Here is a 72089-nt window from a genome sequence, read left to right on the forward strand (position 1 = left end):
CAACACAAGTGAGACAAAGTTCTGATAATCAGGTTGCTCATCAGGGATACGCTAGAAATATGGGCATCTCATCTATGTCTTCCCATCTTAGATACAGTAGAAGTTATGAAACGATACACTCTTTTAACAGCAGAAACGTGTCACTACATGTTTCCATGCTTGTTTCTAACAAATGGAGTATGGCTGGTCAGCTATCTCTCTTTTCTTAAGAGGGTATGTGGGGAGGGGACGTGACTCATTAGCTTAACTGCATGTTAGTATTGACCATCTCCCATCATCAGCAGTGATGCCTTAACAAGTAGCTGCTAACTCTGCTTTGGAGAATAAACCTGTGGCAAAAATAAATTTTTGGAGATGCTGGCAACAGCCACTGTTCTCTGTTTTTAACATTCCCTCTAGTTAACTGTTGCCTAACATGAATACACTTTTGTATTTAATATATGATCTTGTATAGTAACTGTTAAGAGTTTAGGCTTCTCTGCAAAACTGCCATGCTCACCACCAATTCCATAGACTTGATTCCTCTGGAATCATTCTCTGCTCTTATTCAAAAGTGCCTATGCTGTTCCATGTATAATCATTCTGGAACACAGAACCTTTTGGTGCAATACCAGGTGTAACGCCAACAGTCACGATTATTCATGGCAGTACAACTCATGTTAATAATATTAACGTTTGGGGGCTGTTATGCTGACCATAACATTTAGAATATAGATCAATGAAACCAGTGTGGGCAGATAAAATCTTAGCTTTGAGTATCAGTGAGTCTCTTTCATGTTAATTGTCAGATGTCCTGAGATTTGTAGACAGAAGCAGTTGCCTGCTACCCAGCAATGAGGGCCTTCAGATTGTTCTGTTCTGTATACAGACTGGTTTTTATAACTCTTTTGTAAGTGGATCCCTAAATTGCATTCCTTCTCTTCTAGATCTTTGGCATGATATTCAGCATGATTCTCTGCTGTGCGATCCGTAATACAAGAGACATGATCTAAAATTCTTGCTGCACAACTATATCCCAGGAGTCCCACACTAAACTTCACAAGAAGCGCTCTTCTACCCAAGTTAATAATTGTAATACATTTTAATTAGTATTTTAACATACTGAGAAGAAAATATCCCATTAGGTGAGCCGGTGAATTGCATTAGTTATAGGAAAACTGAAATGAACAAAAAAGGGTTTTTAAATGTCCTTTTTAATGAAAAAAACAAAGATGCCATCTAAGACTAATTTGATTTTTAATGTTTGTATACATACAGTTAGGAGTTTACACATCTATAGACATTGTGTAAGCACATACATATCTCTCCTTACAGATACATATGCACATGAGCAGGTATCTGTCTATTCAATACCTTGTTTAGGTAAGTATGGGCAAATGGAATACCTGGTGTGTGCACATTTACTCATGCATATTCTTCTAGAGCCTCACTATGCAAGAGTGTGCACACATCCATAAGCTTACACAGCTTGAAACCCTTTCCCTACGGAGCCCTTTTGCCAAGAATTAGCATAGAACAAATGCCATTTTAAAAAAATAATACCCATGATCCATTTTGTTACTATTCTTTCCAAAGCCCAAAGAGAATAGAATTAATAAAATTAGACTTCATAAAAAAAATGTAATGTCTAAGGGCCTGCTCCTGCAAACTTGTATTCATGTAAGTAGACCTGTTGACTTCACTGTCATGCACAGCCTGGACTTTTTTTTTTTTTTTTTTTTAATAAAAAAAGACTGTAACCTTCATACAGATGCAGAAAGCTCCAGGGGAGAAACATGCCCAAGGGTCTCCAGGCTAAATGAAGAAGGGGAAAGAGGAGAAAAGCTGGCAAGATACACAGTCATTTGTGAGTGATCACAGTGCAAAATGTGCTTAAGCTTCCCAAGCTAGCCTGAGACAAAAATCAGTGAGTTAAAGGGGCCACTAAAATTTTTTTCAGCTGTCCCTTTATCCTGCAAGACTCTCTATATGGTACATATGCTAGTGCAGGAGTGGAGCCTGTATCCAGAAAAGCAGCAGCCTTGTCAGATAACCCGTGGAATCTGACTGACTGGTCCATGGTAGCCAGCTAAAGAGTAGAAAGGGTCAGGGAAAGACATGTAGCACTTTAATATCCTCTGTTTCTGCCTCTGTGACTATCACAGCTTCCATGGGGCTCTTACCTCAACCTCTCACCCTTTCTTGTGGGTGTAAGGCAGAAAAGGTAGGTAGGACATTTTTACAGAGCCATAAAGTAAATTTTCGTACTGGCAGTTATATATTGCATGATGGATATAAAAATTACACTGTATTCTTGAAATACCTCAGGGCTTGTGTTTACATAGGTTTTTTAATATTTTTATTTTTCTATTTTTCGTATTTATTCATATGAGAATGTTCCTTTTAAAACAGCCTAGAAAGGTTCTCCCCAGAAGGGGAAAATCAATTACATCAAGGGCTCAAAATCTCGTAATTTTTGGCTTTTTCCAGGTAATTCACCATTTCAGGGAATAATTTTCCCCAAGTAGATGTTTTTACGAAGTGAGGCTGTGCTAGTAATGTTCACATAGCAGCTATTTCTCTCTTATTATTACTAGTTCAGATTTCTGATGCAGTTGTGATTAGATTCTCTTATGTTCCATATTAAGAGAGTGGGTATGTTGGGGAAGAGTTTAACTTAATTATACATCTCAGTGAAATGGTCCATGACTTCTAACAGGACTGTGCATTTACAAGTCATGGAGTCTTTACTCCATTGAAACATAATGGAAGAAATGGGACTTCAGAAAATGTGTCCATTCCAGTGCACGTTTGTATGGAATATGCATCCCTTGTGTTGTTCATCTCTCCTGTTTCCAAAGAAACTCAAACTCCTATCACTTTTCTGTTACTTCAGCATTGGAAAGTGTGCTGCTCTTTCATGTTTCCTATTTAATTGACACTTCTTGCTTTCTTTTACATGGATCTCCTTTCTCTTTGCAAATTGTTCAACCACAAACTGTGACTATTCAGTAACAGTGAGACAGCTGTGCACTAAAAGCAAGAGCAGCTGAGTATGCAGGAGGCACTGCCAAGTGTGCAATTTCCAGGCTTAGCTTCAGGTTCCCAGCTGAAAGGGAGACCATATATCATGCACCAAAGAAGAGTTAGATTTGCATCCCTCTGTTCACAGCTGATGAGCTACAGATGTCATGTAAAGGTAGGGCCTGGGATCTTACTCTGCAAGCATCAGACTAGGAAATCTGGCCCTGATCAGCTGTCTGCTCCTATAACAGCCTCAGTTGGGAAAATGACGCTAGCAGCAAATCCTTGGGGGTCTCGAGCTGACACCAAGACATAAGTTTCTCACAGCAGATTACTTACTTAGCCAAAGCAATTTCCTGGGTCCCAGAGACACTTGAGACTGCCCCTAAAACTGATTCTGCCCTAAATGATAAATGGGGTAGTGTTCAGCTGGGCTGTTTTCTCCCAAGGTAAGACTGACAGAAAGTAGAAACCTGTGTACAGTAGCACCTGCATCATTTTTGCCATACAGAGCAAGGCAGCCTTCCAGGACAGCAGGTAAAAATAGTGTAATAGGTAGGCGCATGGTTCAGGTTCCAAGATAACTGCCCTAAAAGGGCAGAAAGGTTTTGTAGATAATGTTATCTCCTTCTCACACACACACAGACCCCACATGTAATGACAGTATTTTTTGAAACATGTCTACGCATACCATTAGGTTTTAATTCCTCAAGTTTGTAGCATCAGAAAGTAATGAGATGACCAAAGGTTGCTTCTTTACATGCTTACTGTTTCCTGACCAAGTTAGAATATGCCCACTCCTGCTTTTGAGATGCACTGAATACAAAGGCTGTTTGCAGAAACTTCTCTTGCTTCCCTGCCCCCCCACCCCACCCCTGGAAGAACAAAAACATCTAAGTACCTTTTGAAAACAGGAAAAAGTGGTAGTTGGGAAAATTTTACTACGAATTCAAACTTGAACAACCTACTTTCTACTGAAGATTTTTTTTCTTGAACAGTGCATTTGTTTTTCTGAGCATAATTGTTGCTTATACTCTGGGTTTTGCTGCTATTTGGGTATATGGGTATCTGCACTGCATATCAGGAACAGAATAATACCAGTTACTGGTTTAGTTCTCTGGATTACTGGTATATATTAAGCTGGAAACCAACATGTTAGGCATCTACTAGTACCCTGAACAGAAGCCAGAAATATAGTCTGTTTTGTTGTTTCATGCTGCTGTAAGGCACATAAGGTATTGGCAGTACTGTTTAGCAGTTTTCTCTACATGATCTTAGTATTTGAAGGTCTTTTTTTTAACTCATCCAGGAACAGAAAATTTTCCCTGTCATAACTGTAAGAATTCTTCCCTGTTGCTTTAAGATCATAGATAGTTGACAACTCATTCAAGTTTTCATTAACTAGCCTGAGCACCCCAGTTTAATGGTCAGGTGTCACAGGCTGGGTTATGGCTATCAAAACTGGATATAGAGTGCTCACAGTTTATTGTGCTGCACTCTTTTGTTTCAACTCTGATACTGCAAAAAATCTTTGTTTTTTGCCAGCAATACAGAATCATTTCCAAGAAACTATTCTATGGGTGTTCAGTAAGAAAGCTATTCAAAGATAACTAAATCCAAACCAAGATGTAAACTTCCTCAAATACAGTTCATGCTCCAGATGATGGATTTAATCCAGATATCAGTATTTAATTAGCAAACTCATACCCTCCAATACATGCATGCTCCAGATAGGCAGTAACTGCCATATAAATCAGAAGTACCCACTTAGTCTTGTCCCTAGTACCTGTTTCAGAGAAAAGGGACCAAAATTCTCCAGGGGACAATTATGAAAAAGCACCATACACATTTTCTTCTTAGCCTGTCAACCAATTTGTTCTAAAGATAACGATGTAAATAGCTAATGCCTGTATTATCTCCTTAACATCATTATTCTTGTTTTCCTTATCTAGTTTTTCCCGAGTAATTGATTTCAGTGGGAGCTTCATTTGTTACAGGAAAACCTCAGCTAGTTTTGATATCCCGCAGAGACTGAACAGTAACTGATGGAGCACAGCTCTGTAATATCCCTACATTAAAGATTCATTTCACTTTTATTTAGCCTGACAGCTCTAGTTTTGTAGCTAAATATATTTCATATGTAATGAAAAAGAAACCGAGTTATCTTAAGCCTTCAAATGCTATCTTTTACAGCCTTTGGAAACTAGTGATTAACAGCGTCAGATGCTGTTCATAGAAAACGTACATAAGTAAAGCTTGTCAATCTTACTTCCTCCTCTCTGTTGGTGCTCCGCCCATGCCAATCTTCTGCAATACACAAGCCGTTCCGTTACAGCATACTCGTTGCTATAGCACAAGTTCTGATTTTAGACAGAACTGGAATATCAGTTTATGATTGCAGTCTGTAGCAGCATTATGTCTATGGCAGCTGTGAGAGAAAAAATTGGGCTGATATTTGTTCTGACGCTGAAATCAGTTTTTACTTCCCTTTAGCGTAGTGTGTTCTGAAGGGGCGTTTTATCAGCTTTTCTGTGTTGAATTTGAAACAACATTCTAATAAAAATAACCTGAAATAGAAGACTAGCAGAGGGACCTTGTGCTTGTGCCGTCCGAATCCATCACCCACATCAACTCCCCGCTTTCGCCGCCGCCGCGCCGCCGCCTCACCTCCGCCTCCTCTCGCTCAGGCCGCCCTGCGCGGGGGCCCGGGCGCCAGGCCCAGCGCGCAGCTCCCGGCCGGCGCAGCCGCCGCCGCCGTCCCTCACGGAGCCCGGCCGGCCGCTAGCGGCGGCTCTAGGTGCAGGAGCAGGCCTCGGTCTGTCGAGCCGAGCCGAGCCGAGCCAGAGCCGGCGGCAGCCCCAGCCCCGCCTCCGCTCGCCTCAGAGCTCCGCGCGCCACGGAGACCCCGCCCCCGGGGGGCGGGGCGAGGAGCGCTCCTCGTTCCCTACTGGCTGCTCTCGCGGAGGGGGCGGGGAGAGGGGCGGCCCTCGCTCCCTATTGGCTATTCGCGCGGCGGGCGGTGCTTTGCCTTCAGCGCGAGGGAGGGCGGGAGCGCGCGGCGGTGTGGACGTAACGGTCGGCTGCGGGAGCCGGAGCGGGGCCGCGCGCGCGCGCGGGCTCGGCGGCTCCGCGGTCATTGCCCGGGCAGCGTGGGGCCGTTTCGAAGCGGTGAGGGTGTCGGGCTTGCTTCGCTACGCGGGCGGGCGGGCTCCTCGGGCAAAGCGGCCGCAGACAAGCAGCTGACCCTGCAGCGGGGAGGCGCTGATGCGCAGCACGAGCACCGGGGCCTGGAGGCGCATTAGAAGGGGCGGGAGGTCGTGCTGGCTCTTTCTCGGTGGTTCTGCGTGGGCATTAACCCCGGAAGTCGCCTGCCGGTTTTCGCTTGCGCGCCTTGGTGCTGGGGGCCGCCCCGCCGGGAGCAGGCGTCCTTCCTTCTTTTTCTTTTCTTCGAAGTGTAGATGCTGCTTCGTAGCAAGGCGCCTTAATTTTTTCTGTGCTAAATACCCTTTTAAAGGCTTGTCCGTTTTGAGAAGGCACTTTCTGATCCTAAAGCTGAAGATTTTCTGTTGTTCCTTTTCCACGGACCAGGTAACATCGTTGCTGCCTTTTGCTGGGTGACGATGTACCCCCCAAACTTTTCCATCATTCTCTGTGCTTTTCATCAGCTGGAGGAGTAATTCATGTTATAACTATGCTGTGGCTGTTCAGAAGGCCCATAGTTCTTCTGCATGCTGTCACCACATGGATTTCATAGTTGTGTTGGAGGAAAGGGGGAACCCCGGACTTCCTGGCCCAGAAGCAATCCCCTGTAACTTTAATTAAGACTAATCTCTTTTGGTGCAACAGTTATATTGGAAGTGGTCTCATGTACATCCAGCCACAAATGCATTGTTTAAACTATGCATGTAAGTGACGTACCTTGCAGAAGTGGGGTTCCCACTGCTTCTGCAAAGTCCTTTGTATTTTCTATTAAATTAAAACAAAGGTTTGGAAGAATTTAAGTTTTCAAACATTGCCTGCAAAGGCATTTGTATATCACTGAATTATAGAAAAGATTATTACAGTTCATGCCTTGTGTAGAATCTGTGACAAGCATGCAAATACTGTCAACTCAATTACAGTTGTCCTGGACAAAGATTTTGCTATTATGTCCTAGCAGATTCCCTTAGTCTTTTGCAGAGGCTTTGCTACAGTCAAAATAAAATGTTTGGATTAGAGTATGAGAGCCCAGAACCATTCATGACACTGTAAACTTGAAAGCAAGATTTTATAAGAAAATAAAATTTCATATTTGTGAAATACACATACTGGCATTCTGGTTCCTTTATTTACTATTTCAAAACTTGGAATATCTTATTTCTTGGGAAGCTACAATAATAATTCTAAAGAAAAACATAAATTGAAAAAATATACTTTGCAACTCAGTACTATTTTTAGGTGCTGCAGTTAATTTGACCCTGGTAACTCATAAAAGTGCAGTCAAACTGACTGCAAATGACTGTTTCAGACACTTCTTAGCCAGAGATGAGAATGTTCCTTTTTTTAATATTCCAAATCATTCATGTTTTGTGTATGCCAGAGTTTGATTTTCAGCTTGATTAAATTGGTTTAATTACTTTGATTTACTTCAATGGCCTTTCTGAATGCAATATTTAAATTTAAAAAATGAAAGTTAGTAGAATTTTATAAAAATGAGCAGTAATGAATTTACAACACAGTATGCAGTACTAACCAGGAATCTTAGGGTTTGCCACACATTGGCAATTTCTCATCCATAGTGATTCAGCTGTTTGAAATGCAAAGCATATAAAGCTTGGTAATCAAATTAAAAACTCATCTTGTTGCTCAGAAAAGATGTTTCCAGACATATTTATTAAAATTCAGTTCTCGCTCATGCTTTGAATGGAGTTGAAATTAATTAACCTGTTTAATAGATGATAATGGCACAAACAGATGCCGCCATGGATGTAACTGATGCAATACAGTGTAGGATTAGAGCTGGGTAATTAATATGTCAGTAGGCAGACATTATCTTTTAGACTTTGCTCCTGTACATGGGAATAAGGTTACATGTGACAAGCATGGCAAACTAAGTTATTTTGTCCTTGCAATTTATGCTACAAAAGAAGAAGAATATTACCATTCCCTAATCTCTTCTCCCTCTATTTTAGAAAGGGGTTACCTTATGTAAAGAGATGGTGGCAGGACATGGTGCTGAAATGTGCCTGGTCATTACCACCTCTTCCAGGGAGATGTAGAAATTTCTGGTTGCTGGGAAGGCAGGTAACTGAATATTTATCCATCATCCTCATAGATTTTGTGTTTAAGTGTCTCTTTCTAAATATTAATGCATTTTATGTCTCTGCTAAAAAGTCATTCTTATACTTTTATGTAAAACTCTAAAGCAGTATTGAGGCAGCTAGCATTGTTTCAAGTTGTAGCTTTGATTGCTTGAGAGCTATATTTGATGTAGGTCACTTAATGCAGCACAGGCTGTGGAGGGGGAAGAGCAGAGAGAAATCTTCAGATGAGAAAGGGGCAAGAGAGGACCACTGATGTCATCAGTGCTAGTACCTAATCTGAGTGAGGCACAGACTAGTAATTTGCTGCTTTTCCTACAAGATTGCTCGAGTGAATGGCAATACTGCTGTGGTTGTGGCAAGAATATCAAATACTTCCAGCTTCATCCTTACTGAGGGGTGAGGAAGAGCACCAACTGGAAATTGAGGAGAAAATGTCAGGAAATGGATTACTTGGTTTCATTTCTGCATCCTTGTGAGTGAGCTCTACTGTTCCACACCTGGTAGAAAGTTTGTAGCTATCACCCCACTGCTAACTGAAGTGCATAAGTCAGGCCAGGGAGAATGATGCACTCATAGCAACTAAGTTCCTGCACCCACAGGGCATTAAAGGACTTTACAAGAGTCTTAGGGCTGTCTTGCCAAGATAGTAACAGTAGATTTCTTGTTTTTCATCTGTTGGCTACAGAATGCCATGTAAACTTAACATATGGTTTTCTCGGAACATTCCTTTTTCTGTCATCTACTTCCCATTGTTTGCACACCGAATAGTACAGAAACTTATGGGAAAAAAAGCCCTGCCCTGTTGATTTTTCTTAGCTGGTTATATGGCTGGCTCTGGCTACTCCATCTGTCAACCCCTGAAATGGTAAAAGACTTTTTACAATAGTTCCCTACTTGTCTCTATGCTCAACTATGGAGAGCATTTCATGCTGCTCCATAGAAAGTAATCAAAAGTAACTCTTGATAAATTGTTTTAAGGTCTAACTGGCATTCATCAGCACAGCAAGGCTTTTCCCAATAAGGAATATTGATGCTTGCAGTTAACATACAAGAGAATTTTAAAAGGTCAAAAAATATATAGCAGATATATGGGATTGCAATCTCACACAAACAAAACTGAAAATTTCCATTAATTCCAACAAAAGCAGGAGTATGTTAGTGACTATGTGATAGATTTTTGCCTTCTTTGGGTATCACTGTTGCTGAAGACAAAAACAGAAGAAGAGTCTAATATCAGATCTAGTGCCAACAGCTAAATGCACAGTGGTGCTGAGGGTTATCAGCAGGTTAATTCTCAGCAGGCACAGTGGCCATCTTTGAGAACAGGTAGGGATTCAAGCTGGGCATAGCAAGTCTGTCTTCATCTTCCTGGCTCTCGCGATGTTACTTGCCAAAATAAAGCCAGTCTTGTTCTGGATATCTGACAGAGGACATATGCTGCTTTGCAGATGTGGATCTCCATGGATAAACCTGTTCCACTTAATACTCCACTTTAACAGTGAAAATTATTTTTCATAAAGACACATTTACAGTCACTGAACAACTGAAGAGAGCTATAATGATGTAATTGACTGTACAAGGCAAAACACGAGGCTGGGAGAGGGCGATAAAAGACAAAGTTCTCAGTAGTAATTAAACACATTTTAGCGGCATGTATGACCTAAAAATTTTATTTTATAGGTCTTGGAACCTCTTAAAGCATCTGTACAGAGCCGCAAATTCTTAGTGCTGAAATAGTTTAGTTTTAGATTATTAAAATACTTTTACTAGCATTTCATTCATTTACACACCAGATTTTTCTGGCTGTATTTGCTAAGACATGCAGAATGATAATCTTGATCCTCAGTCAAGAAAGCATGGAGAATTTTATTTATTTTTGGTCAGCCCTGTTTATGTCTCTGCTGTAGTCCTGCCAGCCTGCCTACAGTGCTTTTGGTTTAGCAAAGGTCCCATTTACTTGGGCAGAGATAGTTTAACCAAACTGCCTTTTCACCACTCCTGTTGCAACTCCGTCACTGGATTCTACAAGCTCTTCTGCTCTGTTGAACTAGTTGGAAACTAGCTCTCACTCTCAGTGGTTAGTCTGTTATAATCAGAGCTTGCCGCCGAGCCATCAGCTTTAAAGCAACTGTAACACTCACAGGAGGGGTGGCAGACTTAGGAAAGAACAAACATTGGATTAGCTTACATTTTTCTTATCCTTGGGTAAGCACTTCTCACCAGTACATGTTCAGCACATAGGATGGGGCTCAGCTCACTTTCACCCCCAGCATGGGCCAGCTGACCTGTGGGGGGGGGGGGGGGAGAGAGTTTTTGAGTTTCACTTGGACTTTGATGGTATTACACTCCCCTTTCAGAGAAGTGTGTCAGGATCTGAAATTTCACTGACCCCCTTCAATGCTCAGAGAAAGAGACAAGTTTTTTAAACAACGTACTACAACAGAAAAAAGAAAGGTGCACTCCACTAACGCAGAGAAACATGGAAAGTGATGATGCAGAACTGTAGTGGAGATATTCGACTAAATGTGCTAGCCCAAGCTGACTACACTGAAGCTAGGGTCTTCAGAAAAAGTTAATATTACACATATGGAAAAATACAGTTGCTAATGTGAAGGCTGTAAGAGTATGCCAAAATCTAATTAAAATGTTTAACAATAAGACTACATGTTGCCTTTTTAAAAAATTCTTAAATGTATCAAATGTTTTGTCTCTGAGCAACTCTTCACATAATACCTGGCATTTATGAGCAAAGACTCACACGTACGTGTAATATTTCCCCTCTGCCAAGTAAATTACAGGTGGGTTCTATATACAAACATGGGATCCTGTGATTCTACTTTTTTTGCATGCCACTGGTTATCCAGTTCATTAAAGTAACTGTAGTAATTCATCTTTAGAATAAAACTTTGTGCACACCAAGTTGCAAACCTGTTGTGAAATACTTTTATTTATGTTTAGTTGTGAGCAGACAGCGGTACATTTCTACCACATTCTGTTGGAAGCTCACATGTTACAGAGTTTTTGTGGTTTAGTGCAATAGTTTGTCCTAACCTTCTCATGAACACAGTCACTGTAATCAGTGTTACATTTACCACACTTGCAGCTCACAGCCACAGGGTAGGAATAATAAGGGATGGTGTGAAGAGGACAGCCTGGAATCAGTGCTGTTTGATACAACATCTCTTTATATGTGCACACATTCTGGGAAAGAGCACTTTTGAGGAGCAGCTTCTTGCCATTGCTGTCCTACAAAGAAAAGAGAAATTTATTGTTTCACCTAAGCACACATGAATGACAAAAAAACTTCCTTCAGCATTTTCTCTTGTATGCAGAAAGCAAACCTCTTCCCTCTTAGACTAGTTCTGGTATTTCCAGTGTACTTCTGTTCAGATCTGTCATTTTGAATCTGCATGTGATTGGAGCTCACTACACTTGCAGAGATGTTCACCTTGCTTTTGTGGTTTTAACTGCAATCTATTGCTTAGCTCAGAGAGCTAACACTGCTTTGTAATCTGTATTGGCTACCTACTGACCCAGGTGGAATTCAAAATGCTATGTTGAACAGTGACATTCAAGCACAGTCTTTGGCATGCCTGTATGCGAGATACTCTCCATTCTCCAAAGCCAGCTGTCACCACAGTGGTTCATTGCTTTTACCCCATGGCAAATTTGTGGGAGGAAAAGTTACACAAGTAATTTACATTAAATAATGTAAAGTAATTTAAGAAAATACAAGTAATTTTAAAAAAATCTGCTTCTCACTTACTCCATCCTGACCCCACAGACTGACTACAGAGGCCCTCCAGTGACATTATAAACCCCTTGGTTCAGGAAGCTTGGCATTTCTCATCCTTACCTTCATAATAAGCTAAGTTGAAAACATGATGAGAATGTGATTTTTCTATCTATGACAAATACCATTAGATTAAGACAATTTTCACACAATTTTCTAGTGCAAACAAGTGAGAACAGGCATTTGTTTTGCAGTGATGGCCATTACAGAAACACCTGCCTAAAACAGAGTAACACCTTGTACCCGTGTCATGCAAAATCCAGCGCAGATGGTGGTGTTGATGGCCAGGCAGTAGGTGCATTCCCTTTTCTCCACATGGATTATGTACTCAGAAGGAGCACAAAGTGATGCTGTTTGACCAAAAGTCAGGCCAAAGAGGAGAAACAGCAGAAAGAAGGGACTCATGCTAGATGGAGGGGAAAAAAAAACAACACCCTAAGTAAAATTAAATGTTGCTTCCAGCCCTTTTCTCAGAATTTGACAAGAACATTTATGGTAGTTACAGAGTAGAAATAATCTTAACATTTTTTTAGCTAGAGCCTGATAAATTCTTTCTAATCTCAGACCTTGAACTGAAACAATATCAACTGCTGAACAGAAAAAAAGGATAACAGGCCAATAACATTAGGTCAATATCACATGTTCACCTGTTCCCACTAAATCATACTATGTAGAACTTTTCACAAATGAGTGATAAAATGCTGACATAGAAAAATAACATGAGGTTTTCCTATCCTTCGCTGAGAAAGGATCTGAAAATGTGACATATGTGAGAGAACGTGAGCTTCAGAATTAACCAGAGAAGCCAAAAAATCTCAATGGTTTAAAAATACTTTTCTGCAGAAAGCATCTTATAAAATGTTCAAGAGAGAACAAGAAACAGCTGTGCATTTTAGATATATCACTGTACTTTTTACTTCCCAGATGTCTTAGAGGCATGAAGAGATGGGAACACTGCCAAAAATTAAATAATAGATTCAAGCAAATTACAATAAAGAACATCAGCAAAGAGTTCAAATCAATGAATCCCCGCTTTCTCTCTCTGATGTGCTGTCCTCCTTTCGCAGACCTGCTGGGGCATCCTGAGAACAAAGCTTTGATTAGCTCCGAGGCAACTCCAGGGTCTGCTCTACAGCCTCTAAACTACAAACTGTAAATGACAGTGTCTACAAACACCTGGACATCACCCTCTAGTCTCTTCCAGCTGCTAGATTCCCATAGCAAAAGCCATTACACAGTCCAGTTTACCCTGTAGCTGCAACAATGAGAGTCTGGAAAGACCAACCTCTTGTCAGCTGAATTCTTCCCTATTACGGGAACTTGATTCTGCCTTGAGCTGGGAGAGGCAGTGACCCAGCACAAGCTCTGTCTGTGCTTTATACTCTCCTGGCTAATTCCAGGTTGATCTTACTGTTTATATAATTGCATCTGAATTGCTGCTTTCTTATCGCAAAGTCATCTATTGAAAATTCATACTGAACCACAAAGCAAATGTGATAGGAACAAATGTGTCCATAATATCCTAACCTGGAAACTGGATCTGGAAATCTAATTATTTTAACAGTCATTCTCTCCTCAGGCTTTTAAATTAACCACTGCTTTTAAAAAGGTACTATTGATGAGTTTAATTGCTACATAGAACAGTAGTGTCATGACAGGGAGGCTAGCATGGAAATGGAGTCATCCTGAATCGCAAATAACTAATTCTACCTTCTTGTTTGGGGAAAATTAATAAAGTCTGGCTCACTCAGTTTGCTTGTTATGAGGCAGACACAGCTGAGAGATGCAGTGGTATACACATAAAATAACAAATCTCAGATCAAAGCAATTGCTCTACAGTGTGACCTAGGAACAGCCTGACTTATCTACTCAAACAAAACATGCAGAGAAATTATTTGGCCTTGAACCAACTATCCAAATATTGAAGTAACAAATAACTCACTCTGAAACACTAATTGATAGGGGCAAAACTTTAAGAAACTACTCTTTGTAGCACAATGAGAAGCAGAATATTGCACAAATAATCTGTGAAACCAAAATGTCCAGAGACGGGGAAAAGCACTTTTGTGTTGAGAGCTTGGATGGACACCTGGGGAAGAGCAAAAGTGTGAAAAGGTTGAGCTGGCATGCATTTCTTGTATTGGCTCAGCACAAGGCCACTGTCCTCTGCTGCTTCATCAGCATCCAGTCACCCTTCTCACTATGCTGCTTCTTTGCAGCTCTGCTAACACCCACCGTCTCAGACAATTCCCTAGTCACTGAACTGCCATTTGGACTTTGATCTGATGCATGTCTTATGCAGGACAACTGTATTCCTGATTTACGTGGCCATGAGAAATATGATAAAGTTGAGTTTTAGCTGAAAAACATGGCCATTTTGAACTGCTGAAGAGTGATCCAGTCAGTCCTGACTGGTGTTTAGCTAATTCTTGGATAACATTAGGCCCCATTTTTCTGTCGTTCCAGAGTGCTGCACACAGCTTTGTGTCCTGGGCTAACTGAAACTCTATCATAGTGAAGATGGAAAAGAGAATGTAACAGCAAAAGCTATATCTAGCAATGAAAAAAGGGAAAACAATCAATCACTATTAGAAGTGGGAAAATGTAGAAAACCGGTGTGAGAAGCTAGAAACTAGGGAGGGAGACATTTCTGTCACAACAAAGGCCAACAGTAATGTCAAGGGACATTACTAGAAGAAGACAAAGCTGTTGATGCAGAGGAAGTCCAGCCTTCAGTAAATATTCCTGCATTTGAAGAGGTGGCAGCTGATTAATTGACATATACAACTTATTAAATATTTTTAATGGGTAACATATAAGGAATGAATATTTTAAAGTCAACACTCCAAAGCTAATGATTTTTTGCTTGCTAATGCTAATTTTAATGAGTCTTGGAATACTGATGAAATTTCAAAACACTAATATTCAAAGAGAAAGTTGACCCACGTAACTCTCAGCCAGCTAGCCTGACATCTATCCCTGATAAATCAGGTAAAATAACAGAAAGTTGATACAGGATTTGAGCAATAAAGAATTAAAGGATGAGAACATAATTAATGCCAGTCAAGATGGTGTTACATAAAATAGGTCATGTCACACAAACCTGATTTCATTCTTTGAGGTGATTGCAAATTTGGTTGTTAAGGCAACTACATAGATGCACTGTCCTTAGTTCCATCTGTCCAGAGCCCTACTGTCATGGAGAGTTAGAGCTATTATGCAGAGTCCAATGTGGTGTATGCTGAATACTGGGAATATAATTTCAGAACTGCATTTATTCATTGCAACTCAGTTTCCTGCTGCTGGCTTTTTACCCAGGCTCTGAATGCACTACAGTGCATTACAGAGATATCTAACCAAGTATTAAGAATGAAAATTCATTTATCTGGAAGTGTGATAAATTAGCCTGAGTGGACCTGCAGACTAATGTGAATATTTTTCCTACTACTCAAGCTAGCTCTGCACTAACATGGACCCAGAAAGAACCTTTGCTACTACCTCTTCTTTGCTGCCATCTGCTCAGCCTGCCCATGTCAGAAGTGCACTGAACTTCACTAAGTGGTATACACATTCAGATTTCTCCAGTAATTTACACAAACTATCGATTTGGTAGAAAAGCTTTTCCCTGGCTGTCCTTCTGGATATGACTGCAGAGTTCTTTCACTACTCTCTAAATGCCTGATGACAGCAAGATCCCTGCACATACTGGGAGCAGCAAGACAAAGACTGACAGCAAAGTTCAGTGTGGCTCCCTGTTAATGTACAAGGCTTCATTCATACAGCTTCCTAAAATCCATAGTTAAATATCTGATGCTTATTGATCCATTTCTTCGGTCACCCTCCTGCTGACCTGCAGGCTATTCAGTAATACACATTTTTAATGTGCTTTTACAGCTGTCAGCTTTGTAGCTGTGTTCTGGAACAGCCAGTTACACTGTTAATTATTTATCTTTAACCTTTCTGTTAACTAAACCAATCCATTCACTGACATCAGTTATTTACACTTTCATTAAGTAAAAAGCAGTATGCTGATGTATAAAACACTACAAGAAGTGTTTTAAGTGATATCTGTAAACAGAATACAGTAATCATAAAATTATTGGGTTTGTTACCCAGGAATCTCTGAAACTGTAAGGGGTCAGAGAGATTCAGTACGTGCCTGAAGTAATATATAAAAAAATAATTTAATGCAATTCTCTTTCCCTGATCAATGCCCAAGATATTCCTGCTCACTCTTGTTCTGTTAGTAGGATAACAGAATGAAAACTCTGTAGAGCTTATGAGCAGGTTAACCTATAGAGCAGTGTGAGAAAGTCTTGTTTCCTCTGTATATAGCATTCTGGATATTAAAATGAAAACCTCTACATGCTTGCAAACAATGCTGGAATTGGAAGATATGCTGACAGAAACAGACAAAAACAATCAGATTCCTACAAGATTAGGATTCTAGTAGAGGAATTATTTCCAATTCCATCCAATTGCAGAACTCCAGTGATGAAAGGAAACAAGATCCTGACATGTTGCCATAGGAACAAGGTTTTTGTCATCAGGTTTTGCATTTAAACAGACTGTGTCTGCTGAATTTTCAAAGCTAATCTGTCTTTTTCAGATCTCTCTGTAATTGATTGAAACATAGCTCTCATGTCTCAAATTTGTAGATTCACAGATGACTGCTCTCCTTTCTTTCCTAGGATTAGCTGCAGCATTTCCTTATCAAGCACAGATTTAAAGAGCAATTCTCTTTGTTCCATATCATATGCCAGCAATCTCCATTTATGGTCTGAAAATACCTCATAATCTTATTTGTTATTGTGGCTCATATGATAGACCACTTTGTATTTGATTACATTTCTTTGGAAAGTGCTAGATATTTCAGTTCCTGTTATTGTAAGATATACAATTTCTATACTGAGTATAAAATTTACAAAGAAAACCAAAATAAAACAGCAGTATTATAAAGAATGAAGGATTATATTCACACAATATGCTGCCAAGGCTGACAGGTATGTATAATCATGTGCAGAAAGGTAGGGCTGCAGTTAAGTGGGTAGTAGTTCTGCAGAAAAGGATCTAGAGATTACAGTGAATCATAGGACGAATGTGAGTCATGTTGTTATAAAGAATGTAAACATCATACCCAAATGTATAAACACAAAAGTTGTCTGTGGAGCACACAAGATAATCCTTCTACTCCATTTGGCACTGGTTAGGCCACAAATGGAGCACAAATGAAGAAAAGTTGGAGTGACTGGTATCTAGATAACATGAACCAAAAGGAAAGGTTAGAGAAAAAGTAGGTCATTTGTGTTGTTCAAGATAAGTTATTCGCTGTGCATAGTTACATTGCAAATATATATAGCTTTTGGCCTCAAGACCTTTTTGCTTAAGCAGTATTTGTAGGACAAGCACATTCTTTTCTCCTTCTCTGTTCATGGCTTACATAAGAGCATCCCTTGGTCTCTTCTCAGGCACAGAACTGCAAACACTACGGGGACTCTGAAGAAGAGAGGAAAATAAAGAGAGGAAAATAACTGGTAGATGAATGTGATTGTGGACAGCACAGAATATTCCAAATAGGTTAGGTAACGTTCTTTTCTTAAAGAAGGTTGGAAGAACCCTAAAGAAGGTTAAGGTTGGAAGGGACCTCTAGAGATTATCTAGTCCAATCCACCTGCTCAAAGCAGGTTGCTCAGGACTGTGTCTGGTCAGGTTTTTACCATCTCCAAGGATGGAGACTCCTCAGCCTCTCTGGGCAACCTGTCCTGTGTTCAATCACCCGTACAATAAAAAAGTTTCCTGTAGGGAGTTTAAACAAAATTTCTTGTATTTCAGTTCATGCCCACTGCCTCTTGTCCTTTCACTGCAGACCACTGTGAAGAGCCTGGCTCCATTTTCTTTACTCCCTGTCATGAGGTATTTATACACACTGATACTCCTAGGCCTTCTCTTCTGTAGGCTAAACAATCCAGGCACTCTCAGTCTCTCCTCACTTACCATATGCTCCAATCCCTTAATCATCTTTGTTGCCCTTCACTGGACTTGCTCCAGTATGCCATGTCTTTCTTGTACTGGGCAGCCCAGAAAGGAAATAGTATATCAGGTGTGGCCTCACCAGAGCTCAGTAGAGGGAAAGGATCAGCTCCCTCAACCTTCTGGCAGCACTCTTCCTAATGCAGGCCAGGATGCTGTTGACCTTCTTGCCACAGCGGCACATTCCTGCCTCATGTTCAACCTGTTGCCCACCAGGACCCCCAGGGCCTTTCCTGCAAAGCTGCTTTCCAGCCAGCTGGCCCCCAGCCTGTACTGGTGCATGGCATTATTCCTACTCAGGCGCAGAACTTTCATGAAGTTCCACAAAGGGAAATGCAAAGTCCTTTTGCCCAAGGTCCCTCTGAACAGCAGCACAACCCTCTGGTGCATCAATCACTCCTAACAGTTCTGTATCATCTGCAGACCTGTTGAGGGTACATCCTGTCCCATCAATCTAGGTCATTAATGAAGATGTCAATTAGCACTGGACTCAGTATTGACCACTGGGATACACCACTAGGCCCTGGCCTCCGGCTGGACCTCGAGTTCTAGAAGTGTCATTTTCTTAAGATTTGTTCTTACTTTCTTCATTCTATCTTGTGCTCTCTGCTCTTGCAGTTTCTAAAGAAAAGAAAGTTTTTAATATCATTTGAAAGTAACTAGCTCACAACCCTTTAAGCCTGGCAGTTCAGCCAGTTTTCAATCCACCTCATTGTCCACATATCTAGCCAGCACTTCATCAGCTTGTCTCAAAGGATGTTATGGGAGACAGTGTTGAAAGCCTTACTAAGATGTAGATAAGCAACATCCAGGATCAGAATCTGTAAACACAAGGCTTCTTCTAGTCATCCAAAACTCTCAACTGGTTCATCATCCCTAGGCAGAGCTCCATGCATTCCCGTTGCTCTCTCACATAAAGGGCAACTTCCCCTCCTCACCTTCCCAGCCCGTCCTCCCTAAAGGGGCTGTATCCATCCACTGCAGCACTCCAGCTGTCTGAGCTATCCCACTACCAAATTTGAACTCCTAATGGTAATCAGACTCTGCCTCATGAAACTCTGTAGCACTAGACAGCAGTACCAAGACTAAGGACAGGGATCCCAGGGCACTAACAAGCACCAAAAACAAGAAAACACCCTTGATCTAACAGAAATGCCTGGAAGGCATCTAATCCTTAAGGCCTGCTCAGAAAGAAATGATCCCACAACCTCAGAAAGCAAAACATACATCACAGAGGAGGTAGAATCACAATCTTTCTGCCTTTCCTTAACCCTCCTACATATGCCCTTATCTACTGTGGTCAGGGTAAAAAGGAATGGCTGCTGCAGCAAGGGAGACCCATTTAGCTAAAAAGTCACAGATTTCAGTTTCTAAGCAAACTATAGTATTCTCCTGATTTGACTGGCAATCTCCCATGAACATAGGCAGTCAACAGGTAGTCAGACACTATCTTCACTAATGAAGATCTGGTATGGAGGCTTGACACAAAGTATGTACAATCAAGGCTTTTTGGATCAGCACTTAAGCTGATGATCTGCTCAGTACAAACCTTGGGGTATGCTTCTCTCTCTCCTTTTGGGCTTTGGGCATGAAGTCCTGTCAGATGCTGCTCTTACCCCAAATGCATTCCTCTCTTAGGCAATCTCACATGCCCACTTGAAAAAGAAAAGTGTCCACCACAGCTATGACAAACTGTGAAACCTGCAAAAGTGAATGCCTTCCAATGAGGAAGCCATTTCAGGATTCCAACCAAAAATTAAAATGGCTCAAAGAAAGTAGAAAGGGAGACTGTTTTTCCTTATTAACCCTCCCCCACAAGATACTCCTGATAGAAGCAAGGCAAACTACATTAAATACTTGGGTATCAAGGGAAAGAAAAGCCTCTAGGAAGTTAAGGATGACAGTAACACTGTTATTTATACTGTATAGTGTTTTTTATTATTATGGTAATTGAAATACTGTAGCATTTTTGTTAATCCTTTTGGGCTTAGAAATTTAATGGAATGTTATTTGTGTTTTAGGAATAGTTGTCTTTTATAATAATTATTGCACATATCTGAGAATTTTTTTTTTAATATATATTTTTAATCAAGGAGCCTGTAATACCTTCCCTCCACACATTTGGGCAAAACTGCTTATAGGGATTCTTCCAGTACAGCATCTGATTCTGAAAAAAACACTTTTTAAAGCCACTGTAAAATAAGATCAGCAACTACTGACATGTAACACTCATCTTTGGTGGTAATATACAGCTAGATTCAAACAGGTGAGCTCAACCCTACCGTGGTTATCGTAACTAATCTCTAACTCCAGTGCAACTTCACTGGTTACCATAGAGACATTCCTGTGTTTCACCCAGCCCTCCAGGGAGTTTATTCCAGAGTCTGAATAAACAGGCACATGCTAAGACATTGGATCTGTTACTCTGTGCTACCTGCAAGTCCATATACTACCGCATTTGTCAGCTTAGGTGAGTTCTAGAAGTGTCATTTTCTTAAGATTTGTTCTTACTTTCTTCATTCTATCTCGCACTCTCTGCTCTTGCAGTTTCTAAACAAAAGAAAAATTTTTAATACCATTTGGAAGTAACTAGCTCAGTAGTGCAGAGTCACAGTTACAATGTACCTGGAAGTGCTTGGATATGGCAAGCTGGTACTATACTTTTAAGTTCTGACAGTGTTTACATTCTTTTTTCTTAAGTAAGATATAAAATATGGAATTTCTTTACTTGTCAAAATAACCTCTTGGTCTGATTTAAAATACTTGTAATGCTGTATCAGGTTTTGTAACAATTCTAGTTAACTGTATTTCATGACACAGTACCTAATTAAAAACACTGCTTCTGCAATATGCAGTGCATTTAACAACAAACAAAACAGACTGAAGAGGTACGTTGTTTGGACCACTCGCTAGGGGCTGGCCTTTCTTTATATGGTGTTAACACAAGGTAGGAGTCTCTGTTGCTGTATCTCTCAGTATTACCCAGTACAAACATTAAACAACAGGACTGGATAATAACAGGGGCTGGAATATTCACTACAAAAATTCAACCTTTGAGTAAACTCCCAAATACTCTATATTAATGAAATAAAAAGGAAATAATTTTGAAATATCCTATGCTTAATAAAGTCATGAGGGACAAACTATACTGACTGACATTAAAATATTTTAAACGAGATTTACGATGAACACTAGAGTAAGCAAGTGTTCATTATTTGTCTTTCTCAGAATTAAATTTTCCTAATCTTTCTAGGCTTTCCCCTCTTCCACTTTTGTTTTAGGCAGTTGTAGAAAACAGGTATACTAAAAAAGTTATTATGTACCATATAGAAAAATTAATTCTCAATTAAAAAACACATATCTGCACCAGAAATTTGAGATCAGGCATTAAACACATGGCCAAGAGATGAATTTAAATTGAATCAGCTCTTTTTTAATACTGTACATTTTACAATGTAGAGACCACGGACTACTCAAGTTATCCAGTAAGTGCATTCAAAGGAAACTATTATGTGTTCCCAAGGCAATTCAGACAAAGAGGAGAGACTGGATTAAACACAGACAAACCTGCTGCTAGACGTGAAAAGTAAGACATTATTATGGATGGAATACAACTTACGCATTTTCCAATTCTTTTAACTTGCTACCTCGTGGCAATGTACATTGTTCAGGCCACAGATTATGTCTCCCTTATAAATGAGCTCATGCAAACAAAGACACAGAGTGGGTCGGGAAAAACAAGAGCTCCTGATGGTGTTATAGCATCCAGTATTTCAGATAAAGAAGTCCATCAAACCACAATGCAGAGTGCAACTATCAGCTGGAAGACAAGAATCAGAATGGATAGCAGCAGTTCCTCTCCTTTAATAACCATATCACATCTGGCACATGTTGCATCAAACACCATTCACCACCCAAGTTCAAATACTAACAGTTCTTCAGATATCACAAGATTCAAACCTGTTGCGACTCCACCATGTAAATTTTTATCATCTAATAGAACTATAAATGAAACAACATCAGAAATGCTGGAACCAACTGATCAGCTTTTCACAGCCCTACCAACAATCATCAGTGAAGGTCTGACTCCAAATCATACAACCCAGGCTCCAGGTAGGTGTCATTAGGTATTACAGCAGCATTCCCTTAAACTGCTGAGGCCTGACTTGTTTATTTTAGTTGAAGCCTGAATACAGAGGTCCAGCTGTGTTAAGAACTTGATAGCAATATAAAATTAAGTTTGCTTTCACTACTAGTTTGCATATTCAGAGCTACAGATCCTCAAAGCAGCTCACAAAGCCTAACTACTTTTTTATTTTCTTCCAATACTGAGCTCAAGTATAACAGATACTACTGAATATCATGACCAATACATACCATTCTGTTGGAGGGCTGAAGAGGTGAGAGCAGGAAATTGACACCAGCTTCCTTGTGGGGGAAAAAAAAAAAAAAAAAAAAAAAAAGGACAATATTTGAAGTACTAGAGAAACATACAATGAAACAGAGGGTAAATCGAGATGAGAGGAAGAAAGGAAGCAGAAATAGTTGGCCACAGTATTGCCAACCCTTCTTGAAAAAATTGACAGAAAATGGAGAACTGTTAGCAATATAATAAAGGAAAAGAGTAATATACACGACCATTCCCAGATGTTATCTTTAATTTAAGGTAACCAGGTATTAACAAACTTATTTTTAGCTACATGTGCAAGCTAGAGTTCCTCAGCTACTTTAGAGTTCTAAATAGTCAATAACAAAGTAGGAAAGCCAGTTCTGTGCTGACCGTGTGTTTGACCTGTACACATATCTTAATGAACATTCAGACTCAAACCAAACCTTTAAAAACTCACCTCTATAAGAAGAAACTGTATCGGAAGTATCATTCAGTATTGCTGCTGAGGCAAAATATAGTAGCTAGGATATTAAGGAGGTTTTAAGCACTGCATTTTCAGACTGTCCTTTTAAATTTGTGCTGACAAAAGCTTTCTATGCTGTTTTATTAAAATCTAAAGGCTGATTTTTGCTGTCTTTCTAGCTTTATACATTTTTTTCCCCAAAATAATTTTACTTTAGCAGGAGAAGCTCATCTACAGACTTCCAAGACCATTCTGGCTGTTAGTTTCAGCAGCACCATTATGTTTACTCTTCTAATGATTATTATATACACTCGTAACAAGTACAGGAAAAGAATTGCCCAGTATTCACACCATCAACTGAATGAAAACTCTGCTGAAACAGGTTGGCTCAACTTTTTTAAATGACATATTCTATGAAGACAAACCTACATTTCCAAATGTATAACATGCAAAGCATGAGACAGAACCATTTTCTGATTCTGCTTAGTAGAGCACTGAAACGCATTAACTTCTCAGACAGAATCCATAGCACTCTGCCAGAACCCTTGCACATATTCACAGGATACCTGGAGATTAAGTCTTGGAGTATTTTAGGCCAAGACTGACAGTAGGTCTGCTCTGCTAAATGCAGCAAAATTCCTAGATGCTTATGGAAGGGCACTGTTACTTGAAAGAATGTAAACAGAAAACTATGCAGACTTTGTATGAACTGCAGAAATAGAGACACCCTCTAGCAAAGCTGCTGTTGAACCTGGGCTTGGGAGAAAGTACTCCTCCAGGGAAAGAAGTTATAAATTAGTATCTGCACATATATCCTTACTAATGAGACATTTAATACTTGGGACACTGAAGGCAGTATCCTCTTTAAAACAGATTAGGAAAATAAGAACCCAGTGGAAAAAAGAAATGAAACAAACATATATGTATTTCACTGGAAACAGTCAAAACACAAGTACTTCTCAAAATGGCATTAATGAAAAAAATTGAAATATTCTGTTTCATTGATAAAATATATATTAACCTATGTCAGTAAATATAGTTAAAACCTTGAGAAAATCCAGCTAGAAATAAGCTTATCTTGCTAATACTTTTAATGATAGTGTGTGTATATATGAAAATATATAAATATATAATACATAATACATTATCTATTAAAAAAAAATGTATCAGGCGGAACTAGCCAATAACAAATACCATGAACACCATCAGAATTTAGCTTAAAAAACTTTAATAAAATTCCACATGTAAAAACATCAATATTCACTACTATGAATAGCTGGTAACTGGTAGATTTTAATTTTTATTTTTTGACGTGTATGCTACCTGAAGGATCCACAAGCCAAAGCACATGCATTCACTAATTTTCATTTGCTTTTCCTATGTAAACTGGATGAATGCTTAAAAGTTGTTTTTATTTTCATTTTTATTTAGGCTATATAGTCCACTCACAGAAACATGCATAGTATGAGGCAAATATGATTCTACATCCTTTCTAGATGATTAAGTTTCCTGTAATTTTTCTTAAAATAGTAATAATGGTATATTTGTAATTTTGCAGATGATTTATACAATACACCAGATGACACACTGGTGATATCAGGAGGACTATATGATGCACCACAGACTTACAACCCTGACATGACAGCACCGGAAAATGAAGTTCAAACCGATTATTTACCATTTGAGTCTACATGTGGGCAGTACAAACTTGAATATCTACCTGTTCAGACGGAAAAAGGACTTTTCTCCACCTTCAAGACATTTCAATTACCACAAGACTCACAATAACTATGACATGCAGAAATTTCTTACAATAGTTTTAATGGTTAAGTAGCATTTCTAATTATCCCTGCTTAAGTTTCTTGCCATTTCTTCTAATATAATGTCAGATACTGTACATATACTGCTATGCTGGAAATCATGCTTGGTTAATACCAAAGAAAACATTTGTTTTTCATGTAAAGTCTCAGTGAGCAGTGGTTTAAACTATATTTTTGCAGGAAGGCATTTAAGTATCTCATATTCTGGAATTAGCAAAATTATGAATGTGTAGGCTAGGCTTGATGTGGATTTTGAAACTTAACTTCTATACTGTAAAATTATAGCTTATGGATTTATATGTGAACCATAGCTGAGAAGACTAAGTAGCAGAAGTTTTATTATACTCAGAAACAACCTGAAAACTTATTTTGGATTACTCAGTCACTAGCCTAGGAGCCAAGCCTGCATACCTGTTGAAGATGTCAACAACAGCAACAGTCAAAATTAGGAATAGGCTATCTTGAAATGAAATAACGATCATAGGCAGGTGTTTAGGTCTTGTATAAAGCACCAATCCCTATTAAAATAAATGACACACTGCACATGTGTTTCACAGGTCTGCATTCTCTTTTTGCTGCAAAGTAACCAAAGAGATATTAGTAAGTAACATCCCAAACTAAAACAAAGAATAAGGGATTCTGGATGACATTCTGTACATGTTTTTTAAAACAATAATTAAGGTATTCAGGAGAGGTTTATAGGGATTATTTTATAGTACTTATGGTAAAATAATCTTTCTTGGAAAAAACAGACACCTGGAACTTGTGTTATAAGCATCTCCTTTGTTCTTTCCTTTGGTCTGATTTACAATATTTAAGTAGATATATTATAAAAACTTAATATTCCATATATGTATCAAACACCTCTCCAGCAAGAAGTCATTCTAACTTCTCAGAAAGTTCACTTGTGCAACACATTCCATTTATAAAATATGGAGAAAACAGTACATTCTTTAAGGCCTTTGGAAAATATTTAATCAGTTGCATACAACAACAAAAAAAACATTATTAATATCACTGCTCAACAGATAAGGCGTAAGGAACCCAAACTATTGGCCTGTGCATAGAATTGCTAATCTGAAACAATGAAACACTTAAGTTTTGCTACCCACTTCAGACGAAGACAGGATTTTGTTTTTTCTTAATATTTTTAGATAGATGTACCTGTAGGCTTCTTGTTATCTTTAGGGACTGTAGTAAGTTTTTGTTGCTGTTGTGAAACCCAGATTAAGCAAGGATTAACACCGAAATCTATTTTGTTCTAAGTTTTTTTTAATGCTTGTACGGCAGAAGCTGTTAGTTCTTAGGAAAGATGTCTGGCCATTTAGAACTGTGTTCTAATATATAAATGACAACGACATTTAGTCCCACACTTCACATTTCAGATAAGCCATTTAATGAAATCTCGAAATTGTGCTTACAATCTGAAAATGTAAATATGCATATCTTATTCCTTATGAAGCTGAACTGTTCTTAAACCCAAGTAATTTTTATTGAAAATACAATTTTAAACATTTCAGAACTCTTAACATACTGAAGTAGTGGCTACTGAAAACAAAGCAGTCTAAAAAGGTTAAGAACATGCAAAATGAACCAAAAGCAGGACAACTTCAAATAAAAGTTCATTTTAAAAGCGTCAACATTTAATTCATTAAATAATAATTCACAAAAGGATATTATTTAAAAAAAGAGCAAATTTAAAAGAACAAACTGAATTTCTTCAAAACCAGTATTTTCAATGCCAGACAAAATATCTTTCCTTTTTAAAGCAGTTTTCTTTGTAGTTATACTCATTTCAAAATTAAAAAGTGAGCTAATTTTTGTCTCCAGGCTTCTTATAGCGTAGGAAATGAAATGCAGAAAATGCTCTGCAGGTTGATGTAGTTATGTATCTATCAAGATTATTCATATGAAGGAAATTAATGAAAGTCCTGAATACTGAATACATACTGAATAAGACAGAAAAATGCAACAGTGTACCAACTCTGAAAGAATAATAACTCTGTGTTGTACTAATCAAATAATGTTAATTTCAAGCAAAGAGTTTTTCAGCTTCTTTCATTTTTCTTTTCCTGTCCATTTTAGAAACTGCAGTCCATCCAGCCTCTCGCATTTTTCTCATACTTGTAATTTTCAGTGCAGAGCCTGGAGTTTTTAGGTTTGATGTTGGTTTCTAAGAAGACAAATAAAACCAGCCATTAATTTCTATACTAACTTTGATTAACTCTTCAGTTTGATCTGAAGAAAAGCTAAGAAACCTTTTTTGGTGTCATAGCCCATAACTGTGAAGCTTGAGGATAATCTTTGTATAATTTTTTGAAGATTTCTTCCTCTGAGACTATGCTCTTAAATTAAAAAAAAAAAAAAAAAAGTTACTTAATCACACAATATTTAGAAATCTCTTTTCTTTCCCCTTAGAAATACTAGAGTATGAAAAAAGTTAAAATATTATGAAACCTCAACAGTTCAACAAAAACAATGTAAAAATTCATTATAAAAATGAATTTATACTTTTTACATAGTACTTTGTGATATAGTTACTAATTTAGTACACAAACATTCCAGAAAGAGCCAATGAAATAAAAAGATACACATACATTTTGTCTTGTTTACAGAACCCCACATCTTACATGCATTCTTAGATATAGCAGTGTACATAACAAATCATTAAGCACACTATTTGTTTCAGATTTTACCAGGAGGTCACTGTGTTCAGAGCTATCTGACTGAGTATCCAGCTGTAAAAGCACTTTTTGCTTTTTCCTCATACACCCTTCTGAAGGCAGATTTGTGCTTTCACTTTGCAGCTTAAGTATTGGGGGAGTCTTTACAACATATGTCTAGGGAAAAATAAAAAAGACTGTATTTAAAATTCCATTTTCAGTGGTACTTCTAAAACATAAAACTAAACCTATAACCCATTTTACAGACTGAGTATCCAGGCAGACACTAAAGAGGTGCTGTGGAACTATCATCTCCCCCTTCAAAACATCAAGCAAAGATCCAAACTAAAGCAAAAAATACAATATATTGTTTTTCTATTGCCAAACAAGAAGAAAGACCAGGAAGTCCCAGAAGAATTGAGATTTATGGCACACTATATCCATCCTCTTAACTCACGTGCATATATTCAGTTCTTATTCTGAACTGTAGCCACTACAAACAGAACATAACCAAACCTGCAGAAAGAAGCTTTCAGGAAGCCACTGACAGCGATATCAAGAACAAGAGGGTTTTTTTTTTTGCTAGAAGTTAAACTTATCATTTTGTTTGCAATATTAAATTTTTAGAAAGGATAAAACAAAAATGACAGTTACTCTTTTGTTCTGATATAAACGTCACGTGAGCTTCTGACAAGGTAGAAACATATGGCTTTATGGTTATGACAAAGCAGTCATAACATTGATAATTTTTACAGCCACGCAAGTTATTTTCTGTTTCATAAGGGAAAAATGTGCCTTTTACAGACAACACTTTCTTTTAAGATCAAGTAAAAAATACTAGTGACGTTATTAAATTCACAGTCTCTCTAAAACAGGTATTGTTAGTCCAATTTTACTGATCAGGGAAGACAAGTGAAGTAACTGAGCAAGAAAAAAAAAAAAAAAAGGAACACCATTGGTGACCTTTCACAAATTGTCTTCTAGTATCACTGAATAATGCATATTTTCTTGTGGCTACCTACCTTTTAAATCCCTATTTATCACAAAGAAAAGTAAAGTGTCCCCAGAGAATTAAAAAATACAGTAAAAAAATAAAATAAGAACATTTATTACCATACCAGAAGTTACAAACCTTTAATGATGGACTGCACAAGGTACTTTTTGCAGATGCTGAAGGAGACGTTTCTTTATTTTCCGTTACGTTGACTTTTGTAGGAATATAATTTGGAGACAATATTTTTTTTGAATTGATAGATGCAGAGTCCAGATCTAAATGAGGTTTAGGAGTCTCAGAAAAGTGAGTCTGTATTTTCTAAAATTAAAAAAGGCTTAAATTAAGAGCAAATTGTCTTTTATCCAGTGAATATTATTTAACATGAAACTTCAATCAGACTGCATACATACAAATGTCATCAAATTCTATCATTAATTAATAATAAAATTAAAACTACCTTGTGTTTCTTTTCTTTTTCAGGAACTGTATTTTGGGGGGGTTCTTTTGCAAGATTCTCCTTTAAAAAAAAAAAAAAAAGTTATGTCATAGGTAGTAATTATTGTACCTGAATTTAGCTGTTGAACATACGCTCAGCATAATTACAGAACACTGTACATCAAAGATGCATTTCACAGCTGTCATTATTATAGTTCAAAAGACCCGGCCAAGCATGTCACACAGTGCTACGTTAACAAAAAAAATACCTTCTTTTCAGTTTCTGCTTTAAGCTGTTCCTTAAGGGATGACAGTTCACTTTTCAAACACGATAACTCGCTTTCCTAAAAACAATTAGATATTGGAAGGGTTAACTATTCTTAACCTGGAAAAAAGAAAGCAGACCTAATAAAGCACTAAGAATATTCATTATAAACATAAACAAAATTTCATCTGTTCAATACAGCTAACTTATCCATAAAGTTAAGACTTAATGCTTAGAGGTACCTACAATTCATTTGCAGAATAATTCAACTTCTGTGAAGAGAAATGTCAGGATACTGACTTTTAGGTAGACATTGCAGAACTACACTTTTAGAGAGTCTTGAGGGGATGTTGGCTCTTAGAACTTTTCTCAAAGCTAAGCTTCCCAGAAAGGAAAAATGCAAAAAAGAGAATGCAACTCTAGGCTTGGAGGTTTTTAGTTAGTTTTTTAAAAAGAGCTGAAATACTATTAAGTAACAGTTACTTGACCAGAACTGTTCAACAAAAGAACTTTTAATACTTGCGAGAAGGGGGAAAGACAGGAAACTAATACAAAATGTACTTAACCAGGTGGTATGGTTAGAACATGTGCACTGTCAGGAAAGGTAGACAGAAAAGCACAGCATCTTCTATTTATTTTTAGAAACATTTGATATTTTAACACACATATTAAAGTCAGTAAGTAAATACAGTACATGTAAGTTGGTCAGTTGATCTTCACTACTATTCAGTCCCACTAAAATAAATGCTTAAAAAACAACAACAAAAAAAACAAAAAGAGAACAAGAAAAATAAGCATTACACAGGAAGAATTGTAATATAATATTTATATTATATTATTCTGTCAGAACAGAGCAGGACAGCAGCCCTTCCATTAAATTACTCACTGCCAAAGTGTATATCTTACCAAGGATCTTTTTTCTGATGACTGCTCATGCTCTTTTATCTTAAAAAGTTTTAATTCTGTATCTTTTTCTTCAACCATTTTATCATATTGGTGCTGTGTTAAAAAAAAAAAAGTTATTTGACTAAATGTTATAATTATATCTATATCTAATCTTAAAACATCACTCTTTTTTCAGATAAAACTACTTTGGAGCTTCAGAAAGCACTATGAACAAACATTTAGACCTCTGCAGACAGTGCACAATAGAAAATGTATAAGTAGTGTTATTTTGTGGGGTGATAGAGAATGCTTTATCTCCAGGCAGCGATAAGTGTTCAAGCAAAAAAAAAGTTAACCATATTATTTTTCCTAATGGTATCTGCTAAATCTACTGTAAAACAGAGTAATAAACGAGGCAATTAAAATACATTACGTTAAACTGTCTAAAGTCACTAAGAGGTAAAGTCCTCGTAAAAACAGGCCCAAACTGACACTGAAGAACATTGCATGAGGATAGTATCAAAGGAAGACTGAGTATAAACAAATCCTGCTAAGCGCAAACATATATATTCCTTTATTCAGCCCAAATACAACACCTCGAAAAACACATTCTCCAGGACAACTTCAGAAGACCACTGCCACCACCACATCTTACCTAAAGCATTACTAGGGGATCCTATGATGCAACTAGTTCACATCATTCTATGATTCCTAAAAATTTAGATAAATAGAATTTATCTGCCAGTAGACTTTTTTTCCCCAAAATCTGAAGATGAATTTATTTTTAGTTGTTGAGAAGTCAAGCACATGTTTAAACTCATTTTCTGAAACTCAGGTCTTTATTATGAAGTTTCATTTTCTAACTTGTAATACTCTGGTTTTGAAAAGTTTTTTTATTTAACATAGTATCACACACTACAAATCAGAGAAATTTGTAAAATCTCCTACCTTGTGCTTTTCCATAAGTGCTACCATTTCAGCAATCTTGTGTTGACATCGGATATCGGTTTCTTTCTGTGTTACTGTTGCTTCATCAGCCAGTAACCTCATCTTTTCTACCTGTTAGTAATAAGTTTCTTCTAACTCATGAAGAATTAAGAACAACATGCTAACAAAAATCTTAGTTTCATTTCTTCCCTCCCCAGTGGGTGCAATGTACAGTCTTCTTACGTAGTCTTCATTTACTTTAAATATCCTTCTTTTCAAATCCTCCATCTTTTACACACTTTGTTAAGATGGGCAAGTAAAACCTAGATTAAAAGTACATCCATTCCTCCGGGGCAGATAAGTACAAGGTTGAATCATGAGCAGTAAGGAGTAACTGAGGGGCAATTCAAGCACTCTGTCCTAACATTTTTTGACATTACCATCAAAAATTGTAGGCATGAAAATATGAATATTAGTAAAGTTATAATCTTATTTGCTTAAGGTGTATTTGTACCAAGAATAGAATTTCTGTGGACAATATCCTAACAAAAAGATTTTTTAGTTAGGTTCTTATCTTTAAAGACATACATAAATATTTCAACTTAAGAAGGCAGTGTTGTAAAGCACTGCTCACAGGCATACACAGTAAGTTCCATTCATGTCTATAAGACTGTTACATATGTGCAAGGAGTCTGGCCTATACAGCTTCATAAAATATATCAAGCATTTGATAAGTTATCCTACATCAAAAACTAATTAAAAGTTGCAGTAAAATTTAACAACTCACTTCTTCAAGAAGTTTATCTTCAGTTAGTTTTTTTGCTTCAATTTCTTTTTGATAGATGTCAACTGCTTCCTTATGTTGCTTGTTCATATTTTCTATCTCTAACTGTAACTTATTCACCTTTTGAGAATGCAGAATTATTGCTGTTAGTTGTGCAGGAATAAATACGCCTTTTTTTAATATATATATTTTAAATCTTACTTTAGAGCAGAATCACGCTGTACTTTTCACATATGTGACTGCACTGTTTCCTATTTAACGTTCAGGTTTTCTCATGAGGAGCTGAACTTTTGCCTGAAGTGAGTTAGAAAACACTCATGGCAACTACAAAAGCAGCACAATAGGAAAGATAGTCCATACCAGTTCTGTGCATCCCAGTCAATGAAGAAGCCCTAGGGCCAGTTAAGCACAAAAGAACCATTCCAATATAAAGAAATAATCTATTAGCAATCTGATAGCATTCTACTTTTTGTACAAAAGGCCCTTTAGTATGACTATCATGGAATGCAAGGTCAGAAAATGAAGCATATAGCCAATAGTCTCCTAAGCCTTAGCAGCAGTATGACTGTAATGTGTTTATAATTAAAACTTTTGTTTAAATTAAGAAATGGAGAAACAGTTTATCTGTAAATAGTTTATTTTCAGAATTGTATTTAATTCTAAAAAAGAGTAACTCCTTTCAGCTGCTAATATTAACAAGAATTTGATATGAAATAAATAGGAAGAGCTTGGGGAACACACACACCGCATAACATCTGGGGACTCTGTACTATATTTTACCATACCTCCATCAGACCATACCAAACAGAAATATCTCATTTGCATTGTTTGCTTCATTCCACTCTCATTCACTACAATTTCAACCAAGCAAGCCCATCCTTGATTGTTTTTTCTTTTACTAGGAAACTGAGGGAATTAAACATGAAAACAGGTTCGGAATCTTCAGAAGAGAGCTTTACAGGAGTAAATCCTACTTGGGATTTACATGTTGCTCTTGAGCTATATTTTTGTGATGAGCCAGATTAAAACCTTTGATGTCAGCACCTTCTAATATTTTTGCACGGGAAATGTTCCCAAACATAGACCTGTGTAGAAAGTTAAGCAAATACATCCAGAGAAGACCTCAAAAGGTCTCTTACCCACTCTCTGTTCCTGACCAAAGTCACCCTAAGTGCTGCATATTCTTAAAAAAAAAAATTACAGATGGAGATTTTACTTCCTCTCTTGTCAATCTATTTAAGATTTAAAATCTTTTATGATCATGTTTTCCTACCAAGAATGTACTTTGATTATAATTTTTCCTTTAAGTGTCTCATTCGAATGGACTCAAAAAAGTCCACATCTTTCTTGAAGCGTGGTACCCAAAACTGGACACAGTATTCTAATCAGGACTTACCAGTGCAGAGCAGAAACTGCCTAAAATGAATAATATAGTTGGTTTTTTTTTAATTGCCCTTTTTTTCCAGCAGGGAGACATTAGTGATTAATGTTCAGTATACTACCAACTAAAAAAGAAAGGTACTTATGAGGAACAGAATTCCTGAGATTGAGATGTGATGCCCATCTCTTATAAATGTCTGATGGTCCAATTTCCAATGATTAAAAAATGTAAGCATCTTCCAGAAATTATGAGCACATTCTTGTCAAATGTTGAATGCTGTGTCCCAGCTCCACAAAAAATTAAGTATGTGCTTCATATCATTAATTACTGAGACTTAAGAAGTTCATTCAGTCTTTGCATTTTACCCTTATCTCCTACATGAAGTGATTTAAACCTACCTTCCCTTCATAAATACTTGTTTTCTTGCTTTCCGCAGTAATTTTCTTTTTCAGCACCTTATTCTATTAAAATAAAATAAACACTAAACTTTAACAATTTAACAGAATTACGTAATGATTTTACTGCATAAAGTAGGTTGGAACGCTCAAAATTCCTGTTTTCAGCAAGCAAATAACTCTCTTTTTGTTGTTTAATTGTGCAGTTCAGGTTCCAGATCAATTCTCTAAGTAAAAGAGTGCTCAGCTACTTTAATAATACTGTCCTTTACGCTTCGTGACCTTATGAAAGGCTCCCCTTTCTAAGGGGAGGAAAGGGAGAAAAACCCAAGACGCGTTGTACCTCTGGCTCTTGTACTATGTAGCTTATATAGAACATAAATTTACTCCTGTGCTGTACTATAAAGGAAGAACTGATGTAATGATATACTGATTCTAAGCAGATGGCTCAGGGATTTTTCTCTACAATGGGGCAAATGCTGCTGACGGGAAACATGCAGATGTCATCACAAAAAATCCAAACATATTTCTACATTAGTTATTTACAGCTTGTCCTAATGAACAGTTCTTTTCTACTACTGGTAACTGAGACAGGTCATTACTTCAAATATATTGATGATACCGCGTGCTAAACGAAAATAATAAAAGTTCATCAGAGATAGTATTTCTATAATTGCACTTTATAAAAGAAGGGATAATTTTACAAATCAAATAATTCCAAAGGCTATTCTTTAATTTGCTCAGAGGTAAGATTACAAAAAGAAAATGCTATAAGTTACATAGCTATGTCTAAATTCATCACATCAGACTACAACTGTTGAATAGTAACAGTAACCACAAAATACCTGTATGTTTGATGGATTTGTGACTTTTTAAAACTGTGCCTACCTCCTGTTGCAGCTCTTCAATATATTTGCTTTTATTTTCTACCTGTTTCTTTAAGTTATTCAACTAAAAGAGATATTTCAAACATTAATTAACAAACTGCTAAAAAATGACTCAATGTATTAGACATTTTTGTCAAAGTGCTTAAACATGCACATTGCACAAGTTAGATTAATTTGTAAATTAAGTTTGTAAACTTAAAACTGAACTTAAAGTTTGGAAATTCCATTAAGTTGTAAATTTACACAAGTTCCATTAATTCCAGTGGAACTGAAATACATGCTAAGATGTTACAATTATTAGAGTTTTAACCACGAAATACTGTGAGAATTTTGCTAGCCCAACATCATCAAGACTAATAGTAATGAAACAGTTTGTCAGCGGTTTTAGAGCTTGGCCAATAAATAAATTCCCTGATTTAAAAAAAAAATCTTATTCGAAATACTCAAGTTCTCTACTATTCATGAAAAAAGGAATGTTCATACCTTATTTTCTAGAATCTTCAACTGCTTTTCCTTTCTTGAAATTTCATTTTCAATACTTCTAGCCTGAAATTATAATTGTTTTTAAATCTAGTCAAAACATTATCAGAATTCTGGTACTCTCTTCAGAAAAAAGCACAGTGGTAAAACTGATACCAATTACTATATTACGATTTCAAAGCACAGTTCCCTCAAAAATGAGAATTAAATTTCTTATGTTTTATATTTATTTTTAAAAGATAACTAAGCAACCATTCCATGCCCTGATTATCTTCAAATTTAATCTTACAGTAGAATGTTGAAATCCAATGTGTTATTAAAAATCTATGTGAAAATACAATAAGAAAATAAAAATACTTGAACATAGTTATACTGTAACTCATACTACATATTGAAAGCTAATCTTTATCCCACCCACCACTAAATGGTATGGGGGGGGGGGGGAGGGAAAGACGGTTTCTTTGTTCCCCTGAAATAGAACAAATCTGTACTCATAAGCCTCCCCGTAAAGAGTAAACATCCTAGTGGAAGTCCCTGTCTTCTAAAATGAAGGGGCTCAGCATGTGTACTTATGCTGATTTATTTGGTAACAGCATTAAAAGGAGAAAAATCTCACTAAAAGATTGCATCTCTAGGTAGGGATCTGCAGGAAAAAAATAGAAGTTTTATATTTATATTGTGCCCTATAGGTAATGTTATACTTTTATATGATAAAGCACATTACGTATCATACATTTTCTTCACTTTCATCCAGTTTATTTTTAATCTCTTCACCCTTCTTTGCCATCTTCTCCTTCAAAGACTTCAGTTCATTTCTAAATGCCAAATTAGCGAGTATTAGTAAGTATTTAAAAACTTTAGACTTCTTTCACTACTGCTACCCCCCCCCCCATATTTCAGTTTCTGAAAAAAAGCTGCTTTGTTAATACAACTAATATTCATGAGAGCTTCATAAACTGTTCACTGAAAAGATGCAAAAGTGACTGATAAGTTAAAAAAAGTTACAGGTCAGATATTAAGTATGGAAAAATATTCTTATGGCTTGAGTAAAATCTATTCTCATCTGTAAGATTGTAAAGCACATATGAAATATGGAAGGCTGCTCATTAATGTGGCTTGGGCAAGACAAAGACTACTTCAAAGGGTAATATTTAATCAGTTTAATTTTTTCCACATTTAACCCATAACTTCTATTTGCTTTTTATTTTCTTCATAAATAAGATAATCTAAAAAAAGGATTACTAAAAATCATGGAAAACAGCATATGAGCACAGCATTAACAGCAACAGTGAAGGAATCAAGACTATTTCTTTAAATAACATTGTCCTTTAATATTTGTTTTTACTTGCCTTAACTGGCTGTTTTCTTCTTCCAGGTTTTCTAATAACTTCCTTGTATTTTCTTCTTTTTTTCTATTATCCTAAATAAAGGCATATGTAAATAAAATGAGTAAAACTCAAAGTGAGAGCTTAAACAGTATCTCAACCTGCCTTATTACAAGGGTAACTGCACTTCCTTTTGTTTTTTAAACACAAAAAGCAGTTTCCAATATACCATGTGATTTAAATTGAATGCTGTCCTTCAAAAACAGATAAAAGTTTACAACTTGCCTCATGACCTTCTTGCAGTTTCTTGAGTTCTGCAGCTATATAACTTTTCTCCTGTGCTATTTGTTCTTTTTCTAATAAAAGCTTATTGAAATCCACTGTTAGTTGCTCATTCTTTAGCCTAATTTAAAATACATGGTCAGAGAAAAAAGAACATGTATTTTCAAATTTCCTCTTAAGTTCAATTTAACTGTTATAAAAATATTACTTCACACTGAAATAAGTCCAGGCCTGTATCTGCAAATTTGAGCTTTGCAGCAAACTTAGTACAGAGTAATAGTGATGTGAAGAGGTTCTAGGAGGAGGAGGAAAGAAAATGAGAAGCAACTTCCATACAATGGTTGTTGGAGGGGACCTAGTCCAACATCCAGCTCAAAGCAGGGTCAACATTCAGAAATACTTTCTCTTTGTGTTAATACATCCAAGTCACAGAAATAGGGAACAATTACATGCATGTAAAAAAAATGTATTTTATAAATGTGAATATATAAAGGCTGTTATGTGCTTAAGTTCAACATTTTTAGAAAATTATAGATCATTTGATTGTATATTAGTCACTTCTATGTAACACAAAAATACATTAAACAAACCCAAAATTTTCAGAAAAGATCATACATCTCTTGTTCAAGATCTGCATTCAGTGTCATAAGCTGTTTTAAACACGTTTCTTTGTTTTCAACTGTACCAGTCAGCTGTATTTTCAAATCATGTATTTCCTTCTGCAGAAGAAAAAGTATTGAGTGTACATCTGTAAATCACAATTCAAAGCTGCCAGAAATGAACAGACAACACAAAGCTTCAAGTTAAAATAAAACTGCAGCCATGCCATAAATTAGCCAGTCTGTATCTTTACATCTCTCTAGTGTAATGCAGAAGTGTGAGATACTTACCTCTGATATGAATACTAAATGTGTTCCCCTGTTGTATAGTCCAACTAACCAGTCTGCAAAAGTACTGACATAAGTTACCTTTCTCTGAGCATTTAAATAAAGACATTGTTGCCTTAGACATCATAGGCTTTTGTATTACTTAAATGTAAATAAATAATAAAATAAAAAAATCACAGCATTCCAGTACTACGTGATAGTATAAGCACATATTTTGGATGAGTGCTGAACCATGATACAAAAATCTTCCCTCAGAAACCTGCTGTCATTATAAGATAAGGCAAGCCTTGTAATGTAATGTAGTTTATAATATGTAAATGCTTTGAATACTATTTTCTCTGAATCACTAGTGATACAGTGATACCACATGCACTAGCAGGCAGTTGATTTAACAGAGACAAAGTGTGTGTGTGTGCGCACATGTGTGTGTGTTTCATTTTTAAACACACCAGATAATGAACTTCTGAAATTTCTTATCATGGAAGGCTATAAAGGCAAATAGTATCAGGAGGTTCAAAAACAGATGAGACGTGAACATGAACAAGTCCATAAACTAGTAACAAGGGGAAGAGGAAGGGATGTATCCTCTAACATCCTTAATACACTGACTGTAGGAATGTAAGGGGAACAGACCATAGACAATGGCCAGGCTTGTAGGCTCTTATACTATATAGCATCTTCTACTGCATTGTCAGGAGTGGAGTACTGCACTGGATGGACCACTGGCCAGACTCAGTAAGACATTTCCTATGTTCTTATATTCAAGCAATAATGTGTAACTTAACAATTTATAAAAACATGTTACAATCATTTTACTTTTTACCCTTTACTCAGACCTCTCTAACTTGGAGAATATTCTTCATTTCTTTTTCTCTCTCCTGCAATTTTTCAACAGTAGTCTCAAGATATTTGTTCTTCACTAAAAGTCCTTGAACTTTTTCCTATTTAAGAACATTAATGAAACTCAGTTTAGAAAATTCCATGTTCAGCATATATGTAACAAGCAATTTATAAAATGCAAACACGGTTTCACACCATGTTACTTTAGCTGATATACTTTCTTGTTAGACTAATAAATTTAAGATCCTAACATCATCCTATAATAAAAGTATACTTCACGTAATTCAGACAGAAAAAGAGCCTGTGTCAAGATTTAGTAGGGTTCACAGAGATCAAAGCTGCTTACCTCAGGAAACTTCTGTGATAAGGAGAAAAGAACACCCCACATGCTGGCAGTACATGGAACGTGGTATTATAACCCATGAGACCTTTCTGCAGGCTCAGACTTGTCTATCTTTTCTATAAAGGGATGCGTATCAACTCAGTGGGCACTGCTCTTTAGATAGTATACACTGCAGTATGAAGGACACCTCACCATAACTAACACCCCACAAACAGCAAAATAATCACAACAAATCTATGAAGTAAGAAACCTATGATACATTATTTATTAGATCACTCATTTTGTCATACATAACCTTCTTGCGAACCTTCTTGTAATCTTCTTCACTGCCTTTCCAGCATGATGTCATAAGCTTGGTTATTCTTTAAACATCAAAATAAAGTCTTTACAAAATAAGCATTTACAAGGCTTAATTTTTAGAGGAGTAGTACGAAGAAAGCTATCCAGTCATGAAATTCTCTCTACTCTCAAAAAGTTAATTGATAATTTAGCCTTAAATGTCATATGCTTGGTCTTCACAAGGTTTGAGCTTATGTTCATCACAAAAACCCATATATTTTTCAGAAAGGTTCAACATGAGGAAAGAAAATGAGTACTAGGCATAACTAAAAATAGGAAATCTTTATATGCAGAGGGAGCAGTATTTGAACAGGTGTGAAAGAAGCAGCAAACGACCAGAAATCTCGAGACAAAGAAAAAAAAACAAAACAAGCAAAACAGTGGAAAGAATCAGGTCCTTCAAAAAGAAAACTGAAATAGTCTAGAAGACAAGCAAGAAAGTTTAGTAGCAACGATACGGCAGATTGTAAGTAGCTTAAATGCCCTATAAAACGCTTTCTAATGTGAGAGAGACTTCATATGAAAAGTAAATGGCATGAGACTAGTAAAAGGAACAATATTTACCAGTGTTTCTGACAGCTCTTCAAGTTGCATTTCTTTGTCACACTTTAATTTAGTCATCTCTTCTACAGCACATGCAATGTAAAATTTATTAAGCAGAAATAATTTTATATATTTAGCAGACGGTATAAAGCATTTGTCCCTTTGCAGTACTCCATTTGCAAGACTCATTGGATTAAGTTCAGAAATCTTAAAGCTAAATTTTAACCTAAATTATGACTTAATTTAAATGCAGAGTTGAAAAAATTATTCAGAAAGACATTAGTGAACACTTATCTGAAGAGAAGCTAACTGTTCATCTTAAATAAAATTCAGAGTCTATTATATTTTCCACAAACATGGTTTCAAGTAAATTGTGGATTGTAAGAATGTTTACAAAGGACTAGTCTCAGAGTATTCATGCATATGCATTTTTCCAGAAAAAGTTGGACTACTGAACATATTCATATGGATATGCTGCAAAAAAACCTATTTACTAGCAAGTAAATTTGAAATGTGTTTTCTACACATTCACACATTTCTACACATTTACATTCTACACATTTCTGCACATTCTGTACATTCACACTACTGGTGTTTTTCACAGGTACTGGACACCAGACTCATTTTTGCTCTGGAAGTATCACAGGTCTCATCTCATCTTGTTCCAGAGAAGCAACAGCAGTAACTTTTGAGCAGTTTTATCCTTAAATACCCTCAATACATACAAGGACATCAAACCGTATTTCTCATCTATCATCTAGGAACTAGAGATATTTAGAGACATCTGCTACACTGGGATAACAGTGCTAAAGGTAGATCTCTTGATTTTGGGGCTAAGGAGTGCATATCTAGAAATCATAGGATAGCAAAACAATATTTAAAGCAATGAAAAACCTGAGGGCAGATCCTGAAAGAGGCCCTGTGTCTCCTGGAATAATTGACACAAACATTGGAATGAACAATTTTTTTCATTGAGTAAAGGTTGGACAAATTCTGAGCATGTTAATATGTTAACCAGAAGTAATAAAAATTCTGAGTCTTAATGACATCTTTTTGATGTAATACAAAGGAAGAAAAAGAAAATGTGACTAAGATCACCATTTTTCTATTCAATTGATTTTGGAAATAGTTTTAGTATAATTTGGAGACCCTCTGTTAAAAATAAATAAATTTTAAAAAGTCACTCAGGAGTTAGTATTATACTCAGTATCAGAGGAGCATAAGCTACAAGACAAGATACTAAAATGGGTACTATACAGCGATGGTCTATTTTCAGAAAATAGCAAAAAACATTTATCTTTACCTAGTTCATTCRCTTTTTTCCTATAGTCTTACCTAATTCAGCAGACACCCTTCTGAGCTCCAAGGTAAGCAGTTTCGACTCATCTTCATATTTCTTCAATCTAAGAAAATCATAATTTAATTTTTTTTCCTGTATGGTACACAGCACTAGATTTGAAAATTTAAGGACAATAAGACAAAGTCCTACCACAAGCACTTTAAATACATCTGCCTTTCAACAAGCAGATGATGCAACTACCTGCAACAAGTATCAAAATGCACTATTACAACTCCTGAACAGCAGACATAAAAATAAACTAATGTATGTATACAAACATATATCTACATAGTTCTTAAAAAACAGAATTATGAAAATCAGGGACCACAGATTTACTTTCTGATAAAGCAGTATCAACCAGGATAACTACAGAAAAATAAGTTAAATTATCTGAATTTAGACCAGTTTGCCAAAAACAAATTTCAGCTTCATATCTGTCTGCTCTTGGATTTGTCATAACCTGCATCTACTTAGAAGACATCTTAATGCAAGGTACCCCAAAACACTGTTTCTTGAAAAACTCTGTCTGATAACTTATTAAAAATACACTGTTCTGTTCCTGTACTTAGAAGGGTTGATTTTAGTTGCTATCAGGTTGACAAATACATAATTTTTTAAATTTTGGAAGACCTGAAATAATAATAGGCATTGGTATTAAGCAGTACTATTATTAGGTAAGGAAGAATATCATCCTCACTAAATGTTTTAAGAAGGTCTTTCAAGTACCAAATGAGATTACTTAGCTAAGAGTTGCACCTACACATAGTCAAAAAGCATAACCATCTTCAAGTGCTAATCATTCAATAAGCAGACAGGCGAAGGATTAAAAAAGAAGGATGGTTACACATTCTTTACACAGAAAGAACTTAGGTACTATAGTTATTACTGATAATAATAATAAAAAAAAGTTACACCAGATCAGACAGAAAACTTAAGTGTTATTCCCAGAGCACAGTAATCTAGCATTTTATCCATAAGATCATTCTACAAACGTAAACTGTTCAGTTTACCTATTTTGTTCTTTTTCCAGCAAACTTTTGAAATTGGAAACAGAAGTTTTAAGTTCGTCTGCCATGGACGCATGCAAAGCCTTAGTTTCTTTACATTCTTCCATCTGTACTTCTTTTTCTTCAGTGACCTGAATTAATGCTTTCACTGCAGTCTGCAGTTCAGTTTCTAAGCTCTTCTGAATAGTCTAAAAAATAATTTTATAATTTCTATACAGGTGTTGTAACAACCACCTACAATTAAGGTTTCATATCTGAAGTATCAGTAATTATTTATTCAATTACTCGCGTAATCTATTTATACTGGAAATTTATAAACAAGCTCTACCTCTGTTTTTTGCAATGAAATTTTAGCTTCTTCCAGTTCTGCCCTCAAACGATCCTGATTGATCTGGGATTCCTTTAACATTTCCTCTTCATGTCCTAAGCAGAAAGATATATGCTTACATTTAAGAAAAATAACTTCTCTACTAAAAGTACTTGCATTTCTGTTTTACAGATAAATACATTCCTACAACTTATTAAAGCGATATAATGTGCTTATCTAAATTGTTAAAGAGAAAAACCTACAAGACGCCTATTCAACTTATTTAATAACAATAACTGAAATGTAAAACAACATGTATTTATGAAATTTAATGAAATGCAGCCACTCATATGTATGCAGCACAAAAATGATACCCATGCCTTCCTTCCCACTCCCCAGTCATTTTTAGTTATTTATCTGTATGATGAACTGATGCTGAAATTTGCTTCAACTCTAAAGATACTAAAATCATATACTACAAATATTTTGTGCCTAAATATAAAGGGCTTAAAAAGCACTGAAAAGCTAGTGCTGAAAAATAAGTTTCCTCAGTGATACCTGACTATACGTCTGCAAAACTGAAGGAATGTTATTTTCTCTTTGCAATCCTCAAAAGCTTTCACTACTTGCCTCAGCCTGACAACAGAACCCTTCAGAAATAGTTACAGTTCCAGTCTCAGTCACTCCTTTGCCTTTTTAATATGATTCTATTTAAAAGTTGCAATGGTTTGGGGGATTATTTGGTGAAGATGTGAAAATATGTCTTGCTGAACGCAGAACAATGCTACTATTTATGGACTACGGAACAGCTATTAGATATTGAAGTCCCTTCACTAATTTGATGTGAAATGATTCAATCCAGTAACTAGAAACAATACTATATCTAATATCTTACCATTTTTATTATACTAGTCCAACTGAAACAGGCATTGTTATACAGTATATGGGCATTGTTATACAGTGTCCTGGTAAAAGTTATTCTTGTTATGGAAAAGGAAGGACGAGGTATATGGCAGCTTTATAGCAGTATAACTATGTTCGCACCAGTTTTATTGATGAGCAAGATGAGAAAAAAAATCCCTCATCAGGAAACTGTCATGTCAATAGACTGTAGCCTAAGCCCTAAGAGAAAACTGTTGGTATGAAATAAGGGCCTATGTTTTTATACATAAGCAGATTACACTAAAAATCCAGATCTTACATCCCCAACTTCTGACCAAAACAAGAAACTGACCTGCAAGGCCCCAAAGTTCTGCCACTGATTAGTAACAAATTAACATTATCACAATCCTGTTTCCTGTACTTCTATAACCAATAGTATTTTAATATAGTAGAGATAATTCTTACTTGTTGTTTCTTCTAAGTCAGCAATCTTACTTTTTGATTCCTGCAGCTGAGTTTTGATATCTCTTATGATGTCATCTTTTTCACCATTCTGTATGGTCAAAACTGAAATCTAACAAAAGTAAAGTAATAATATAACGAAGTCTAGAAAACATGACAGATTTGTATCTTCAGTTGTTCATTATGTATGATTAGCATTCATGCTGGTATCATTCAATTTAAATAAGGTGGTCTTAACCAAATATTGGTCATGTTACTCTTTAGATACAAAAGCTTTTCAGTTCAAAATTAGAACATGAGTTCCAACAGATTACAGATGCTGGAACATAACTAAAGTTATCAGAATCAAACTCTGAAATGCAGTTCCAGCTGTTATTTCTTCCCTATTTACAGATGTTCTGAAACACTCCTTGCCTCTTTGCAATGTCACACCCATCTTTGGACAAACTAACAATTCTTGACCTTCTCAGGTACAGACACAGATGAAGGCTCTGCTTCTCAGTCTCCTGCTTACAAATTAACAACTCTTATCATATTTACTTTCTTCTACTTACTCGGTCTTCCATCATGGATATCTCATCACCACTGAAGCTGAGGTTGGAATAGGTTTTTGGCAAAACCTCTCTTATCAGCCCATGGTCCAACACACAATCCTTCATCCCATCTTCCTTACCAGATAGAAAGTGAATCTTTTTTTTTTTTTTTTATATACTATAAGGGCTGATGACTGCTTTGCTAATTTTATGCTTCTGCACAAGAAATTTTTATGCAAGCAAGCTGATGTATAAAGCACAGGATAAGGATTCGGTATTTACATGGTGCTTTTAAATCCTGTCACTGAGATATCCCTCTTTAGGATACAGCAGCCTAATTCATGTTTTATTCCAAATAACATATAAGGAACACACAATTAAAAAGTTATTTGCAATGTTAACTTCCATCCTTCCAAAACAGAAATATTTTACAACCAACCAAGCACTTTTTAAATAATTATTTTCTTTTGATGCATCAGTAAGTCATGAAAGCAAAAGAGTTCAAATATTAGTTTAAGAATCTGCAAGACTTGTTTCAAGAATTAAAACAAACCTGTTTTTCCTTCATACTGACTTCCAGTTTGTATTCTTTTTCAAACTTGTCCACTTTTTCTGCTTCTTCTTTTACTTTTGAGATACAGGAATATCAATAGTTAATTTACTAACTAAAATATACTTCAAGTTAAATGCAATTTCTATTTTAAGATTACTAATAATTGTACAGCTGTACAATTGATTTCCTAAAAATTAATTGTTGAGGTCATGTTTGAAATTGTTACCTCAGCAGACAAAATACTTTTTGCCCCAACCTTCCACAGAATTAGTCCATTACTGCATGTATTACTTAATAGATTATTTTAAGAAATTAAGAGATGCATGTGCAGAAATGAAACAAGACACTTCATAGCATAGATAAATACTGAATTAAAATTTCTGCAGCTATACACTAGCGCATTATCAGTTTAATAAAACTACATAAAATAAGCAGAGCTCTATAGACTACACTTCGTAGACAAAACTAAAAGTTTTAGTGACAATTAGAAAAGTAAGGTTCTAAAACTGACCCAGGAACATCAGTGGAAAAATAATAAAATGGCCCAGCCCTTTAATGGCAGGCAGCATGAAGTAAGCCAGGGGTGCACTCTCATTAAATTAGTTATGATACTAATGGCACAATTCATCAGATATAAAACTTAAATCAGAAATACAAAATTGTCTGTAAGGAAACTTGAGTCATTGCAGCAAATTTACCTTTCCTAGGAAATTTGAGACACCCATCCCAAATGAAGGGGAACTGAGGTATTGTAAAGCCTGACACAAAAAAAGACAACATCACAAGAAATTTTGTAACTTATTTTAATAGGATTAAGATTCAGGTAAGATATGAGAGACAAGAGACTCCTTTATTAAAGTACCTCCCTTTTCAAAGTGATTGAATTCAGCTGACCATAGTCAGCAACTGTTCTTTTAAAACAAACAGCAATAAAGGGCATTTGCCACTTCATTACCATGCAATGATGTTCCAGGACACAGTCCACAAAACAAGTATCATAGCGCTAACAGTGCACCATTCTAGCACACCCTATCCTTCTGGCTCGAAACTGCATGCAATAAAATGTGTGAAGTACAAAACTGTTATGTCTGCAGCATAATTAGAGTAAGCAGGACTCTCACATTTGAAACACATTTCCAGTCTCGTGTTCTCTGCTTGCACACGAAGTTCTTCAAATGCCATTATCATTCTCTAAAAGTAACATTCAATACGTACATTCATATAAAACTAAGTACTTTCTATAACAAAGAATGATGTTTATGGTTTGAAAACAAACTGTATTACAAACTCCTATTCATATCTGTAAGAATTTTTTTTAAACTAAATTCAGAGTGTAAACGCACGTTCTGAATTAAAATATGATAATTATTAGAAGCGTAAAAAGTTCTATACTCAAGATGCAAATGATTTCAGGGATAAGATTTTTTTTACTGGTCCATGTTCGTAGATCTCTAGCACAATGGAGGAGCTGTTGTGCATTTCCTAGCTGCCTAGCTACTACAACAATCTATAATTAATGTTTAACTGTTATACTGTGTGCTCTCTGATTCTGCTTAATATCAAATTCATCACACTCGCACAAAGATGCCTCACATTTCTCAGTTATGAATATACAACGGTCTCATTTTCCACAATGGAATAGTTAATACCAAAAAAAAAAATGGATGAATGTATTTTGAAAGAATGCAGTTGTTTCATGAATTAAAGAGGAAAAAAATCCTCTTCAAGTCAAGGAATCAAATTAATTAAAGATTTAATATTCATACCTTACACTTCTTATTCCACACATAATCATCAGTTTCCATCATTTTATTGTTGCTCTATCACACTCAAAACTGAAATTCTTTTTCTTTGTTCATCTTTATGCAAGTATAGTGCACTTTTCATTAAAGAAAAACATCCAGTAGAATAACCATAATATATGTCTGATTCCCATCATAAAAAATCTGTGTACCTGAATTTCACCTAAGACTATTTGTAGATTTGAGTCCAAGTCCAAAGGTACAGCTCTCCAAAATGCTGTCTAATCCCTAAATGCCCAATTTCCCATGACTTCTAAAGCTCTATTTCTGCAAATACTGAGAATGTTTCAATCCTGCCAAGGCTGAATCATCTATATTATACATACATATATATACATACGTGTTTATCTACATGTGTATATATTTACATACGTGTATATATTACACATTATATTTATTTACAAGTTATACAAACAGGGGTCTGCAGAAAAAAACAGCAGGACTGACTTGATTCTGGTTCAGAGATGATAGCTGAGTACATTATTTCGCTACAATGTGAGACGTACATTCACTTTCCTCCTCCACCTGAACAGTGTCAATACTCAGTTCCCACCTTCCAGGAAAAAGCCCCAATGAATCCCCCTCAACTCTCTTGCTGAAGCTGTCTCAATATGCAGAACAGACTTTAAGAACAAGAGCAATAGGCACAAACTGAAATACAAGAAATTCCATTGAAACATGATAAAAAACTTTTTTACTGTAAGGGTGATCAAACACAGGAACAGGTTGCCCAGAGAGGCTACCATCCTTGGAGATATTCAAAAACCTGACCTGACACAGTCCTGAGCAATCTGCTCTACCTGAGCCTGCAGGGGGCTGGACTATATGATCTCCAGAGGTCCCTGCCAAACTCAACTATTCTGTGAAATCAGTAGATGAGTGAAAAGGAGTGCAAAACCAAGACAGATAGCAGTTATGGAAGTCACCTAAGACTAAATAGATCTACATACTCCTAAGGATTGTTAATGCATTTTATCCAATAAATGTGGTGCATACAATACAAAAACAATAATAGGGGCTGAAAATCAGAGTTCCAGCATCCCAAATGAGAGGTCTAATCATTTTATCAGATAATGTTCTTTGTATGAATATCTCAACATATAGATATACCTCAGATCACATGCTGAATTTTAACAAGCTACATCACTTACTTCAATGTTGTTATTAAGTTCCACATATAGTTGTTTTGTTTCTTCTCTTTCATGTTCATCTATCAAAATAAGAATGTACTATAAAGTTTTCCTTTTGAAAAAAAGAGCTTCAGCTGTTCAAGCCATTCTGCTTAAGCAGCATAATGAATTTAAAAAAGAGAATTATATACTCTTTTCTTATTTTAGCAAGTCAGTGTGAATACAAAGTGTGACAAAAGTTATACAATCCAAAGAAAATGTATTTTCCATTGAAATATTAAGCAAGCTCAGCTTTTATAACTTCCTTCCCAATCTCACTTTTTCCAGGAGAAATGTAATTCTGTATCAATTTATATAAATATTAATTTTAACAGTATTAATACGGTTGAATAATACTGTACCAAAAATGTCAGTGAGTTTGAAAAGCTGTAATATAAGGTTCAGTACTGAGTTTCTTCACATCAGCAGAGACACCCATGACCACAGATCTATCATAATAGAACTGTTACCATGATACTCTATCTCCACCTTTTTCTTTTAACAATTTCAGTTTCATAATTGATGGTATTATTATTCCTCAAGAAAATAATTCAGAATAATTCAGAATTCTGAATGTAACAGTAAGAAACAGTTAACCAAGAAGTACAGTAAATCTATATACAGGTGTCTGCAGAAGCAAAGCAAAAAAGAGGCAGACATTTCTAAGTTATCTAAGATGAAGTCGGCAGAAGATTTTAAAGATTAAAGTAACAATTCTGAATTTGATATAGATTAAAATCCCAAATCAATAATACATTTTAAAACTTCAAAAATTTAAGTTTCATTTACTCATCCAGCTTTCTCGTGTTGGCCAATTTAGTGTAAAGAATGCTAGTTGTTCATTGTGTCTCAGGCTTTGGGTTTTTTTTTCCCTAGGAACCTAACTGCTCCAGACATGATAATGCTGTTTCCTCTAGTCTGTTAAAGAAGCTGGAAAAGGTAATTGGAGTAGATTCAGCTGCCTAAACACAGGCATGAAGTGCCTTCTGACATGACCCAAGATACACAAGGTACCTGGACAGGACTGACAAATGTGACAGGAGTTCAAAAGATCTGCACTCTTCTGGAGTGGTTGCTAGTAGCTAATCCATATTGCTCATAGTACCTAAACCTGCTTCAGAGCTTAGGCAACTGAATTCTGCCAGCCATATAACCTTTTAGCAAACAATCATACTGACTTTAGAAAACCTTTGAATTTAGCACTACAAAACACAGAGATACTTGACCTCTGGTTTCACATCTAAACTTAATTCTGATGCACTGAGCCACATACAGTTTATCCCAGCTGGAAAATAACTCTGAACAGAATGACAGGTTTTTCCTTTATGAATTTATAGAAAGCTAGAAGTACTTTGATAAATCAAGATTTAAATAGCATTTACATTTGGTGGACTTCTCTGTGAAATGAGTACAGGTTTCCTTGAGCAGATTACACATATGCCTTGAAGCACTGTTTCTGAAAGAAGGGAAAAATACCTTAATATGTTATCACAGGGATGCACAGTACTTTACACACATAAAATAGTGACAATGCAAGAGCTTGATGAGCTTCACAATTTAATATCTATTTTTAACTGCTCATATTGGTAGTTCTTAGCAAGAAAACTTTATTTTTACAAAAATATGTTTAACTGTATTACTTACTCTTTTAAAAGATCTTTATTTTCACATATTTCATCTTCAAGTTTTAAACTTAGTTTTTCATTTTCAAACTAATTTATAGGGGACAAGTACAAAAAGATATAGTTATTGAAAAATATACCAGAACCATACTTTCACTTTTCAAGTCTCACATTAAAACATATTTTTCTGCATCAGAAGATAGAAATCCATTTTATCTGAAATGACATGCTGGACACTCTTTTGTTATAGCTTGCTTGAAGATAATAAAAAAACCAAAACAGTAATTTACCAGCAACTGAAATACTTACAGTGTGCTATCCATATGTACATTCACATACTCTGTGTGTGCACACGTGCGCACACACCCCTTCTCAGAAGAAATGTTTTCTCAAGGCAAAAGTCAAACAGTCAAAGACTAGGGTTACCAAAGCTGATGCAAACAGAAGGCAAGGAAAAGGGTTGATAAATTGCTTAATATGTATGTTTCACTAACAAAGATCCCCATGCTACCAGATAGATAAGAAACTGGGATAAAGCAGAGTATACTACTTCCTGTATATGTTGTGTGGAAATATGCAGGAGCTTACTTTAAGATACCAGGGGTACAAAAGCTTATGCAGTCTTGAGCAAGTCTATGTATCTCCACAGTATGATGTGCATAATAATAATTCAAAGATGGAATGCACATTGTTAACAAGAGGAAAAACATTCTAAATAACAAAAAAGGTAAAGATTTCCCTTTAAAAACTGTAGAACTATAGGTCATTGATATCTAGCCAACTAGCTTCTTTAAAGTCCTCACATGAACAGCTTAAAATGCCTTCTTCAAGTTCTGTAACATTCTTTAATATTTAATTGTATGAATAATATGTTCAAACTAATTCAGGAAGATCTTTTTCTTTAATTTAGGTATTCAACACATATAGTACAATACTGGCCTGCAGTTCTTGAATGGCTTTACGCTGTGCTTCAATAATCTTTCTATTTTCTTGCAATTTTCTCTCTTTCTGCTTTAGTTCTGATTCTACAGTTACTTTCCATCGCTTGATCTTCTCAGCCTCTTTGTAGAGTTTTGAATATAACTCATTCATTGTTTCTATACTCTATTGAAAATTCAGAATTTAATCTCAAATGCTATTTAATTAACATTTTAGATATACATTTATCTCAGAAACAAAGTAAGTTTAATATTTTTTCCCCACAGATGGTGACACAAGCTTCTATATAAGCAAGAAACAAATTTAATCTTTATGCATCCACTGTGCATGTATCAACAGACATTACAGAATAAGTCAGGGACACAAATACAACGCAAATGAGTGAAAAATACCCCACTGGATAGCCTTAAAGTCTCGCATAACTGCAATCCACCAGTTTTGCTAGTATTATCAATGGCGCCAAGATTCCTTCCGCTAGGCTTTTCATACCACATCCCGCTTCTCTTTCTGACAAATACTGCTGGGTTAAGTGAAAGAATCAGGCTTCAAAGATCATGTCCTAAACTTCCTATGATGTGTTTCTGCAATCAACTCACATACAAAGAAAGGAGGGGGGGGGAAAAAAAAAAAGAAAAAGCCAACCTTGTGCTCTTGAAACATCCTTAAAGCACTAAAGCACTGTACCAGCAGTGCTTGATCAGTGGCTTTAAAAAGTTAAGAGTAGAATGGTAGGCCACCAGGCAGTTCTGCTGTAAGTTTTAGGTATGACATCACCTAATGCTATCCTTTTTTCTGGCTGCATCACGATATTATTACAATCATGACTGTATTTTAACTGTGATTTTAATAGCTGCTAGGGTAAAAGAAGTTCAGTCCTCAGGGAGATGAAAAATCAGTGAAACAAGAGCAAGAAATATGTTCAATTTTATTGCAGCAACCAGCATTCCGTATCTGGGAAGCACAATCAGTTACTGCTAATAATTAGCTTTACTGAGAGTTACAATAAACCAGAACAATTTCACTAAAAAGGCCAAGAGAAAAAACAAATGCTTGAGGAAGCCACTCCACTAAATTCATTGATTTATAGATACAATAAAGTCAAAAAAGACAACTGGGATAATTTTCCTAAGACTTCTCTGACTTTAATCCTTTTGCCTTTCAATAGATTTTTTAGAACCAGGTTCACAAAGATATTCAAGTTCCTAAATCTTATTCTAATTAATCTTAAAACTCCTAGACTCTCCAGGCACGTAAGACAATTTTAAAGTTTTTTTTTTTTTTAATTTCTAAAGGTTTACCTCTAGGCATGTTCACTTAAGTGAATCTTAAGTACCTTCTCTAAATAATACAGCTTTAAACAGGAGATGCAGAAAATGATTCTTCCCCTTCCTCTAGCCTAAACTATCCATAGGATGGTGCTTACGGAACTGTTTTGGGAAGAGATTAAATATTAGGAGGCTCTAAGAAATTAGATATGCAAAGTATGATACTTAGCTGACCTCTTCATCTATCTCAGACCAAAGTTTTACTTGCTGTGAAATCGCATCTGGAATATGGAGAGATTTTGATAAATCTATTTCAAGAAAAAAACAAGTGCAACCATATTTAACAGAGCAACAGGTATGACATTGTGAAATTAGTCATGAAAAATGTACAAGATGATAGTCAAAAAATTTAAAAATATATATATATAATGCAAGATTAATGCTCATTTTAGGCTTACCTGAATCAGTGATTTCACCATGGTTTGGTGTACTTGTCATTACAAAGGGCAAATTAAAATCATCGCCCGGGCATTTGTTAAAACCCTGGATAAATTTAAAAATTAGTTTCTTATGGGTGAATTTGAAAAGCAGGATTACAAATCCCAGAAAAAAAAAATACAGCTAAAGTGAAAATAGAACTTCCCATTAATAAATCAGCTACATACTATTGTAAGAGCCCAAGATATTAGCAATGCTTTGTAACTCGCCTGTTTGCTTCTTAACTCATAGTGGCTTTTAGAACCATCTGTCCTTTGTAGTTTGCTTATACAATATTCTGTGACCAAAGAAATGGATGTTTTTCATTACAGTTACAAACTTATTAGCTATTACATGCCTGTTCACAGTTGTGTGATAAAGGACTCAATAAGCCAAGTGATTTTTTTTTTTTTAAGTCCAGTATTCACATGTTTATTTTTTTCCCCAATAATATTTTCTAAAACGGATCTGATGAAGTTTCAGCATGAAAATTTCATTTTACAAGGTGTTCTAAAAGTCACAGAAATTTGTCTTGTACACAGCGTAATTGTCTTCTGTCAGAAAGTCATCGTATCTGAATCAAAGCATATTTAAAAGGGAACCTCAACATGAAAAAAGAACTTGTTGAATTCAGAGAATTTAGTGCCTAATGACAGAACACTTTCACTCTACATTTGATTGTGGTGGGAGCAATAAATCCAAGTGAGTCAGAACAAGAAGTTGTGTCCTTCCCAACTTACTGTTCTGAATTACCCACATCAAGCATTAATTATTTGTGGTTGGTGGTGAACAGTTAAAATACATAGCAAACAGCCGAGAAGATGACTCTTTTTGGTTGTGACAGAAATAAACTAAAAATATTGGAAATCAAAATTGAAAATGCTCGCCCCCCTGCCAATCTTAGCAGTTTGCAGTAAAACACTGTCATGCACGTGCTCTCCAGGACAGAGGTTAAGGGCTTCGCCTGGGCGCTCCCCCCGTGCCACAGCCCGCCCCGCCGCCGGGCCACCGCTCGCCGCCGCCTCAGGAGCGGCGCAGCGCGCGGGAGGCGGCTGCGCCCTTTACCTGACCGAGCCCCGCAACCCGAGCGCTGGCCTGCGGCTTGACTGCAGACACCTGGCCACCGCTCAGACGCGGCGGCACGAACAGTTTAAATGGCTTTTCCTTTTCCATGGCCTCGGAGAAAAGGGTAGGCCGCAGAAGCAGCGCCCCAGGACGAGCACGTCCGCGCCCCGGCTCGCCCCCCGCTGAGAGAGAGCGAAAAGGCGGGAAGCGGCGGCGCGCGCGCGCAGGGCGGGGCGGCAGTAACGGCCGGCGGGACGCCGCTGCACGTTTACTGCGTTGCGGGGGGCAAGGCTCGGCGCCGCCTAGTGCAGGTCCCAGATCTCGCAGAGCAAGGAGGTCAGCCGGGGGTCCTTGGTCCGCCACGTTACCAGCACCTCCGCGTGGGTGTGGTTTAGAGTGCGCAGTTCCGTGAGGCGCCCGATGAGGCGAGCGAAGTGCTGTGGGTCCTCGGGGTGGTGGATCTTCGAGTACTTGTAGAGGATGCCCAGGAGCGGCTCCTGCAGCTCCTCCACGTGCCGCTTGTTCCTCAGCAGCGGGCGGTCTGCGGGAGCGCGGCGGGAGAGCGCGGTTAGGGGGAGCGCGCGGCGCAGCTCCGCCTGAGGGAGCGGCGGCCCGCGGCGCGGGGAGTTAAAATGAGTTAAAAGCACGCTAGTAAGTAACAGCAACTCATCTCATGGTTTTACCTGAAAAAAACACAGTTGTTGCCACAAGCAGGGCATATTCCGTCTCCGTCACTTTAAGTTCTCCCATGCTTCTGTAGAAGTAAAACAGCGCAGTAATAAACTCCTCGGTTATACCTTGGAAATGAAATAAAATTATCAGAATATTATTTCAGTACAGAAGCAGACAATGCCATTATGAGTCATCTTTGTCCTAATCTTTTAAAGTTCCAGGCTGTCCCATCACATGAAAGGGTTAATAAGCTTTATGAAAACAATTTTTATTCCTAATGTAGTTGTGCTGTGCAGCTCTTGATATAGCTCAAGACTTCTTTATCCTAGGATATAAGCAAAGGCAAAAGCTGCCTCCTCCATCCATGAAGAAACAGTGCCTGAGTGGTGGCAGACCAGCTCTGAGTGGAGGGGAGGAGAGGGGGCACAGGCTGCACCAACAGCATCGCTTAGCATGGTGGAGAGCATGGTCAGCAAAGTCACAGATTTCCAAATATTTTGTTTCAGAGGCCTCCATTACCTGTGGTAGTAGTGGAAGTTGGGCTATCTTCATTGTGAGACATTTCCATGGAATAAATGGCATTCTTTTCAAGGTTTTGAATGTGGCAACATGTCACATGATCAGAAAATCTTCCATGACCTGCAGCAAGAAGGATGACAGTTCGCAGCTAAACATCATGCTACTTTAAACATTTGGCTGCATCTGCTTTGCAGGTATGTACCTGAAATTGTGTATATTTTTCTCAGTCCCATGCAGAGGGACCAGATAAATTGGAAAGAGTTCTTTTTGGCATCCAGCAGCAAGTTTATTTGTTGCATTATTGTTAGTCAAAATAATCTCTCGTGTCAAATTTAGCATGATATATGTCATTAATATAGTTAATATTATCCATCTACCCCATAATTTGTTGTGCAAACACTCAAAATTGTTGCTCTTTGTTAGCAACTAGTGTGAGGAAAACAGAGATCCAATTAATTTTTACTTCTTGGGGCACTCTGTGGAAAAAATGCATATGGAAGGTATGTAGACATCACTGGTATTACTGTTAGTAAAACATTGCTATGTTTGAGTAGGCAATTACTTGAGATTCGGTGAATAAAAATGAATGGAAGTTGTTTCAAAATGGCTGAACTACTGGTGTTAATACAAAGCTTATTAGTCAAACTTACTTTCACTTGTTGATGATTGGCATTCACTGATTCTTTGGTTATATATCTGGGCTGAATGCAAAAACATTGCTTCAACTGTTGACCCTTTTAGCAGCGCAATTTGATCTTCACTAGCTAAACTTCCAAATCCTGCAGAGAAAGATGTTGTTAAGACTTGAAGCTGTGGCTGCCTTTATGCCCCTGAGTTGATAAAATGATATTTTAATAAATATCTTTAATGGAAAGGAGGAGATGTATTTAAAAGACCTGTGTACCAAAGAGTAGACTCTTGGGGTCTTTCTTGCTACTTTGCAGACCAGACAAAAAGGTTTTGTGCTGTTGGCAGTGTCCAGTGTTAGAAGATTCAGAGGAAGATTAAAAAAGACAAATTTAGGAATAAGCAAGACTTTATCGAAAATTTCTTCCTAACATGCCATTGTTACCTGATATATGTCATGTGGCCTAATGCCTTATAAATTTGTTATATTGCTCAGTGAATATGGATATTCTCCTTATCCATTGATATCTGATCTTTTTTTAATTGTGTTCATCTTTTGACTAACGCATTATCTGCATTTATAATTCAAGAGCAAAGGAACTTAATCCTGTTCTTAATCCTGATCAAAGCAGAGCATGAAACACAACTTTAAGAAAACAAACAACTCATCCATCCTCTCAGACCTGTTCCATAGTAGTGCTACCACTGATACTAAATAAATTACATCAAATGCCTGCTTTAAACATGTCAATTGACTTTTGTCAGTGAGTTTTACAACTTAAAGTAATGAACAAATTATCAACCTCCCCATCAAATGTTATTTCATCAACATTATATTAAAATGCAGTGGATTTAATTGCATGCTCCCTTGTGCTTGTATTATAGGAAAATATGAGTTAGGATCATCTGGTACATCCCTCCTGTGCTGCCTTTTCTTTGAAGGTACATCTATTTTATCTTTGATGACTATAATAAATTGCAAACTGAATTGGATTTCAGAGTATGTGTTAAAATAATAATTTGCTCAGGATAGTATTTTGAAGTAGATATAATTTTCAGAAAATGTCTCTATTCCGTGTCAGACATGGAAAAGAAATCTAATTATAGAAAAACTTTGGAGACAGTCCAAATTTGTCCTCATGAAAGAGAATGTAGGGAACTACTGGCAAATGGTAATCCTGATCATTAGTGTTTGAAGATGAGGTAATCAGTTGAATAAGAATTTTCTTAAAGCTTATATTTTTCTGAGGTGCATGCCACCAATATGGTATCTGCCTCTTAAAATAATGTGTCAGACTTAGAGTAACATTTTCCAAAAGAAGGAACTTACCTGGGAGTCTTTTTGTGAAATCCACTAACACTTGTACATGAACAACTGCTGTCTCAGAGAGACGCAGAAAACTTTCCTCTGGACTTGCAGTTTCTTGTAGCTGCATGAAAGAGTGTTTAGACTTTTGATATAACCAAATATAGTGTTTAGGATAATAATAAGTCAGTAATGCAGGTTGATTGTTCTGTATACATACAAACTTCTTTGCTTCCTCAAGGGGAATTGTGTATTTTTGATGTGCTGCTACAATGTGGTCAAGGAGTTGATGTTCTCCTGGAGTGAGTTCCATTTTCTCTGGGATCTGTTAAAAAAATAAATCAATCAAATGACAATGCGTTAAGGCAAAAATAAATGATAAAAAGAGATATTTCAAACAGAAAAACATCCCACTTTTCCAGGTCTTGTTGTAGATGATACGTGCTTACTATTCAGTCCCTCATCTTCTAGTTTTATGTTGCAAAGGAAACTGCTCTTCTGTTTGAAATTTTTCCTGAGTCGCTTTGACTTGCACTGTACTTCAGTCAGCAAACCTGTGAGGCATAGAAGTGTGTATCAATGCATATATTTTCAAATTAATTACCATGTGAAATGATCACTTATATTATTATAGATAACGTGTGTCTGGCATTGCAGGAGCTGTAACCTGTAAGGAACTCTGTTTCCTAGAGAATATGGCAAAACACTATTCATTAGGTGAATTTGTGTTCAGTATCCATCAAAGGCCTGAGTGTCTGCAGTCTTCTCATGTTATTTTGCTTGTGGCTCTGTGACATGCAAGCATGAGAATTGTTCATGAAAAAATATTAGGCAAAAAAAAAAAATTTTTTTTTCAAACATGAAAGTGCGTCTGATATGCTTATGGCTGTTCTGTCAAGGTTCAGGATATTTAGCTGCCTCTTGGTAGTAATTTTTTGTGTGTGTGTGTATGTATGTGTAAGCTCTTTGAACAGCAGTCTTCATAACTTCAGTAGATACTTTCCAAATACTGATGGTTTCTGCAGAGGGCGATGCTGCAGATCCTACGGACCTATGGACTCCAAAGTTAAATTTTCCTACAGCAAAATGAAATTTAGACCAATACCCTTTAGCTCTAATGAGGAGAAGGGATAGTTTTTGAGAAAGAATTTGTCAGAGTTGATTATAAAAGTAGCCAGCAGAGAAGGAGCACTTACATTCTGCTAGCATTCCCACAGCTTTACACTTCTTCAAGCGACATTCCTGACACTTTCTTCGCATGTACATGTCCATTTCACAGTGACCACCATTCTTGCATCGATACACTGCATTTTTAGTAATGCTACGTCGAAAGAAGCCTACAGACAAGAATCAGGTTATGACTGAAGAGATCTAAGGACCTTTATCTCATAATGATCTAAAGAACTAAGGTTTAGGGTTTTTTTTACAATTAAAGCATCACCTTGATTTTAAATTTGGTCTTTAACAGCACAATAATAATGACTTGTTAGTACTTTCTAACTAATATTAATCGCTGTTTTCCTTACCTGATCAAGACAACTCCTGTTTAGGAAGCTAAAAGTATAGGTAGTAAATAATTGTTTATTTTTATTTAAATTTATTAGCAAGTAAAACTAATAACACTGAAGTAACTCTGTAATAACTGTTATGAGAAAATCAGAACCTGCTTAAACAGACACCATTCTAGTGAATAACTGATACCAAAATCAGTTGCATGAAATGCTTGTGTTAAATATATACTGTGAAAATATTTCTTCAAAAGATGTTATAAAAATGTGAATCTGGAGTCAGCCTCTTATAGAAAGAGTTCCTTAAATAATGTACAAACCTCTGTAGAAATGTCAACTTAAAAATTAATGAAATCTGTTCCTTTAAAATCACAGGTGTGAAATCTTACCATATTATGTTGAGCACTGTGGGGCAACATTCCTGGGTAAGATACAGATAAACTTATTCTCCTCTTACCTTTACAACCTTCACAGGTAAGTGCATTGTAGTGATAACCTGAGGCCTTGTCACCACACACAACACAGAGTTCTTCCTGTCCCTTCATTCGCAAGGAAGAATGGTTTAATCTTGGCCTTTTTAGTCCTTGATATCCACTGTCATCAATGTGGGAAGCCATGAAAGGGGGCTTGTTTAGTTCACAGTTGCTGATTATATACTGCCCATCGCTGTATTGAGAGTCCAGGCTATATGTACTGTATTGGGATTGTGAAGGTTGTGATTGTAGTACTGGAGGAGGAAACTGAACTGTGGAATACTGGCAGTAAGGAGTGGTCTGAAAATCTGTGTCTTGCAGCTGATAATTGATGTGCTCTGGTAAAACATCTAGATAAAAAAGAAATTGAGATTAAATAAAAAACCTGGAGAATATCTTGATGTCAGCTACTTGAAGTTTTTTTTACATTTTATAGATTAAATATTTAAGCATAAATATTAGAGGAACACATTTTCAATGACTCATTCTTTTTAAATGTACTGCCTGTAATGTTCTTAAGTAAAATCTTAGGTGTAGTAAAAATGGCTTGGTAACAGTTTGGGCAATATCATGTGGGTGCCACTCGATTCTTGTTAGTAATTAATTGAATATCATGTGTCAACTGAGTATATAGTTACCTTCAGATTTATACTTTCATGTTGTTTTTATTTTGTTTTCCTCATTACAGAAGAATATTTTTCCCGTAAGTGAATTTGTTAATGAATGAAATGTTTGTTACTGATACATATTTTAGGCATAATATTATAAAATAAACATCAAGAATCTGAGAAAGATGTTTCAGAAATTCTGGAGTGGTAATATTTCCTGTGGTATGAGTCTCAAAGTCAGTATCCAGTAGAGTAAAAATCAAAGGCCTGTTTTATTTAATATTTTTCCACATGTCATCCTATATAGTTATGAAATTTGATTTTTAGCAACATGTTTGTACAGAATTTTGAAGAGAGTTTCTTCCTGCTTTTCTGGTTACAGTATTTTCATTTGATTCAACCACCTTGTCAAATTTACACAGTTATACTGAAGAAAGCTCATGCAGCATGTATCCTGTTCAATTTTGTGCTTATTCAAATCTCTGTAAAAATAAATTGGAGGGTTTTTTAAAGCAGACTGAAGGTCCTTCTGTTTCTACTAGACAATAGGTCTTGCTTTTACTCATCCAAAATTAGATTACTGATTGCAATTATAGTTTTGTAAGCTATAGAGTAATAACCATCATCTCTTTATAATGTGTCTGGAATACAGTAATAAAACCCGTAGCTTCTTCATGCAAGTCAAATATATTTGAACATATTTGAAATATGGGCTTGGTAGTCAAATGTGTGGCTTTCTAAGAGCTTTGTAAAGATAAATTAAAATGAAGAAAAGAATGGTAATTCCCACAGACATTCATTTTACTATACTGATTTTTCTTAGTATTAAAATTCTGCTTTACTCACCATAATACTGTATGGGCTCAGCAAGACAATACCCATCAGGTACTGTGACAAATGTATTTGCCATATTCTGCTCCAAATTGCACTGTTTCATCCACTTTGGCGTACAATAGACTTTTGAGAAGGAAACCTAGAGAAATGGAAATGTAAGAGAAACATCACTTGAGAAAGAATGGCTGGGTAGGATTAGCTAAGGAGCTGAAAACAGGAAATTCCAGGATATGAAACTATTTGCATATCATAAGAAAATCAGAGGTGATGTAAAGTCACACAACACTTGCAATGAGTTTGCAAAATGTTGGCTTGTACTAATAGTAAGAATCGGGTATAGAGTCCATTTATACATCTTCAAGGTGTATTTAGAACTCTTCAGCTACTGAATTTAGTACTGTATTTAGAACTCTTCAGCTACTGATTTTACACAGAACAATTTGGGGAAATTAGCCTAACCATTGGTGAATTCTCACCGTGAAGAAATTAAAAGGAGCTTCCCTGGATAGAAAAAACTTGCTTGCAGAATGAGTTAGGGCATCTGCAGAAATGTGAAATTTGTGGACTTTGTTTCTTCACAAAGATTGGCTTTCAGTAACTTTGCTTCATTCACTTTTTATCCAGATTTGGAGCATGTAAATATAGGACAATAGCCTGGAAAAGCCAACATCGCTCTTCCTCCCCGTGCAAATGCTCTTTTATGCACTAAGACCTGGCTTTGCCCCACTTAGGCACTGTCTAATTTAGATTGGGTTCCACATTTAAAAGCCCATATGCCTTCAAGAGTTGAGAGTCTCCTCTGAAGGGCCAAAAAATCAAATCTCATGTAGGATGTATTGCCTTCTAGTGTTGCTTTTCTCTGTCCTTTGATTGTTGAAGGAACCTAGGCTCCTGTTTGGATGCTTTGACTGTCTGTAGTTAGCCCTACATTCACTATAACAAAGTGTACTAAGAACTTTCAGTGACACAGTTGGTGCAGAATAGCTATTGTACTTTGATTTCAAAACTATCTTATTGTTCAGTAACTTTCCTTTGTAGAGAGGTTCTAAAAAAAGTGTGTTCTAAAAATTCTTAAAAGAGAGGTTTAAAAAAAGAAAAAAAGAATATCTGTATGGAGACTAGTGTGAGCTGGTTTTGAGTTTGTATATATATGTACAGGCAAGCTCTAGTATTACTTCAGCAATTGAGCGATACTGGAGTAGCCGCTACAGTGTTAAGTAGGAAGTGCTTTTTCCTTGGCCCTTCTTTTTCCTCTGCACTGTGGAATGTAGGTGAGAGCCTCACTGGTTAAAAGTATGTTGTATCTGATGTCTGCAGAGTAAACACTCTGCAAGACACTTTGCCAGTGAACCGTTTATAGGCTTTTCTTGAGCAGATAGGAAGGACAAGAAAGATGAAAAAGGCAAATAAATATTTGGAAGAAATAGCAAATCTAAGTCTTGTGTATACCACAGGACTATGTATCTCTGCCTCTTGCAGAATTAACTATTTGGGTTTAAATATCTTTGAAAGACTCACATATTAGGCTTTGTGCAATACCTGTGCCTAACTATTACAGCTGAGAAAATGAATGTATCATTTCAGGGAGTCTGAACTGAAGTCATATCTTGAAATATACATGTCCTTCCCCCCAGATTGGACATATCTTTGGAACTGAATACTTTCCCTTTGTGTTGCCAGCAGAAGGTGAAAAGATGCAGTGGGACTGGAATGCTGCTTTTATGTTATCTCTGCTAGTAAATATTTGGTTGAAACAGAAATGACTCACTGAATCATGAGGTCCTTATCAGCAAGATCAATTTGGCCTGGGCAAAGTCTACATTTTTTTTCATCAAAAATGTGTATTTGCTGAAGAAGTGTGTTTCTGGATTCCAGTAGTTTCTTTAAATAATAATAATAATAATAGAAAAGATTAGAACATAAAATTAAAAATCAGAAGATAAAATAAAATTACACTGATCCAGTCTATCTCACATGTAAATTAGGAATGTGAAACGTGTATTACCAAATGGAAGGTGTTGCAGTTCATTAGACATCCTAAAGCTTTGAATCAGACTTTAAGTAGGCAAAGTTTTCACTACTTACTTGATTGTATGAGAATGGATATGAGGATTTGGCCCCTCTTACTGATTCTTACACTAATAGAAGTTATCAATGTAACTCCAGAATTTCCAGCTGAGAATGGGACTTTGCAAATTGAAGCTCTTCAATTAAGAGAATGCCGTAACAATATTAGTATTAAATCCCATGTTTATTTGAGGAATGCTATACTTTCTTGAAATGAGACTTAATTGTCAGAATGCCTGTGCGTAAATGTTAATAGTTGCGTTTCCTAACATTTGAGAATTGTTCTGATATGAAATTGCATTAGGCTTGTTAAGACAAAATTATGGAAAACAGAGTAAGATAATCTAAGGAAGGAACTTAATTCTCTAGGACAGGAAAGTTTTATGATTTGTAAAACTGATTACAGTAATCACGTGTTACAATCTGTGGCCTTTTGAAATATTCTGTTCTTTGTATTTGAGTCAGTCAGCAGGACAGAAGACTCCTCCAAATTTTAGGAGTCAATGAACTTTTGCAATGCTGTATGTGCTGATCTCCCAAGAGTTCAGTAGCCATCCCTAATCTCTCACACCTCACTAGGAGTGAACCATGACTTCAAGGACATGTCTTCAGCCCACATATACATTCATTAACCCTTTGCCATGCAACGAAGTAAATTCTGCATGCACACAAAGCTTAGCTACAGACTCTGAAGTTGGTGGAATACTTGACAGAATGCAACATACATGTCCAATATGTAATTTGCAAAACAATAACTTGGACAAATTTGAAATCAGACTGGGGGAAGAGCTTTGGGTGTTTTCACAGAATCATAGAGTGGTTGAGGTTGGAAGGGACCTCTGGAGATCATCTAGTCCACCCCCCCTGCTCAAGCAGGGTCACCTAGAGCATGGTCAATGACAGCTATGCCGTTCCCAAACCATAATATTTTATATCCATTTTTCTCCTTTCTGGGTATTCAAAATATAGCCGTACTTTTTTATATGTGCATGCTTTAGAAAGAAAACAAAAAAGGAATATCTTCCCAGAGATGATGTATAAAGGTCTTTAACCTAAAAAGTGGGAATAATTTAAAACAAAAGAAGCTGAGATCTTTAGTAACCTGTTTTGTAGAATCACAAGCATTAACACAGTTAGGATGAAACTCTTAGTCCTTTGTGAGGCAAACTGACTTGGGAGTAAATTTCATCTGCATAAAGATACATGCTGTATCCTGGTTTACCTTCTTCCCAGTTACTTCTGAGGAGCTGTTCTTGCTGGGTATTTTCACATGTGAAATCTTGATCATTTGGAAAACTTTATTTTAAAAGTCTCTGCAACCTGAGAGAGTCTTTTTTTTTTTTCCAAAGGAAGATGTGACTTAGAGTCTAAGTTGCTTAAGCAGTTTTGACAAAGTTGTTCTTTTACAGGTTAGTTTTGTCAGTGATCAGTCTTCTCAACAAATAACATTCAGTATAAAGTGAAATATATGTTATTCAGGGGTTTGGTTATCCATCTAATATAGAAATTCAGCAACATTCAGTTATTAGTCCTAATGGAAAGACTTTTCAATTCATCAAAGATGGAAACTGTTAAAAAAAAAAGCAGTTAATTGATGAAAGTAAGACGTGACCACAGAACAGTTAGTCATTTAACAGAATGTACATATTCAGGCTAGAATACATATAGTGAATCTGATTATTGTTATTTATGGCATAAGCTGTTTTTTATAATTTTTATTGCCATAAAATACTATATCATAAAGTAAAATATCATCAGCTTGTATTATCAAATTTATTACAATGCAAAGTATATTTCTTGTAGAAGATTCTCCAGGGAGCTCTTTAAGATGTCTGCATTGACAGTACTTTAACTGCTATCATAAATATTTTGACAGTTGTGTCATTGGGAATTTTTTTGTTTAAAGGGAATGTTAGGAACTCATGCTGAAGGTCTTCAACATTTATTTAACATACCTTGTAGCAAGCATAATGAACAAGCAGTGGCACTAGGCAGTACATTTCTATAACAGTGTTAAACGGGGTTCTTTTTTTTTCTTCTGGAAAGCATAGCTTAATTTTTTTAATATCTTTTTCAAAGGTATATTTTATATATATTGTAAAATAAGAGGTTAGGGGTTCTTTGTAACTTACAGTTTTCCTGGTACCTTGGGGAAGGAAGCAAATAACTAAGCTAAAGTTGGTTTACTTCACTCTGTTTGTCAGATGCAGGTAAGTCTTAGTAATAAATCCCATCCTGAATGTGATCCAGGGCTCTTCAGTTTCAAAATATTTCACAAAATATGAATGAAATGGTACTATTTGGTGCTGAAATTTGGTGTTTCCACCTTACTTTCTGAAAAGAGAATTACATCCCTTCGTCCTCCAAAATAATTGTGCACCACAGAGCAGAATATGTAGTTACAGTACTGATGGAACAAATTCTTGGCAGCTAGGATGCCTAATTTTAAAATGTCTGTTTTCTATTTTAATTTAATCAGCCATTTCAAAAGCAAACAAAAAAACAACGCCTCAGATATTTTCACATGGCAAATTGGTTTATGGCTAGAATAACACTTTGCAATCCCAAAGCATTCAGAGCAGTGAATGAAATACTTACGCTAGTTCCAGAGAGAGTCTCTTCTTCCCAGAGCAAGTCTGTTGGGATGTAGCAGTGATTCCAGCTCTGAGTCCAGCTGGAGCAAACCGGGCCTTTTCCCTATTTATCAGTTTCTTTGCATACGCTAGGCTCCAGACACTCTGCAGAGCAATGCTACAGGCTCTGAGACAGGAACTTCCCACACAGCCTTTCCTGGGGTCGAAGCAAGGGCAGCTGCAAGTCCACATAAATCAAATAATAACTGGGTCATCAGGGACAGAGGCCATGGGGACCCTCACGTCACTGTTTCCCAGAGTTCTCCCGGTCCGATTACTAAATATTTTGCTTTCTTGGTAGAATCTGAAATTCTGCCATTTAGATTGCTTAACACCGACATATCTGAATGTTAACAGATAATGTTGATTGTCTGGTCAGAGAAATTGGCGCAGTAGTATTAGTTTGATATATCTACAGTAAATGATAATTGAGTTTGGGAACATTTGGTTAGGCCAGTATCTCCAAACACAAAACACTTATCTCGTTCTGTATATTCTAACTCTGACATACCTGTGCTAATGCAGCATGCCCACGATTAATCTGTACCTCCAGAACAGACAGTGACTTGTTAGCAACTTTTGTTGCCATTAATTTTGTAAAATTTAGTTCTTATAAAAACTAAGAAGTTCTTTCATTATGAACATATTTTTGTAAATTAGTCATTGCGACTTGTGATTTTCATCACTTCCTAGATAATGAGATGTGATTTTTTGGTGAAGGCATTTTCTAGTTAAGCATCATGTCATTACGCTTGCTGCCTAACATGATGCATAGAAGGTGGCAGATGTCTTAATTCCAGAATGAGGGTCACTTTACTTCTGTGTAAGAGCAATTCTTGATATTACCTCAGTAAAACTGTTCTGTTGTAGACTTAGTGGAGCTACATGGCAAAGGGAAGAACTCAGTTCTTGTTGGTTACCTTACTGCAGAGTCACTTAAAATAGACTTTTGGGGACAACAGGTTTTCACAGATCTGTGGCAGAATACACAGCAAGCTGACATTACCCTTCAAAGGAGAGCTTTATCTATATTTCATAGGCTCCAGAGAAGAACATGTTACTTATTTCCACGTAGTCTGACTCCATTTAGGAATCTGTGACTGAGTCTTTGGAAGTGAAATTGTTGAGTCTGGCCTTTCAAGAAAAGAAAAAAAATTAACTCCCAGATCTTATTTGAGCATCTTGCAGATTTTTGGGGTCTTTCAAATCTTTAAATTGGTCATGTGTGGTGGCAAAGGGCTGGAACACATGGATTTTGCAGTAGGGGCAAAGATAGTGATCTTGTACTGCTTAATAAGGCGGCTTTTACTGGGAAGACAAATACTGTGCATAATTAAACTTATTAAGATGTCAAATTAAAAACCTTTAATGAGAAAAACAAACAGTTTACAATTGTTAAGACTAAGACTTTTTTTTCATAGCAGCATTTCTATCACAAATACCATGGTCTTTTTCATCCAGCTTTTGAGTAAACCTTTCTCATGAATGTTGAAAAACAAGGGCATTTTGTGAAATGTTAACTCTAGTTTTAAATAATAGTGTCTTTTTTATGCTTTTTCTGATAGAAAATAGCTTACTGATAAACTATCCAGGTGTACTTACGGGACTTGGATATTTAAAGCTTATTGACTTTGGGAGACTCAAGTTTGAAGCCCAGGTTTTTAGAAGATATCTAATCCTGATTCTGTTCAGTGTTACAAAAGCTAATGGATTCAGAGTGATTAGAATTTCTAAAATTACTTAAGTATATAAGAGCCTAAATCTTAGTTCCAGTAGAATGTAAGTGCTGTGCTACTTTAAGTAGCCCATGGCCAGTTACTCCCACCCGCATGCTATCTTCATAGCCATGGTATTACTGTTCTGCACGGTCATGCAGTGACTCAGGCCAGAGGATTGGTCCATGTTAAATTTATGTATTAACATTATTTTAACAGATCAGTTCCCCTATTCAAAGCTTAGGTTGACAATAAAAATGGGAGACCTGAGAGCCCTCTTCAAACACATAAAGAACTGCTGAAAAGAGGAGGAAAATAAACTGTTTTCCATGCTTGTAAAGAATACAAGCAATAAAAAGTTTATTTAGGAGTAAGGAGGATTTAAATTAGATAATAGAGAAAGTATTTACAATAGTAAAAATAACACTGGAGTAAGTTGCCTGTGTAATCTTCATCATTGGAGGTTTTGTAGATTAGGTTGGGCTAACTTAGGGAACTTAGGAATTGTTCTTCCAGAGTTGATCTGTAAGGAGAAGGGACTTTTGAGATGTCTTCTAGCTCTATTTTCTGTGACTTTTCCTTGCATATGTCAATTTTGTAAAACACTGATAAGCTGTCTGATCAGCAACATGTCTAATGTTATTTTAATAGGCAAAGTAAATCACCAGACACTTCAAGCATGCTTTGCTAGAGGTGAGTAAAAAAAATGTGACTCAGACGTGGGCTGAAAATATTAGCAGACATGTGCCTGTCATGAACCAGAATCTAGAAGTGCCACTAAGGTGCAGAATAAGGGATGCATGTTCTCCCTACAGAATAATCACATCTGATGATGACATGAGTATTACCTGAACACCTTATGTCGCACTACTTCAGCAGCCTCATTTTCGTCATTAGTGTAAACTGTGGCCTCTCTACAGTCTTGTGTACATAGAAGGTCTACCTTTGTGCAGTTGTCTAGGGAGTTAATAAACTGCAGATCAAAAGAGAGCTTCCCCAGATCAATGTGTGTTGAGAGAATTCATTTTTAAGCTCAGCAGAATTCTCTGTTCATCTGAACTACAGTTTCTAGATCTCTGTAACTTGTTTGGTATTTGAATAGTTAAAGGAAATCATATCTTCTCCAGCTGGGTCTTCTCTACATAACTGACCCATTCTGCTTGATCTGGTATTGGATTGTTTACGCAACTTCAGTAATTAACCACTATCAGCCTCATTAATGAAACATAAACCACCTCTTCTGCTCATTTATAAAGCACTTGTCAAACACAAATTAAACAAAGGGCAGAATCTCAGCAAAGTAACAGTCCTTCAAAAGCTACTGGGACTCTGACTACAAGTCATTACGGTCACTTTGTTGTTGTTTTTCAGTAAAAATAAAAGACAAGTGATGGCATTGTCTATTGCTTTTGGCTAACTTTTCGCCAAAGCATCTGAGATCCGTCACATGAGGGCAATGATGCCTGGCCAACTATTTTGGCCGTTTCAGTGCAAAATACTGATGTTCCAGCTCATTACTGTAAATCATTAAATGATTAAAGCAAGAGTCAAATACTAAGCAGTTGGGAGCCCATGGAAAACAATTGCTAATTACAGTAATTGTTGTTATATATGAGTTTAAGATTATGTTCAAATATAGATTACTTCATTAGAGGATTACAGCTCTCCTGTTAGTAAACTGTTCCGAACAACATTAAAGAAGATTGAGTATTAATAGTAAAGCTTATGTGCTAAAATTTTTAGACTTCATCTTTATCTATTTTTAGTTTTAGAGAAATAGACATAAAGTACAGTGAAGGACTAATTCATAGCAAAAATTGTGTGTTCTGAGAACTACTTAAGTTTACAGTTTCTCGAGGAACCCATGAAAAACATGCAAACTTTCTATTCACCCTTTCTCCTGGTTTATTTATTAATCTTAGAAGGTGCAGTGGTTCTGGCACTGTTGGGATATTCTGTGGGGCAGGGGTGAACCTCAGCTCTAGGAGTTAGTCAGCACAAAGCCTCATGACTGACATTTTTTGGATGTTGGTGTTATCTTGTACTTCTGGCTCTCAACAGAGAGAAAGTTTTAATTTGAATAGGATGTTAATTTGTTATGTGTGTGGTAGTTTTAATTGTTGGAGCACATGTTCAAAGGTAATATCAGGGCCAGGAGCTACTGTAGTGGGAAATTGTCCTTTGTTTTATTTTGGATGCTCACGAGCATTGTGCATGCAAAACTTTAGGACAGGCAAAGAAAGCTTTTGCCGGAATAACGCTAACCTCTATACAGGCATCAGTTACGAAGAGGGAAAGGATTGCAAGGAAAGGAAGAGTCACGGGATTGTCTGTCAAAGGTGACTTGTTTAATGTTATTATGAATCTAAAATGTAATTAACCTAGATGTTTGATAAACACACCCTTGTTTTATTGTCAATATTTGCCTCTTTCTCCTGCAACACAGTGATCACCTTTGCTGGTTTCACTTCTAACTTAAGAAAGCCAGTGTAGTAGGTCAGCCTCAGCCTGACTGAAGTGCTTCAGATCCAACATAATACTTTTAATGATAAAAACAAAACATAAAACATGAGATTTTATTTGTAATATGAGTTCACCCTGTGCTTTCCTGCTTCTGTAGGTTTTAAGCATGTGCTCATTTTTGTAGCTTCAGGCAACAAGGTTTTTGTGTCATTTCCTTTGAGCACTGCTTTGCAAAGCTCTTATCTTCCCTAAATGTATTTTTTAAAGCAGTCCAGTTAATTACAAAAGTTGAAAAGAAATAATCTTCACAGAGTAAAGCTATGTGTTTCAGCAGAGGAATGAGAATGAAACTTGCCAGGGAAATTTCATCAGGCAACACCTTTCTTGCACAGATTTCAAATATACTGTTATTCAACTCTTCCCCCAAAGGAGGGGTAAAAAACCTATGAAATACAGTGAACAGCTCCTGTTTTAGCGTTAGAGAACACGTATTCATCCGTGTGGCTTAGCATTAGATAATACAAAGACTCCTCTGTTTTGCGTCAAATATATCAGACAAATCTTCACAGTAAAATTAGCAGAGAAATAACTTGGTGGAAGATGAAAGTTCTAATTAAGTTCCTAAATGCTTTCATGGGATGAAGTAGTGGGAGAACACATCAGACCCGAGAGAAAAGCAATTTTGAACTTTTTAACCCTGATTTTTTTCTTAATCTTAAGTTGTTGCTTATTTTCACTATGTATTTGCTTCCAGGGTTTTCACAAATCTTGAAGAGAGTTAAACACTTGACTTCTGTGAAATTTTAATGCAAGAGTCAAACTGTTTTTAACTCCTTTGAGAATCTCAGCCAGCCTGCAAAATGGTCTTGTTCCTTCTGTGCATCCTCTTAAGCTGGTATGTAGGGCAGGCCCACCACCCTAAGGTAGAATAGGAACTAATAAACCCATCCATTCAATACTAATAGATTGAATGGGTATCTTTCCTTCTCCACCTTTCAACACCTTGTGCCAAATTCATGTGTTTCCTCTAAGCAAGGAGACCAAGATTTGTCAATAAAATGCTTCAGTGCATCAGTAATCAGCAAGACACAACATGGAGTAAAACGAAGGAGGTGTAACCAAAGCTTGATTACACTCCACTTCAATGATGTTGGAATTGATGGTTAAAGTACATCGAAAAAAAGCCAAGTCATGGACCTAATTTTCATAAAGCAGAATGTCTTGACACTCTGTATTGTGTGAGACTTGCGCTATCAGAGACTCCGAGTGAAAGTTTTTCAAACTGTGCTGACACATCAGTGACCACACTGATGATTAATGTGATTTTACCCCAAACCCAAGATTATCTTAGAAAATTGCCCTATTTTTCTTTATCTACTTTCAACATTTATATGCCCCTCAATCTCTGTCACAGATGTTTCTACAGGTCACTTTCTCTGTACATTTTTAACCATCATTTACTCCACTGTCAGTTTCTGGATAAGTACAGAGTGTTACCTGGCGCACATGGTCTTAACATCCACAGCAGCAGTCCGTGAACTCCTCTCAAATCTACAGATAATACCTTGTGCCTTGGATTCTGCATAACTGCCACTCTCTCCTTTTTGACACACACTGAGAAACTGTTATCTGACCTTTTTATCACTCCTCCTATACTTTTGGTCTGCCAAGAATCCTTTCCTTTTTGATTTTCCTCCTCTGAGCTAGATTCATGTGGTGAGCTTATACTCGGAAATCCTGCTCAGAAATCCTACTCAGAAATTCCATCAGAGAAATACTGCTTATGATTTTTCCAAGGTGGCCTAGAAAAGTTTTTTGTTCTGTAGCAGCTTTGCTGTTTTGGAGAGCACCAATATGCTTCTATCTAGCATGTGCTTTTCCTGCTAGAACAAATCCATGTTCTGTCTGACAAAATACAGCCATGTGGTTAAGAGTTATTAAAAGCATTAAAGCATTAACCTCTTGTAACCTCATTTTTCACTTTGTACACATACATAAGTGTTTAATCGAATTGAAGTTAAACACTAAAAAGTTTGAGAGGCCAAATTTATACATTCTCTTCAGTTTATACAGAGCTGATGTGATAAGAAGCCAAAGGAATTAAAAGACACCACTACACAGAAAATGCTTGTCTGTTGATTTGTTTAAGCTCTGTTGCTACATACTAGAAGTTTTGGTGAAAAGCATTCCCAGCATTTAAATTAAGGAGCTTTGTCCTACTGGGATCTGATCTGTGCCCTGGCGCCACACTAGCTCATTCTACTGTCCTTTGGAAGTTGAACAAATGATTTTATGTCAAAAGATCTGCTGGAGAGGGAATGAGCCCAGTGCTTGAGTGACAACACAGACTAACTGCTGTGTGGTGTTAGTATAGTAGACTCTGTCTTCTTCTCATTCTGCAATTTTATTTCAAGCAGTCAGAATCCCCGGAGGGACTGACCTGACTCTGCCATGGAAGTCTGATACAGCAGTGATGACCCTTTTGTATCTCTCCTTTGCTTGTCTCCACTTGGCATGAAAGCTTTGGGTATCATCCATCGCTAAAGCCAGGGAAAAGTGAGTATTAAATCCCAACAAAAACTGCCTGAAGGAAAATATAAATGTAAGGAACAGAATGGACCAAAACCAGAAATTCAGACGTACTCCAGGTGCTGAGGTGTAATGATCCTTCATGCTGAACAAGACAGATTGTTCCTGTAGCTGATTTCCTAGTGGATGTGAACTGGAATTTCTGGTGCTGCACTTCCAAACAGTTGTATGCACTGTATTTAGGGTATGGCTCATTGAGTGCCTCCCTGCTGTAAAACTGAACTACTCTGAACCTCAGAGACTGCATATGTGAGTTCACAGAACTTCCTTATGTTGAATAAGTGGAAAGGCAGGAAGATACTGAATGGGTACATGTACATCATTCCATCTAGCTATATTAGGCCTCCTCCTGTGCAGCTGCTCCCGGGCTCTGCAGAAACTGATGTACTTGGCAGAGGAGAGAGAGGGGCTTTAAATGCAGCCATGGAGCGGGGAGTATAGCCAGAGCTCACCAGCAGTAGGTGCTGAACCTCACAGGTAGGGGTCGTTGGAGGGTATAATAGTGGGGACAGACAGGGGAATAGGGGGAACAAGCTTTGGCTACAACTTAGGGATGTCATCTCTACCTTAGGACAGGACAACGAATCTTTTGCCCACTTGTTCCGTAACCAGAATTGTAAAGACAATAGTATTTGTCCGTTTTCCAAATGTTCATAAGTCAGCCATTATGAAAAAAGGAACTCCGATAACGAAAATAGTCTTAACTTTTTAGTATTCTCTAATAGGAAGAAAAATAAGGAAGGACTAGAAGGTAACAGAAAAACAGGGTATAAAACATGGACGAGTCTTTTAGTTCCATACAAGGTACTACAAAGTAGCATTTACCAAATTTGCAAAATGTATCTCTCGTACTTTACTAATTAATCTGTTTCCGATTGCATAGTCCAAATGTATCTACTTAATCTATTCCCTCTTAGATTGTATGAATGTCTTGAAATTGTTGTTTATCTAAAATTATCTTATTCAGCACTTCTGCACTGCATAGGCTGCATAGGCTGATTTTTTCTCCGATCACAAACTTTTCTCAGATAAAGCATCCTAAAATTTTCTTGTGTGTTTGTCTCAAAGGGGATTTAAATTTGAAAAATCGCTCAAGTCAGATAGAGTCCTACTTTTAAAACATTATTTTTGAAAATATTAATAAAGTTGGTAATAATAAAAAAGCATTGTGACACAAAGTTGAGCTAAGCATCAAG

At 36.6% G+C, this 72089-nt stretch overlaps 4 protein-coding genes across 7 annotated transcripts in view; 1 reads left to right on the forward strand and 3 right to left on the reverse strand.

Annotated features, from left to right (window-relative positions):
- TSPAN2 (tetraspanin 2) overlaps positions 1–5578 on the forward strand; it is a 24222-nt gene extending 18644 nt beyond the window's left edge. Inside the window, exon 8 of the mRNA XM_026077230.1 lies at positions 927–5578. Within this exon, the coding sequence (XP_025933015.1) occupies positions 927–992 (66 nt within the window). The 3' untranslated portion in view covers positions 993–5578. The remainder of the gene's footprint in view (positions 1–926) is intronic.
- LOC112971630 overlaps positions 1–5847 on the reverse strand; it is a 133913-nt gene extending 128066 nt beyond the window's left edge. For all 4 annotated transcript variants that reach the window (XR_003255422.1, XM_026077228.1, XM_026077227.1 and 1 more), the window contains exon 1: positions 5671–5847. The gene's annotated coding sequence lies outside the window, so the exon portion shown is untranslated. The remainder of the gene's footprint in view (positions 1–5670) is intronic.
- A 5379-nt stretch (positions 5848–11226) lies between these two features.
- TSHB (thyroid stimulating hormone beta) lies at positions 11227–13473 on the reverse strand. Its single transcript, XM_026077223.1, has 3 exons — positions 13385–13473; positions 12343–12505; positions 11227–11552 (listed from the first exon to the last, which is right to left on the reverse strand). Exons 2-3 carry the CDS (start codon positions 12502–12504, stop codon positions 11310–11312), a joined length of 405 nt encoding a protein of 134 aa, XP_025933008.1. The 5' UTR covers position 12505; positions 13385–13473; the 3' UTR covers positions 11227–11309.
- Positions 13474–26834: 13361 nt separating this feature from the next.
- SYCP1 (synaptonemal complex protein 1) lies at positions 26835–59529 on the reverse strand. Its single transcript, XM_026077236.1, has 40 exons — positions 59439–59529; positions 57969–58334; positions 57200–57340; positions 56418–56557; positions 56224–56328; positions 56028–56127; positions 54721–54849; positions 54071–54190; positions 53563–53676; positions 53202–53420; positions 51796–51882; positions 51572–51618; positions 50073–50237; positions 49156–49223; positions 48894–48967; positions 47494–47552; positions 45662–45731; positions 44541–44614; positions 43458–43566; positions 42132–42226; positions 41807–41991; positions 40793–40860; positions 39479–39540; positions 38229–38333; positions 37121–37224; positions 36509–36626; positions 36248–36318; positions 35632–35713; positions 34902–34964; positions 34420–34482; positions 33535–33597; positions 31759–31875; positions 30993–31103; positions 30066–30158; positions 29164–29238; positions 28917–28976; positions 28598–28777; positions 27499–27642; positions 27061–27147; positions 26835–26975 (listed from the first exon to the last, which is right to left on the reverse strand). Exons 1-40 carry the CDS (start codon positions 59527–59529, stop codon positions 26835–26837), a joined length of 4365 nt encoding a protein of 1454 aa, XP_025933021.1.
- Between the last annotated feature and the right edge of the window lie 12560 nt (positions 59530–72089).

Source organism: Apteryx rowi, unplaced genomic scaffold, assembly GCF_003343035.1.
Source record: "Apteryx rowi isolate R43461 unplaced genomic scaffold, aptRow1 scaffold_45, whole genome shotgun sequence".
Lineage (NCBI taxonomy): Eukaryota > Metazoa > Chordata > Aves > Apterygiformes > Apterygidae > Apteryx > Apteryx rowi.

Coding starts and splice junctions, on each gene's coding strand:
- SYCP1 (XM_026077236.1), bottom strand. CDS start 59,529: ATGAAACAGTGCAATTTGGAGCAGAATATGGCAAATACATTTGTCACA. Junction 38,334..39,478: donor AAGAGCTGTCAGAAACACTG/GTAAATATTGTT, acceptor GTTCTTAAATAG/GAAAAAGTTCAAGGACTTTT. Junction 26,976..27,060: donor GGGCTATGACACCAAAAAAG/GTTTCTTAGCTT, acceptor TTGTCTTCTTAG/AAACCAACATCAAACCTAAA.
- TSHB (XM_026077223.1), bottom strand. CDS start 12,504: ATGAGTCCCTTCTTTCTGCTGTTTCTCCTCTTTGGCCTGACTTTTGGT. Junction 11,553..12,342: donor CTGGATTTTGCATGACACGG/GTACAAGGTGTT, acceptor TTTTCTTTGTAG/GACAGCAATGGCAAGAAGCT.